General features: G+C 49.2%; 4 protein-coding genes across 4 annotated transcripts in view; 2 read left to right on the top strand and 2 right to left on the bottom strand.

Moving 5' to 3' along the window:
* The window catches only part of LOC142363669 (olfactory receptor 14A16-like), a 2,092-nt gene extending 75 nt beyond the window's left edge, over positions 1–2,017 (top strand). The window contains exons 1-2 of the mRNA XM_075439817.1: positions 1–25; positions 1,062–2,017. The exon at positions 1–25 is cut by the window's left edge and continues 75 nt beyond it. Of these exons, the coding sequence (XP_075295932.1) occupies positions 1–25; positions 1,062–2,017 (981 nt within the window). The remainder of the gene's footprint in view (positions 26–1,061) is intronic.
* An 18,958-nt stretch (positions 2,018–20,975) lies between these two features.
* On the bottom strand, positions 20,976–21,566 carry LOC142363668 (olfactory receptor 14J1-like). The gene has a single exon (XM_075439816.1). The coding sequence runs from the start codon at positions 21,564–21,566 to the stop codon at positions 20,976–20,978; it is 591 nt and encodes a 196-aa protein (XP_075295931.1).
* Positions 21,567–32,271: 10,705 nt separating this feature from the next.
* Positions 32,272–33,207, bottom strand: LOC142363599 (olfactory receptor 14J1-like). Its single transcript, XM_075439254.1, has one exon. It carries the CDS (start codon positions 33,205–33,207, stop codon positions 32,272–32,274), a length of 936 nt encoding a protein of 311 aa, XP_075295369.1.
* A 21,869-nt stretch (positions 33,208–55,076) lies between these two features.
* LOC142363667 (olfactory receptor 14J1-like) overlaps positions 55,077–70,509 on the top strand; it is a 22,064-nt gene continuing 6,631 nt past the window's right edge. The window contains exons 1-4 of the mRNA XM_075439815.1: positions 55,077–55,115; positions 55,849–55,917; positions 56,233–56,385; positions 63,609–63,664. Of these exons, the coding sequence (XP_075295930.1) occupies positions 55,077–55,115; positions 55,849–55,917; positions 56,233–56,385; positions 63,609–63,664 (317 nt within the window). The remainder of the gene's footprint in view (positions 55,116–55,848; positions 55,918–56,232; positions 56,386–63,608; positions 63,665–70,509) is intronic.

Raw genomic sequence — 70,509 nt, 5'->3', positions numbered from 1 at the left:
TGCCCAGGCAGTGCCCTGCAAACAGGCAGGATTCTGTAGGGCCAGGGTGAGTGCACAGGGGTTGGGATGGGGTCTGTGAGTGCTGACAGGGAGTAGAGATGGAACAGGGAAACACCTCCCAGGAGGAAGATCTCCAGGCAGCAGGAATATGATCAGGGAGTGAGAGGAAAGAAAAACCAGAAAGGTTGTAGGAGGAAGAATTCAGTAAATTCTATATAATCTTCTCCAGTGCAGAGTCCTTCCTCTGAGCAAGACCCCTTGCCCGATCTCCCACCCACCAAAGCCTCTGCCCTCAGGGTTGTGGGCTCCAAGCCATGAACCCCCTCCTCTGCAGCAGAGCTCCAGCAGAGCCAGGGGGCAGCTCTCCAGCCACGTCTCCATTTCTCTGCTGCAGATCACAGGGGCTCAGAGCACAACTGCCCGGCAATGTTTGTGTCTGGGAGGTGGTGTGATATTACCCTCTACCTCAGAAAGGTCCAAGCACAAGGCAGATGGGAACAAGACGCAGGGACAAACCAGCTCCCCTCACTCTGCATTAAACCACAGGCAATCCTCTTGCCTTGCAGGACTTGCTCTGTGCTCCCCAGCTGCTGCAGAAGTGCTGAGGGTTTCTGAGATCCAAGCACACAACAGAGGTGAGATAAAGGGAGTTGTAAAAAAACCCCAAACCTTTTGAAATGTCTTCTGCTATCGCGGTCCTTAGCAGTGGGAGTGCAAAGGCGGACAAGCCCTGCTGCATTAGGAGCAGTTTCATGTGACAAGGTCAAACACCAGGACTGACCCCTACCCTCATATTTCCCATGAACCCACCGCTGCAGAGCAGGACTGGCTCCTCGGCAGACGGTGGGCAGAGGTTGTTCTCCTTACGGCGCGTTGAGACAGCACCAACAGCAGCTCCAAACTCAGAGCTGATGCAATGTCTCCTAGAAAAAGAAAAAAAGCATGCATGTGTGTGTGTGTGAGTGTGTGTGTTTAGGAGGGAGAGGGGTACTGGGAAATGTATTTGATTTTGCTCAGAAAAGTCTCCACTAAATTGTAACTGTTATTTCCTTCTTGGACAGTGGTCTATACCCAGTGGCAGCAAATGACCAACATCAGCTCCATCACCAGGTTCCTCCTCCTGGCATTCGCAAACACACGGGAGCTGCAGCTCTTGCACTTCTGGCTCTTCCTGGCCATCTACTTGGCTGCCCTCCTGGGCAACGGCCTCGTCATCACAGCTATAATCTGCGACCACCGCCTCCACACCTCCATGTACTTCCTCCTCGGCCTCTCCCTCATTGACCTTGGCTCCACCTCCACCACTGTCCCCAAAGCCATGGCCAATGCCCTCTGGGACACCAGCTCCATCTCCTATGCAGGATGTGCTGTCCAGCTCTTTCTGTTTTCCTTCTTCATTGCAGCAGAGTGTTGTCTTCTCACCATCATGGCCTATGACCGCTATGTGGCCATCTGCAAACCCCTGCACTACGGGACCCTCCTGGGCAGCAGAGCTTGTGTCCACATGGCAGCAGCTGCCTGGGGCAGTGCTTTGCTCAATGCTCTCCTGCACACTGTCAATACATTTTCCATCCCCCTCTGCAAGGGCAATGCTGTGGACCAGTTCTTCTGTGAAGTGCCCCATATCTTCAAGCTCTCTTGTTCAGAATCCTACCTCAGGGAACTTGGGTTTGTGGCAGTTAGTTCTTCTTTATCTTTCGGGTGTTTTGTTTGCATTGTGCTGTCCTATGTGCAGATCTTCAGAGCTGTGCTCAGGATTCCCTCTGAGCAGGGACGGCACAAAGCCTTTTCCACGTGCCTCCCTCACCTGGCTGTGGTCTCCCTGTTCATCAGCACTGGCATTTTTGCCTACCTGAAACCTTCCTCCTTCTGTTCCCGATTTCTGGAAGTGGTGATGACATTTGTGTACTCGGTTGTTCCTCCAGCTGTGAACCCTCTCATCTACAGCATGAGGAATCAGGAGCTCAAAGACGGCTTGAAGGAGCTCATTCAATCAGTAGTCTTTCAGCAGCAATAAGTTTATCATGTCTGTTTGCAAGGATACAGTGTGGAAATTGGTGGCTGGATGTTCTTAAGCAGCAATAAACTGCCCGTCTTCTGTACATCACTCAAATTGTAATGAACTGCTTCATCAGGCTGTCCTTGGGTCGTTGCATTTGTTTTGTTTGGTTTGATTTCCTTGGTTCTAACTGCATTCTTTACAAGGAATCACCATTATTCCTCCCACTGCTATGTTAGTATCTACCTGCTTTTGTGACCCAGAGACTGTGTAAAAGAGGAGCCATGCTCTCAGTGTGTTTAAAGAAAATAAAGAACACTGCAGCCACAAGTTTGTCCAAGGTCCTTCCTCCAAGACTCTCTCCAGAGTTTCAGATGTACCTCCAGAGCTGTAGGGGAAAAGAGTCCCAGCATGGCAGCACCGTCACGGAGCACCAGTACTTGGTCTTTGCTGAGCTGCTCTCTTCCCACCCCCGTAAACTCCTTCTGATCCCTTGTGTGAGTGCAAGGCCTGAGTGCTCTGGCTGCTTGGTCACAGGGCTGCGGCATGACAGGCCCGTGACAGCAGGCAGTGACAAGCACTGGGCACTCCTGTGACGAAGCTGACGCCCATAGCAGTGTTCCAGTCACAAAAGGTGTTCTCCTCAAGGCAGTGCCTGTAGTCTTAGGACCCCTTCTAACAGTGTTTTTCCAAGAACATGCCCAGGAAAGTGCTCTGTAGAGGAAAACTCATGGAATAGCTAAACTGTGTGAATGGGAAGGCTGGGGGCATAAATCGGTTTCCTCATATAGACAAGTCTGCTGTTATTTGCCCACAAGACATGAAGGACCAGCAGAGAAGGCTCTGGTTTCTGCCTGTGATCACAACAGGGAAGAGGCCCCAGGGCACTTATCACAGACCAGCAATAGCAACCACCATTGACAGCACTGACTGCTCACTACATCTAGGAGACATTTTTCCCTCCATGGAGGGACACCAAATGACTAGGTCAGAAGTTCATGTTTGCTTTGTATGGACCAGACATATGCATGCACCTTGTGCCATCCAGAGGGACCTTGAAAAGCTTGAGAGGTGGGCCTCTGCAAACATCTTGGAGTTTAGAAAGGCAGGAAGGAGGACTGGAAGAATTACAGCCTCACCAGAGGGGGCCCTTTTTCTACACCATGCTTGCCCATACTCAGTCTTCTCATCTATGGCCTCACGACCAGAAAGTTTTGGGGCAGAAATCACTGAAATAAATGTTCAGGAAATCCATGAACTGCACTGACAGTTCGTTAAAGTTCTGGGCCCGTATGAAGAAATCACTTCTGGTTCTCTTCTGAACAGGCCCCCAGGACATGGACAAGCTTGTGTTGTGTCCTGGGCACTCCTCGGGAAGTCTGGCATATGTAGAAAGCTTCTGGTGTCAGGGATATTGAGAAGGCTTTTGGTATCAGGGATATTGAGAAGGCTGGCTAGTGTCATTGTGAGACCTCTGTCAAACATCTTGAAAAGGCCAGAGCCATCACAGAGGTTCCTGGGGACTTGGAAAATGCAGATGTGACACCAGTGTTGAAAAAGGGCAGGAAGGAGGACTGGGAGAATTACAGCCTGGTCAGCCTCACCAGGGAAGGCCATACAGCAAGTCCTGCTGCCGCTATCTCCAGCCATGTGAAGGACAGGGATTACAGAACTCATAACGTAGGGAAAAGAAGCATAGAATCATAGAATCATTCAGGGTGGAAAACACCCCTAAGATCATCAAGTCAACCCAACACAACCATGCCTACTAAACCATGTCCCGAAGTGCCACAGCTACATATTTTTTGTAACCCCTCCAGGGATGGTGACTCCACCACTGCCCTGGGCAGCCTATTCCAATGCCTGACCACTCTTCCAGTAAAGAAATTTTTTCCTAATATTCAATCTACACCTCCCCCGATGAAACTGGAGGCCATTGCCTATTGTCCTATCACTTGGGAGAAGAGACCAACACCTGCCTCACTACAACCTCCTTTCAGGTAGTTATAGAGAGCAATAAGGTCTCCCCTCAGCCTCCTCTTCTTCAGACTAAACAGCCCCAGCTCTCTCAGTCGCTCCTTGTAAGACTTGTGCTCTAGGCCCCTCACTAGCCTCTTTGCCCTTCTCTGGACACGCTCCAGCACCTCGATGTCTTTCTTATACCGAGGATCCCAAAACTGCACACAGTACTCGAGGTGCAGCCTCACCAGTGCTGTGTACAGGGGCATGATCACCTCCCTGCTCCTGCTGGCCACACTATTCCTGATACAAGCCAGGATGCTGTTGGCCTTCTTGGCCACCTGGGCACACTGCTGGCTCAGGTTCAGCTGGCTGTCGACCAATACCCCCAGATACTTTTCTGCCTGGCAGCTCTCCAGCCACTCCGAACCAAGCCTGTAGCATTGTATAGGATTGTTATGCCCAAAGTGTAGGATGTGGCACTTGGCCTTGTTGAACCTCATACAATTGACCTCAGCCCATCGATCCAGTCTGTCCTGATCCAGAATCCCCTCTGAAGAGGAAAGGCACATAATCTTTACCACGTGCCTCTCTCACTTGACTGTGGTCTCTCTGTTTTTGAGCACCACCATATCTATTTATCTGAAGCCCCCTTCCATCTCCTTGCCATCCCTGAATCTAGTGGTGACTGGGCTGTACCCAGTGGTGCCTCCAGCAGTGAACCCCCTCATTTACAGCATGAGGAACCAGGAGCTCAGGAATGCAGTGTGGAAACTGGTGACTGAATGATTTCCAGAAGGTATACAGTGCCTATCGTCTTCAACGTATGACTAGTAATGTAACTCCTTACAGGCCCAGCCTGCCTTTATTTGGCTGCTTTTGTTGTCATTGTTGTTGGCTGGGATTTTTCTTTTGATGCTTTTTCTGCCTGTGATAACACTGCCCACAAAGAAAGGTGGTCACCTCACTTCTACTTTATTTTCTGCCTCACTACTATGACCCAGCGACTGTGTGAACGAGGAGCTATATTCTATCTTTAATTAAACAAAATGAATGTACTTGCAGTGACTTGTCTGTCTGATCCCCAAGCAACTAAAAATGCACCAGTGTTCTTGCTCATAGGTTCCCTGCCATGTTAGACTGGAAAAGCTGGACCAAGAACCTTCCATGGAAAAGGGGCAATGGGGAGTCATGAAGGTCGCTATACTAGGGATAGGGAATGATAGACAAATCTCTTCCTCTTTTCTCTCATGCCCTGCATTGTATCTGTACTTGGGAAAACCCTCATCATTGTGCAGGTGGTGGCAAAGCAGCATCTGCACATCCCCACAGGCTGCTTCTTAGGGCATTTGTTCTCTCTGGAGATCTGTAGATCCAGAATTCTGCCCCAGCTGATGGCCAGATTTGTGGCTGGGAACAGCACCATCTCTGCTCATCACAGTGTTACTACTGTTTCCCGCACTTTTTGCTTGTACAGAGCATTTACTGGTGACCACATCCTCCAATCAGTAGTAGGCTGTGTGCCACCCCACGCCCTCTGCGAGGGTTGAGAACGGGGACACCTGTCTCTGGAGGGCAGCTGTGCTTTAGCTAGGGGGATTTCTGTCATCTACAGTAGTGGTTTAGGTCTTGTCTCAGATACAGTTCTGTGGCCCCAGTGGAGCAGACCACTTCTTCTGTCATTTCACCCCATTGCTGGAGCTCTCATGCCATGACACCATGACACTCACACTCTTTCCTTTCCTAACCTGCATTTTAGAGCTCATCCTTTTTCCTGTTCACATGGTTATCCTGCATGGGCATAAAATTTCTGTGGGCAGGCAGAAGGCCTTCTGCAGCTGCTCCTCTCACCTCACCGGTGGCACTGCTTTCTATGACACCCTCATTCCTGTCGGTGTGATGCCTAAAACAGCCTTCCTGAGACAGTATGACAAAACTCTGTTTCCACACCATCCTCACTCTCCTGCACCATCCCCTCATCCACAATCTGAAGACCAGAAAGGTTGCAGGGAGGCAGATGCTGAAAAAATGCTCAGGAAAGCTGAGAGCTGCAGAGAGATCCCACCGGAGTCTTGTCCCTGCAGGAAGAAATAATTTCTGCTTCTTCTGAACAGACCCTGAGGACTTGAGAGGTGTTTGCTGTTTGCACTCCCCTGGAAGCGTGGGATATGGAGAAGGCTTTTGGAGTGGGAAGGGGCAGAGAGGTGATGTCGGAGTTAGCTGGTGTCATCGTGAGACCTCTCTCTAGCACCTACGAAAAGATAGAGAGATCAGGGAAGTTCCAAGGTCCTCAGAAAAGACAAACATAAAATCCAACTTCAAGAAGGGCAAGAAGGAGGATTGGGAGAACTAGAGGCTGGTCAGCTTCACCCGAGCCCCTGGGAAGGCAATGGGGCCAATGCTCTTGCAAGCATCCCCAGGCACTTGCAGGACAAGAAAGGGACTTCTGAACCCATGTGGGAGGGGAAAGAAGGGCACGTTGTATTCCTGGACTTTTGCAAGTTCTTAGATATGGTCTCTTTAGAGCATATTATTTTCATCGGGGTTGATGAAGTGGAAGATGCATTGGGGTGGGAAGATGGCTGGGTGATCACGAAAAAATGCCATCTGTGGTACAAAGTTCTCTGAGGGGCCAGATACTTTCAGCACTCCTCAGTGATCAGCAAAATTTCATTAAAAAACATTAATAGCCTAGCTTTGCTGGAAATTAAGATTTTTTTCAGCTGCTCTCTAAAGTTCTTTTTCTGCATAGGTTTCAAATTTTTTTAAAATTTGGATTCTGGGCTTGATTCATTTGTTCACACAGAGGTCATCTCTGCTGAGGCAACTGGGGCGGTTTAGTCTGAAGAAGAGGAGGCTGAGGGGAGACCTTATCACAACTACCTGAAAGGATGTTGTAGTGAGGCAGATGTTGGTCTCTTCTCCCAAGAAATTAGCAATAGGACAAGAGGAAATGGCCTCAATCATAGAGTCATTCAGGTTGGAAAAGACCTCTAAGATCATCGTACAACTGTCAAACCAACACCACCATGCCTACTAAACCTTATCCCGAAGTGCCACGTCTACAGGTTTTTTGAACACCTCCAGGGATGGTGACTCCACCACTGCACTGGGCAGCCTGTTCTAATGCCTGACCACTCTTTCAGTAAAGAAATTTTTCCTAATATCCAGTCTGAATCTCCTCTGATGCAACTTGAGGCCATTGCCTCTTGTCCTGTCACTAGATCTGTGGGAAGGAAGGGAGGCTTGGCCAACAAACACTAAAGAAAATGTGAAAGGGGTTATGGAGATGTTGCTGTGAAAACCCAGACAGTGAAAACTTTCATGTTTAGCCCTTATGCTATCCGTAACCAGTAACCTCAATCCTTAACTCTACCCTAAATGCTACTCCTCATCCTGGCAGTAATCCACAGTTACTAACCTAGCTGAGCTTAGCCTATCACTGACCTCAGACCTTACATCAAAGACATATCCCAAACCCTCAACTCCTTACCCATACTCTTACCCTATTACTGACCCTAGCCCCTAGCCTTTATCCTTAGCTTTAATTGAGAGCATTAATCGTTGCCCTCACCACAGCCCTAAACCAAACCCTAAACCACCAAGATAGCCCACAGCCTTAACACTAAGCAGGCACCCTCAGAAGAACACCAAACCCTCCCCTGATGTTTTTGCCTAACCCCCAACACTGAAAGGTGAGCTCTGATCCCTGAGACCTCAGCTGAACACCCAACCCTCCAAAGCCCTCATTCCTCAGCTCTAACTCGCTCCCCTTCAACCCTTCTCTTACGGTCCAGGAAGACCTGATCCATAAATATTCGTTGTTATTCCCAGAGTAAGATTAAGACACAAACGAGGTCAGATGCCACCAGTTAAAGAGGTTTATTGATCAGCTATTAAAATGAGGGCATGAGGAACCAGTGACAGGAAAGAGAGGAAAAGACAAGAAAGAAAGAAACCTAGCAAGCAGTCGGGATGACAGAATTGCAAGAGACAGTCACCACCATGGATCCAGTGGCGTCCCGTTGATCCATAATTTCCTTTTGCATCAGTGGTGAGGGTCCATCTGTTGTTTGGTCACACGACCTTTTCCAATGTGTTTGGGGAAATTGTTCCCTAGGCGATGGTGCATACCCTACCTTCCCCCAGTCCCGTGCATGTGCTTTTTTCTCAGTCCTGGCTCCAGCAGGTCAGGGAGGGGGTTGGTGCCTAGACACATTTTCCACAACGAGGTACCTGTCCTCCAAGTCCCTTCAAAGCTGGTTTCAGGTGGCTGATTTCTATTTGGCTGGCCCACCAGGAGGTTCAGCTGGGCTGCAAACAAGATTTGCTGGCCTGCCAGGAGGTCCTGCAGCAAGCTTTGCAACAAAGCTTTGAGGCAACTGTCTTAATATATGGTGTCAGACGCCTTCTTAATCCTAACTTATGCTCTTTGGCCTCTTGGGCTAGGGCAGGGATCATGAGGCCCCAGAAGAGTCACATGGCATTGGAAGAGGACTGTGAGGTGACCTGTGTCTGATCAGCTCAGAGGTCACAAGAGGAGATGGATAGGAATGTTATGGTGAGGTCAGCTGTGTCTCAGGTTCTCACAGTCCAGCAGGAGGCACATGGCTGTGAAGGTGGCTGTGAGGTCACTTCTATCTTTAGAGTTGAAAAGGCAGCAGCAGGAGCATGGCTGGGAAAGGGCTGGTGAGGTCACCTCTCTCTGCAGTAGCTGGTCGGTCAGCCCTTGACTCATGGCTGGGTTATGAGCTTTTCGGTTCACATCTGCCAGCACCCCAAACAGGCCAGCAGAAGGCCTGGGGTTGTCAAGGGAATTGTGTGAATCCCTTTCCTTGGGTACCTGGTAGGGCCATCCAGGAAGAAGGCTTGGATAGGGGTTGTCACAGCCCTTCCACCTGGGTACCTCATGGGACAGCAACAGGCCCATGGCTTGGTTGTGTCTGCCTGAGAAGCTGGCTTGGAAGATTATGGTGTTTGCTTCCCTCTGGTCAGTTTATAGGCTGCAAGAAGGCTGACGGGTTGCAATATCATTATGACATCAACTGTGTCTGAGAAGCTCATAGATGAGTAGGAAACACATGATCATGAAGGTGAGTGAGAGGTCACTTCAGTCTCCAATCTTCTTAGGTGACTGGCCACCAGCAGACACATGGCTGGGGTGCTGACTATGACATCACTTCTGCCTGAGAACCTGACAGCCAGCAGCAGGCACGTTACTGGGTTGTAGTCTTGTACCTAGAGGTTCTGGATTGTTACGTGCCAATGAAGAAAGGCGCACTGACTCTGTGAAGTATCATTTGAAAGGCCATTTGACAGAGCAAACACTACCAACCAAGAATGAAGATGCCAACGACTTCCTTTCTTGTTTACTTCTTTCTGTACTTTTCCACAGTCCTTGATTATTCCATCGGGGCATCCTTTGATCACTGACTTTGGTCAAGTAAGGCCTAGAAGCCTTGCTCCACAGCAGCGAACCCCACACCTGACCACCAGCAGAGACCATGGCCGGATCCAAGGGTGGTGAGATATTTTCTTGTATTTCTTCCTTTTGTTTTCCTCTCTTTCTCTACCTCTGACTTTCTAGGCACATAAAGGTAATGTTGTTGTAGGTTTGTCAGTCTGCTATGTTCTGTGGTTTCATAAAATCAGACATAGTGTTGTGGTAAACCTTGCCAAGTCAGTATCTGTTCTAACCCCACTGTGCTCAAATTAATGTTATGAAGTTACTAAGTAATCATACTTTGTAATCTTACTGAATTTCAAATAAAGCATCGGTTTTAGTCAAGCCTCTTGATCATTGTTATGACTTCAGGGTATCACAAAGAGAATTAAAAAAAAAAACCCTTTCCTTAACCCACTGAGTGGAACAGAGCACCCTCACACCCCACTATCCTCAAGAAGAGCCCTGAGCCACACGTGAGGGACAGCATCTGCCTTTCCAGGGCCAGGGCCTTGCTGCTGCATAAAGCAGACCAAGGGTTTTCTCAGCGTTGCAGCCACCTGCACAGTGCCCTTGCCTACCTGCAATCATGGCCTCCAGTTCTCTGCTCTAAGGAGGCCCTGGAGAGGCTTTGTCAGTAATGGCCCCCAGTGGGGCCAATCAATGCTTCCAGGTACTTTCAGTTTTACTGCTGACTTCCTGAGCATTTTTTTAGATTTCCTCTCAGTATCTGAGGTTCATGGACTCAAAACCAAATACCCCATGGGGCTCATTAAAATACAGGAAGTGCTAACAAGCTGACGTGTAATTATCTTTGAGTCTTCAACTTTTGCAGCTAATTGGAGTTTTTTCATAGTGTAGTTAAGGAGGAAGATGTCCGACTGCAACTAATTTTTTTTTTTTTTTTTCATTTTAAGGGATATTTTTAATTGCTTTTCAGTTTACAGAAGAAGTGTTAGAAGCATTCTCCAAATGCTAATAGTCCAATGTGTCTCCTCTGGAGGTCTGGACAGGTAGGAAAAGCAGTCCCTTCAGGTCCGACAACTTTGCTCCTCACCTCCCCAACCCCAATGTTTCTCTCATCGGCCACTTGGGACTTGTGTCACTGCTCCTTGCATCAGACTTCTCCAGTGATCTCTGCAGCTGGATGTTACAGCTCCATTGCACCATCTCCCATCTACTGTCCTTAGAGAACTGCCTGCTCACAGACACAAAATGAGTTTTCCTATTTGTAAGGAAGGAAAATTAAAGCATGACCAATTTTCATAAGGAACAAAACTCACTCTGTAACCATATGTGAAGTAGAAGATGCCTCTAATGAGGCTGGTTCTCTATAAGGGATATACTTCTCAGAAATGTTGGAGAGAGACACAAGAAGATAGAAATGAACATAATTAAAGAGGTGGGAAAAGAGACAATTAGACTACTGAAAGACAGGCAAGCTTTTAACTACCTGAAACTCGAAGCAGCTGTATGGGTGAGAGGTATCTGAATGAACAAGGAGTAGGAAGATGAAAGTGGAGAGCAATGGAAGTGGCCTTTGTGTGGACAGTCTGTGTCTGAAGAGATGACATTAGCAATGGTCATTGTTTCAGGACAGGTGAAAGACTAGAGAAACTAAATACACTGTAGAAGGGACAGAATAGTGGTATTAAACTTCTAAGGGAAGACCAATATTTCTTTGGAATATCCCTTTTCAAAGGTCATGGGATTGCAGAGGGCTCTTGTGAGTGAGGACAAGCCAATGTTGTGCCTATCGTTGAAAGAGGTCGAAACGGCAACCCAGGGAACCCCAGGCTGTACAAGGTTGCATTGGTGAGGAGTGGGCCATCAAGTAGGGTCCTCTTGGGTGACATTTCTGGGCAGCTGAAATAGAAGACTGTGTCCAAGAATCATCAGCATGTACTTACCAAGGGTCAGTCATGCCTCACTGACCTGATTGCCTTCATGATGGAGTAACGGCATTTGTGCATGAGGGGAGAGCAGTGGCTGTTATATCTCTCAGCTTCAGTGAGACATTTGACGCGGTCTCCCTCAAAATCCTTGTACCCAGGATAGGCCATTACAGTCTGGATGGGGAGACAGACGGGAAAAACACGAGTTGGAAGATGAGGCTGAGAGGGCAGTGGTGAAGGGGTCATACCCTACCTGGAGGTGACTGGGACATACTGGGGTGTTGTGGGGCAGTACTGGGAACTCTCCTGGGCCCAAAGCAATGTAAGACCTGTATCCTTTGTACAGAGGAGGCAACTCTCACATGTGTTAGTAGCAACCAATTGGAGTATATTCCTTCAGGAGTGGACTGCTCTAGCATGGGTCCACCCCCACAGGCCACAGGTCCTGCCAGAAAACCTGCTCCTGCATCGGCTTCTCTCCATGGGCAGCAGTTCCTGCCAGGAGCCTGCTCCACCATGGTCTTCCATGGGCTGCAGCTCTCACTATCCTAAGGGAGAAAGGCCAGCCCTGCAGGGCTTCTCTTCTGGACCAGACCACCAGAAGTCCTGGAGGATGGCTGTTTCCTATGCCTGTGGCAGTCAAGAAAACTCAATGCTTGTAACAGACCAGTGTCTTGGCTACTGCTCATCCATGTCTGACCCAGTGACAAGACCTTCTCTGTTTCCCACTCTGCTCCCTTCCAGTGAGTAAGTGGGCAGTGGGAAAGAAGTTGTGAGAGGACACAGCCAAGACAGCTGATCCAAACTGACCACAGGAATATTCCGTACCATATGAACTCATGCTAAGAAATAAAAGCTTGGAACAGAGGAGGAAGGATGTGGAGGTTTTTATCGTTTAAGGAATTTGAAGGCTGGAGAGTGGCTGGGTATCAGTCTGCTTGTGGGAGATGGTGAAGGATGGTCTTTGTTTCACTTGGTGAGGTTTTTTTATAAATCTCTTTTCTTCACCTATAAAACTGTTCTGATTATCTCGAGTAGAAACTTTTCACACTTTCTTTCTTCCTGTCCTCTAGCCTGTCCCTCTGGGGAAGAGGAGGAAAGAGTGAACAGCTGCTAGGCTACTGACCAGAGTCAACACACAACAGCAAGGAAGTTCTTGATAGCTGGGAGTGAGACCAGTGCAGGGTCGCCTGTTCAGAGGCTGATGCACTTTTCTGGCAGGAGGAACTGAGGGCAAGGGCCTTGTTTAGCCTGAGGAATGGAGGTCTCAAGAGCCTTGTCGTAGCCTGTCTGTCACTCTGGGGAAGTTTTCATGAAGATGGAGGCAGTTTTGTCAGCATGGTGCTTGGCAGGAGGATAACAGACAACAGTAAGATATTGAAATAAGAAAGGATCAAGATAGAGATAAGGACAAAATATTTTTCTCCATGAGGACATCCAAGCATTGCAGCAGGTCTTCTAGAGATGTTGTGCTGTCTCTGTCCTTGGCAGTTCTCCAGCCACCACTGGATTACACCCTGAGCAATGTGGTCTGACTCTCCATTGCTGGTCCTAATATGAGCACAAGGTAAGAGCACAGACTTCCTCAAGTCCCATTAAGGAGATGGGAAACTTAAATGATGCTGGGATTCCTTTCCCCTCTTGGTCTTGCCTTGAGGACAGTAGGGAAAGTTCCCAAGTTCCCCATGGCCATGGAACTAAGTCAGATGTTAGTACAGTCAGAACAGCTGCAGCTTTCTTGTGCAGCTCCAGGCAGTGTTGTGCAGATGCAAGGTTGCTTGACAGGTATCCACAAAACAGTTTCAATCATTTCCCTTGCTTCCCCTTCTATTTTCATTTTCACTCTTCCCACCTCTCCAGTCCTGCTCTTTAACCGTCTTTATCCACTCCAACGCAAAAAAATAAAAACACAAAGTCTTCTTTACCATTTCCCCACTGGGACTGCGTTTGCTCACTTTGTACCCGCATTTCTTAGATGATTACCAGGGTGCTTACTACCTTGCTTAGCAACTCGATGAACACTGGCACTCTTTGCTTATCTGCAGCTACTTAATTCTTGGTCATATTGTTAGCACCATGGCACAGGATGACCATGAGTACACATACTTTCAAAACTGGATGTTTGGAGGTTCTGACCATGGGGACCTTGAGACCTGGGGATTTGGCCAACAGGAGAGACCAGGTTTCTGCTGGCTACAAAAGGGACCAGCCACTGCTCAAAGCTGAGCCAATAAGCGACTGTAGTGGCCCTTCTCTTATAACCCATTGGAAAAAAGATAAAAGAGAGTGTGCAGCAGCTGCAAAAGAGAAGAATGAGAGTAACAACCCTGCAGACACCAAGGCGAGTGAAGAAGGAGATGGAGTGAGAGAGAGGCGTGGTGAGCAGGTGGTGGCCAAGAGTCAACCGACCAGAGAGAGGAACCTGATGATGTTCAACACAGGCAAGTGTAGGGTCCTGCACCTGGGGAGGAACAACCCCAGGCACAAGTACAGGCTTGGGGTGGACCTGCTGGAGAGCAGCTCTGTGGAGAGGGACCTGGGTGTCCTGGTGGACGACAGGTTGACCATGAGCCAGTCATCATGCCCTGGTTGCCAAGAACGCTAATGGGAAACTCAGGTGCATCAAGAGGAGTGTGGCCAGCACTGGTCGAGGGAGGTTCTCCTTCCCCTCTACACTGCCCTAGTGAGGCCCCATCTGGAGTACTCTGTCCAGTTCTGGACTCCCCACTTCAAGAAGGATGAGGAGCTACTGGAGAGAGTCCAGTGGAGGGCTACCAGGATGGTGAGAGGACTGGAGCATCTCTGCTACGAGGAGAGGCTGAGGGAACTGGGCTTGTTCAGCCTGAAGAAGAGAAGGCTGAGAGGGGACCTAATAAATGCCTATAAATATCTCAAGTGTAGGTGTCAGGAGGATGGAGCCAGACTCTTTTCAGTGGTGCCCAGTGACAGGACAAGGGCAATGGGCACAAACTGAAGCAGAGGAAGCTCCGTCTGAATATGAGGAAGAATTTCTTCCCTCTGAGGGTGACGGAGCACTGGAACAGGCTGCCCAGGGAGGTTGTGGAGTCTCCTTCTCTGGAGATATTCAAGACCCACCTGGACGCGGTGCTGTGCAGCCTGCTGTAGGTGACCCTGCTTCGGCAGGAGGGTTGGACTAGAAGACCCACAGAGGTCTCTACCAACCCCTACCGTTCTGTGATTCTGTGACCCCAAGGCATTTACAGGACAACAGAGTGAAAATTATCCTTTAGGTGTCTGAAGGTTCTTTGCATCAGCTCTTTAGCACAGATGGGCCTATAAATGTGATGGGCATTGGGATCTGAAAACCTGTGTCATCATTGTAAGCCTTGGCTCCAGTAGCAAAGCCACAGTGAAGTCTCCGCTCCCAAGGGGAGTGTGGAAGGAGAGCAGCAGGGTGCAGATGCCAGGTCTCAGAGTGGCAGACTTTGGCCAAGGCCGGACACTTCTGCTGGGCAGTGTCACTGAAGAGCAGCAGAATTCATCGCAACTGCTTTTCAGGGACAGCAACCTCTAAGCCCATACAGTGTCCATGGTGATACTCCAGCAACCAAGGGGACTTCTCAGGACACCAGCTTGGCTGAACAGGCTACACATCAGGAAGCTCCATGGAAAAAGAGAAGCAGAGAGGGTGTGGCTTGAGGACCTCACTTCCGAGGAGGAATGTAGACATAAGGAGGGTTTCAGCAAAGCCAAAGCTCCCCAGGAGTTAACATTTGCAAGGGGGTCCAAGGGCATCAGAATGATGAAGAGCAGGTGTAGATCTGTCTGAGGAACTCTTTGTCCTCTTTGCCTCTGTCTTCACCCATAAGGTCTCCCAGCCCTTGGTGCCTCAAAGCCGGATTCTGGAGGGGAACAACCAGCAGTGGATATGGTTCACGTCACGGGATACTTGAGCAAGGTGAGATATTAACAGTCTACAGAACTGGTGCGGCTGCCTCCAAGGGTGCTGAGAGAGAAAGCTGATGTCATGGTGAGGTCGCTCTGTCTTGTCTTTGCAAGTTCATGGAGGTCAGGGAAAGTCCCTAACCACTTGGCAAACTATGGTGCATGCATCTTTCAAAAAGGCGCAGAGGATGAGCTGGGGAACGAGAGGCTGTTAAGCCTCACTTTGGTGAGGTGTGTGTCACAGAACGTCTCTTAGGGGTTCCATTTCTGTGTGTCTGAAAGAGAAGTTGATGGATGAACTCAGTGTAGTTCATGACTGACCATCCTCACTGCTTTCTAAGGTGAAAAGACTGCATTTATTGATAAGACAGGAGCAGTGGATTTCATTTCTCTGGACTTCTCTAGGATTTTCAACACCATTCCCCACCATATCTTTGTCTCCATGTCAGGACATCACTGACTGGATGAGTAGACGAGTAGAGGAGTGAAAAAACAGCTGATGGCCATGCCCATTCCAACGTCCATTCAGTTCATTTAGTCCACGACTTGGGCTCCTTGTGTTGTGATGTTCATTCAGCACAGGAGAGATGGTGTGTTCCTTCACATTATTTGGAGGTGTTACACTCCTTAATTAATTGTCTTCAGGAGTAAAATTCACCTCTTCTCCACAGAAGTCTACAGTGCAGATCTCTATGTTTGATGATGCTTTTCTAGCCAGGCTTTAGTCCTTTCAAAATAGAAGCAGAAATTATTCAAAAACGTCCCCAAAATCACATCTGGTAGCAAAATTAACCTCAATTAAAAATTACATATTAGGATTAAATTAAGTTGTGTATGGATTGAAACAGCAGTGATGACCACTTCTCATTTCATCCTTTTTTTCCCATCCCTTGCTCAGGCTTTGGGAAGACAGGAAATTAATAAAGGTGAAATTCTGGGGTGCCAATGCTTGAATTCTCAGCCTCAGACCTCTTCTCCTTGGGCAACACTGCAAGGCACAGGCTGAGATGTTTCAGCGTGTGGGCAGATGCCTGACCCTCTACCAAGATGACAATGCGAGAAAGGGCATGATGCTACAGGTAATGAAAGGGGGCACTTCTTTCAAGAAAAAGTTCAAGAAAGATGTGGAGCTACTGGAGAGAGTCCAGCGGAGGGCTACCAGGATGGCGAGGGGACTGAAACCTCTCTCCTACGAGGAGAGGCTGAGGGAACTGGGCTTGTTCAGCCTGAAGAAGAGAAGGCTGAGAGGGGACCTTAGAAATGCCAATAAATATCTGCAGGGTGGGTGTCAGGAGGATGGGGCCAGACTCTTTTCAGTGGTGCCCAGTGACAGGACAAGGGGCAATGGGCACAAACTGAAGCGGAGGAAGTTCCGTCTGAACATGAGGAAGAACTTCCTCCCTCTGAGGGTGACAGAGCCTTGGCCCAGGCTGCCCAGGGAGGGGTTGTGGAGTCTCCTTCTCTGGAGATATTCAAGACCCACCTGGACGCGGTGCTGTGCAGCCTGCTGTAGGTGACCCTGCTTCGGCAGGGGGGTTGGGTTGGGTGACCCACAGAGGTCCCTTCCAACCCTGAATGTTCTGTGATTCTCTGATAGCCTACTGGAGAAAGGACAAAAGAGAGTGTGCAGCAGCTGTAAGAGAGAAGAATGAGAGAAACAACCCTGCAGACACCAAGGTGAGCGAAGCAGGAGATGGAGTGAGAGAGAGGCTTGGTGGACAGCTGGTGGACAGTTCTTTCATGGATTTGCTGCCCAAGGTAGAAAATACCCCAGACACCATCTCAGAAACACCAAAGGAGGGTACAAAAAAAGAAAAGTATTGCCAAAGCAAAAGCGATGAATGGGTGTGGTAGGTAAACCCCAGCCAGCAACTAAGCCCCCAGACAGTCCTTGCTCACACTGCCCAACAGCAAGATGGCGGATACAATCAGAAGGGTAAAAGTGAAAAAACCCTTTGGAAGAGATAAATACGGTTTAATAAGTGAAGCAAAGCCACATATCCAAGGAAAGCAAATGAGGCAGGAGTATGATACTTCCCACTGACAGGCAGAAGATCAACCGCTTCCAGGAACATAGGGCTCCATCACACAGAGCAATTGTTTGGGAAGACAAACACCACAACTCTGAACGTTCCCCCCTTCCTCCTTCCTCCCCCAGCTTTTATTGCTGAGCGCAATGTCCTGTGGTATGGAATGTCCCCTTCATCAGCCGGGGTCAGCTGTCCCAGCTGTGTCCCCTCCCCACTTCTTGTGCACCCCAGCCTACTCACTGGCAGGGCAGCATGAGAAGCAGAAAAGGCCTTGGCGCTGTGCAAGCACTGTTCAGCAATGACTCAAACACTGGTGTGTTATCAGAACTGTTTTCATCAGAAATCTAAAACACAGCGCCATACAAGTTGTTATGAAGTGGTGGAGTCCCAATCCCTGGAGGTGTTCAAAAAACGTGTAGATATTGCACTTCAGGACATGGTGGTGTGAAATGTGTTCGTCTGATTCAAGTCAATACGGAACAATGCTAGGGCTGCATGATGAAATGTGACTTTCTGTCTTGCATACCTTTGTATAGCCACAAGCCTAAGGAAAACAGAGTGATTAATGTATGTAGTTCCTGTATCGTGCAAAGTCGCCTGACAAGCCCCCGGTATACCAGTTTTGTTGCTAACCACATGGTGTTATGTAAGAGAAACCTATAGGGAGCTTGTTGCTACCCACATAGTGTTATGTAAGAGAAGCCTATAGGGCATCTGGGTGAAATCTAGAATCTTCTCTATGAATATGTATTAGGGGCGGGAGGAATCCATAGGGCGCATGTGTAAAGTCTAGAACCTTCTCTATGAATATGTATTAGCAGACGATATATAAACCGGAAACGAGGACTGTACGGTGTGTGTCTTGGTGGAGCAGAGACTCCCGGCGCACCTAGCGCTGTTTGCTTGCCTTTATTTGCCTAATAAATTAGATACATTAATTGAAACCTTGCTTGGGACTAAATCATTTAGCACATCCACATCCCCCAAAAACTTCCCTGCCCAGGACTCGACAGTCGTTGCCCAGAGCAAGTCACACTGAGGTGTGGACTTCTCTTCACCAGTTTAGATGTGAGTTTACACAGTCCCTTATAGCACAGGAAGATTTATGGCCCACAAACATCTGCTCTGCTCCAGTTAGAAATAGGGCCCAGAATAACAGGATCATAATAGAACCAAGGCTGGAAGGTTTGTTTTGATTGTTTTCAAGGCTGGATTCAGTCTGAGTTTGAAAATCCCCAAGGACAGAGACTGCCCAGCCTCTCTGGGTGACCTGTACCAGCACTTGGCTGAGCTCCTGGAGACAAAAGCTCCTTCTCTTCTGGCTGAACCTCTCCACTTTCAGTTTTCTCTCATTGTCTTTTGTCCTCCCACCATGCACCATGGAGAAGAGACGGGCTCTGTATTCTCCATGACCTCCTTGTAGGTACTGACAGGTTGGGATGAGGTCCCTCTCAGCCTTTCCCTCTTTGGGCTCAGCAAGCCCAGCTCCCTCAGCCTCTCCTCACAGGCAAAGTGCTCCAGTCCCTGGACATCCTGAGGGCCCTTTGATAAACCTGCTCACTTGCTAACTTCATTCCTGAACTGGAGATCTGAAATCTGGATGGAGTATTCCAGAGAATTCCTTCCCTCGATCTCCTGGCCGTGCTCCTGGTCGTGCAGCCCAAGATGCTGGTGGCCTCCCTGGCTGCCAGGGCACACAATTAGCTCTGGTCCAGCTCCCTGACCATCAAGACCTTTCCCACAGGGCTGCTCCCACCCAGGCAGCCCCCAGCCTGTGCCATTGCTGGGCGAGTCCTCCGTAGGGGCAGAAACTGGCATTTGTCCTGCCATTTCATAAGGTTCCTGCCAATTCCTGTTTTCCTCCTGCTTGAACCCCTCTTTGAGCAGAGAGACCTGGGAGACCTTGTCAGGAAAGACTCGGGCAAAGAAGGCATAGAGTCCGTCAGTCTCATTACTGTCTGCTATTGTTGACTTCCTCTCCCCACTCAAAAGCAGCCCTGCATTTCCCTTGTTCAGCCTTGGTCTCTAACACAGCAATTCCAGCACTTTGCTCTTGACATTTCTTGCAGCCACAAACTCTGAGAGAGCTTTGCTTCTCCCAAAGTCACACTTGCTCAGTGGAGGCTATGTACAGATATATTGCTTGTCTGTACTTACCCTTGATGTCTGCTTTTGGGAGCTGCTTCATGGCTGCGCCCTGTCTTGTGACACCCCAGCCCTGCTGCCTCTTCTATTGTCCCTCAGCCCCTCTGTGTAGAAACATTCAGGGATAGGCTGCTTTTGGGTGGGGAATGGTGCCTCTGACATGGTGCCCACAGCAGTCCTTGTGCTTTGTCACCCCATGGCTGTTAGGCAGCCTCTCCAAGACACTGGAGTGGCCATGCCACATGTAGGGCTTCACAGGCAGCCCTGCTCCAGGATCTGCCAGGGCCTGGGCCACAAGAGAAGCCAGGCAGGACTGGACTTTACCCTGACATGAGCACTGAGCCCAGCAGGAAGGTGGAGGTGACCTCACAGCAAACTCAACCAGAAACCTGGGATGAGCAACCAGTGCTGGAAACGGCCAACAAGAGGGGCTGGGGGGTGACAGACACCCTGGGTCACCTTCCTGGTCTGTCCATGTCACCAAAGGTGCAGACCAATTCCTCTCTCCTCTGCTTTCATGTTTCGAATGCCTTTCATGAGTCCTGGCTTTGTACCACAAACCCAATGGAGTGTATCCTCACTCTGCATGGTCACACAGCTCATCTAACTTCTGTATTTTCTGGGAATTTTTCAGCCCAGACCAGACCCTCCTTAGATCTCTCCAATGCCTCTGCCTTGTCCCCAGCACAGCACAACACGGTAGCCCAGGCTGCCCTGGCCTCATGGTGCTGCAGAGCTCTGAGCACTCACCCCACAGCCCAAGCCTCTCTGAAGGGCAAAACAGCTCTTGGGGGGCAGAGAGAGGGCTCAGCCTCCCCTTCAGCCCTATGGCTGGTGGCATGAGGAGACACAGGCCAGTGCCTCCATGTTTCCCCTCTTGTTGTCTCCGAGAGTTCCTTATGTGTCCATGCAGGCAGCCCCTCTGTGCCAGACCCTCTCCCCAGCACAAGGTTCCTGGCCCTGGGACTCCTTTGGCTGCTCCTGCTGCTCCAGTGACAGAGCAGCCTGCCCCAAGAGAGTCCCAGGAAGAGAGTTTTTCCTTTCATCATCAGATGCTTCTGCCCCCTTCCCATGCTTGCTGCAGGGCCCCAAGCTCAAGGCTCTCCTCTGCAGAGCCATCAGGCTGTGCTGCTTGGGAGCCACGGCGAGACTATTGCAGGCAGATGCCAGCTGCTTGTCACCATCTCCAGGAGCACTGGGCAGCAACAAGTGAAAGCTCAGTCCAAGTCTCATTATCCAATGCATCACCCTATATACACCTCACCCCACAAAGAAGCCCTGCTCAGCAGCAAGGCCTCGTGGTAGCAGTTTCCTCAGTCTGTTCCTGATGTCAGCTTTGGAAGAAGAACCCAACCTGCAGAAACTGCCACTGAGGAAATCCCCTTTTATTACAGAGATGTGACATGGGAGGCAACCTCTACCGTTGTGCCAGATACATGTGTTAAAGCCTTTCGGTCAGAAAGATTAAGTTCACGTCTTTGGAGAAGTGGAGGGGATGCAGATATTCCTGGAGAAATGGAATTGTCACAGATAAAATGCCCAAGGCACAGGAGGTCTCAGTAAACATTGGAAAAGACTTGGGAAGAGACATGAGGAGCTTACTGCTGCTGAAAGACTGCTGATTGAATGAGCTTCTTCAGGGCATCTTTGAGCTCCTGGTTCCTCATGCTGTAGATGAGGGGGTTCACTGCTGGAGGAACCACTGAGTACAGAACAGCCACCACCACATCCAGGGATGGGGAAGAGAAAGAGGGGGGCTTCAGATATGCAAACACTGCAGTGCTGATAAACAGGGATACCACAGCCAGGTGAGGGAGGCACGTGGAAAAGGCTTTGTGCCATCCCTCCTCAGAGGGGATCCTCAGCACGGCCCTGAAGATCTGCACATAGGACAGCACAATGAAAACAAAACACGCAAAAACTAAAGAAACACTAACCACAAGCAGCCCAACTTCCCTGAGGTAGGAGTGTGAGCAGCAGAGCTTGAGCATCTGGGGGATTTCACAGAAGAACTGGTCCACAGCATTGCCCTTGCAGAGGGGTATGGAAAAAGTATTGGCAGTGTGCAGCAGAGAATTGAGCAAAGCACTGCCCCAGGCAGCTGCTGCCATGTGGACACAAGCTCTGCTGCCCAGGAGGGTCCCATAGTGCAGGGGTCTGCAGATGGCCACATAGCGGTCATAGGCCATGACGGTGAGGAGAGAATAATCTGCTGTCATCAAGAAGAGAAAGAAAAAGACCTGGGCAGCACATCCTGCATAGCAGATGGCCCTGTTGTCCCAGAGGGAATTGGCCATGGATTTAGGGACAGTGGTAGAGATGGAGGCCAGGTCAAAGATGGAGAGGTTGAGGAGGAAGAAGTACATGGGTGTGTGGAGGTGATGGTCGCAGGCTATGGTGGTGATGATGAGGCCGTTTCCCAGGAGGGCAGCCAGGTAGACGCCCAGGAAGAGCCAGAAGTGCAAGAGCTGCAGCTCCCGTGTGTCTGCAAATGCCAGGAGGAGGAACTGTGTGATGGAGCTGTTGTTGAGCATTTGCTTCCCCTGAGCATGGAGCACTGTCTGAGGAGTAAAAACAAGTTGGAGTAGACTTTTCTGAGAAAAAATCAAAGCCATTTCCCAGTATAACAGTCTCCCTGGTACGCATACACACACTAAGAGTTTTTCCTGTCCTACAAGACCTTCCTTTGGCTCTGTGGCTTGGACCCATGTTTGTGCTGTCTCAGTGTTCCATGAGGAGCAGGACCTCTGCACACTGCCTCCCAAGGAGCCAGCCCTGCTCTGCAGTGGTGGGTTCAAGGGAAGGGTAAAGACAGGGATCAGTCCTGGTGTTCAACCTTGTCACATGAAACTGCTCCTGATGCAGCAGGGCTTGTCCACCTCTGCACTCCCAGCAGTAAGAAATCTGGGGTAGCAGAAGGCAGTTTGATAGATTTGAGGTTTCTTTATGACTCCCTTTATCTCATCTCTGTTGTGTGCTAGGATCTCAGAAATGCACAGCATTTTTGCAGCAGCTGGGGAGAACAGAGCGAGTCCTGCAAGGCAAGAGGACTGCCTGCGGCTTAGTGCAGAGTGAGGGGAGCTGGTCTGTCCCTCGTCTTGTGCCCAGCAGAGGTGGGCATGCACCTTTCTGATTTGAAGAGCGGTCGCACGCCACCTCCCACACACAAGCGTTGCCAGACAGCTGCTCGCAGCCCCTGTGCTCTGGACAGAAAAATGGTCAGAGGGGTGGAGAGCTGCACCAAAAGTCTGCTGGAGCTCTGGCTTCACAGGAGGTGGCTCGTGCCTTGGACCCCACAGCCCCAAGGACAGAGGCTTTGGTGGGTGGGAGAGGAGGCAAGGGGTCTTGCTCAGAGGAAGGGCTCTGCACAGCAGGAGTTCGTATGGAGATTTCTGAAATCCTCTTCCCGACACATTGCTGCTTTTCATTTCCTCTCGTTCCCTGATCACATCCCTGCTGCCTGGAGATTTTCCTCCTGGGAGATGTTTCCCTGTCCCAACCTCTGTGCACTCACTCTGGCCCTACGGAAGTCTGTCTGTTTGCAGGGCACTGGTTGCCTGCATGTTCCTATTTGGAGGTTCAAAAGTGCAGAATACACTGATGAGTCCAGAAAAGGTGATGATGCTGCTGTCCGTAGGAAGAGGAGTGACTGAAGGCACTTTAGGAGAATCCTAGCAGACGTACTGATTACTCAAAGATACAGCTGAGGTGTCTCAGTGACTTCCTCAAGCCCCAAAGGTCCTTTTCTACATCTCTTTCCTCCCCCCCCACCCCTCCTCCTGTCCCCTGCGCTCAGGGTCGGAAACTGAAAACACGAAGTTGGAAAAATTCTTGATCCTTATAGTAGATCCTACCCTGAACTTCCTCTTGAAACACCCCCTCGGAAGTTTCCTAGTGCTAATCCAGATCTGGGAGCAGCCCTGACCCACACAACACCCTCTCGACAGCAGAAGGACCCTGCCCTGTCGAGGTCACTCCTTCCACCCACAGCTTCTCCCAGAAGTGGCATGGGGAGCTCCTGGGCAGCCTGAGGGCTGACCCTGGAAGGCAGCGCAAAGATCCCTGAAGTGAAGGGATTCTGCTCTGAGGGACAGCCCTGGGCACCTCTGGCTGCACAATCCCTGTTGTCATCGCCAGCAGAAGGCAGCCGTCATGCCCTGTCCCCCTGACAGGACAGCAGGGAAGCCCTGCTCTGGAACACAATCTTCTGCTCTGAAACAGAGATACTGTGGGAGACATCCTGACAGACCCTGTAAACTGTGAGATGCAGCAGCTTTAGGAGATCCCTCCAGGAATGGCACTTGCTTTGTCCTACAGCCAGAGACTTACCATGTTATGGACTGTGAACCTTCTCTGTCAGAGAGCTCTCAGCATCGTCTCACGACAGACTGCCTTTAACCTCTCTCTGCCTCGCTCCTCTCCCCTCGCTGCCTGCAGGCAGTGCCCTCAGCCCTGCTGGGCTTTGCAGAGGAGCTGCTCCTGGGCACAGCTGTCTCTCTGCAGTGCTGCCCACTTGCCATGAGCTCTCTCCATCCCAGGAGCCCAGCCCAGCTCAGCAGAAGAGGACCTTCCCCCATGGCAGCACTTTCTTTACCCACTCTGGGCTCCCTCGAGGTGTCCTTTGGTCTCCAGGACAACTTGCTGTGAAACAGGCTGAAGCAATCACTGCTGTTTGCTCTCTCAGCTCTCTCAGCTGCTCTCTCAGTTGGGAGAGACACTTAGTTTCAGCAGTGGCATTTCTCCTGTCGCCACCAGAAGTGCCTTCGCTTCCAGAAGTCCATGTGAGAAATGAATCCCAAAGTACCCTCAAGTATTAATGGATCTCACTGAGGGCCACTACTGACACAGACTCTTCAGAGCAGATAACTGGAGGCCACGATCACAGGTTGTTAAAGGCAAAGCACAGGCACCTCTGATGCTGAGAAAACTGCTGGGTTTTTTTTAATATAATTGCTGGCCAAGCCTTGACACCCGTCTCTAGGGAAGGGAGATCCTGTCCCTCACTTGTGACTCAGGACTCTTCCTGGGGTTGTGGGGAGTCCATGACAAGTGAAGTCAAATGGTATGACATCCCCTGGCCTCCCCAGCGTGGGTGCAAGGAGGCAATGAGGTCCTGTTGCCACAAGCACGATTTATCTCCTCCTAGGCCTGGGCTGCAGAGAAACCTGCCTTAGTCAGGGAGACAAAGACCTGGGTTCTGTCATTGCCTCTCAGCCTTGCCAGCGCCCTTGGCCATCTCTACCGCAGGCCGCTCTATGCTGTCCCATGCCTGTGCCTGTTCCCTGCAGGCTGCAGACATCCAATGCCCCTTGTTCTCACCCTAGTATGTCACTACCTGTACTGATGTCACGCCATCCTCACCAGATGGTCCTTGAAACACAAAGCCATGGGCTGATCCAGACTCCCTCTCGGTGACTTTTTGCACAACAGCACTATCATCAGAGTGACATCTCTTTATCCTTAGGTCCACTCTGGACCTCTTAGGCTGCAGTTTCTGATGGCTGTCCTTTCTCATGTTGTTTCACACTACCCAAAGAAACAATTCTATATCTCAGAAAGAGACTTTGAAGTTGTCTTAACCTCCTACTATTCTTCCCTCAGCCTCCACATCACCAGGTTAATGAAGCTCAGGTCTCTCAGCCTTTCTGATATCCGGCAGAAATATTTAGGGTATAATAATGTTTAGGTCCTAGTGACACTGTTTAATTTTAGTCCTGACTACTTTGTATAGACAGTGCATGCCTTGCCAACAATAATGCCCTTGAAGAGGAGCTAACAGACAGATAAAAGGGGAACATCCAGCCCAGAAGGCGCCAAAAGCTGGATGACTGCTGAAGAAGCATGAATTTAACAAAGATCGAGGGTGACTACGAAAAAGGTAGTAGTGGCAGGGGGAGATCGCGACCACCGACTCAATTCAGAACCAAAAAGACTGCACCCCCCCAGAGTAAGAGCGTGCATAGTTTAGTAAGGAAGGAGTATACTTCTAAGATAAGCATGTAACGCAATGAACCAGTCAGAATGTAACAAGTAATTCCTTTGGTTTTGTAAAAGTATATAGTCGTTGTGACTCTGCTAAGCAGTGTGCTAGCTTTGTGGATTTGTCACCCAGCACCGGTATCTGCGCAAACATGAGATAAAGACAATACCTCTGCTCTGTGTCTAAATTGATGTACTGCACACCGGGTAAACAATCCCATTTTTGAGACAACATCTCCACACATGACCCCTAAGCCTATCTCGGCAGACTTTCTCTGGCCATGTCACAGTTTCTCCCCATTCCTCCAGAATGCAGAGCCCCACACTGGGACACACTAGTCCAGAAGTGGCCACAGCAGTGCGGAGTCAAGATGGACAAGAACTGCCCTTGTCTTGGTGGCCACACTCCTCCCTGTTTAGCACCACTGGCTGCTATGGTATCCCTTGTAATGTCCAAAGCCTCCTCCTTGAGGTTGCTCCTCAACCAGTCATGTCTGAGCCTGCCACGATGGATGGATGTTGTGGTTTAACCTTGGTGGAGAGCTAAGTCCCATGCAGTCCCTCGCTGACTCATGACGTCAAAAGATATGGAATACCCCTCTGGTCACCTGGGGACAGCTGTCCCAGCTACGTCCCTTCCCAGCTTCTGGGGAACCCCCGATCTACTTGCTCATAGGGCAGCATCAGAAGCCAAAAAGCCTTGATGCTGTGCAAGCACTGCTCAGCCGTAACTGCTCAGCTGACTGTCTCAGGCAGATACTGTAGAGACACCGCGTCCTCGGGACGGAGCACTCCATGCTTATGGTCAGACAGCGGAGCACTGCCTGAAAACCTGAGAAATTTTTCCATGTGTTTCAAAGTATAAGTATGACCTCATTAACTGAAACAGGTGAATTTTTTTAATAAAATATCAGTGTTATCTGATGAGATGAAAATGAGAAGTTTCCAGGATGTGCATGAATAGCAAGAGGAGACCTGTTCACCTTCCACAACATTTGCATTGTCAGAGCTCTCTCTATAAGGCTGTGCATTTAATGTCCGTCATCTGTCACGTATTTCCACCATTCCAAACTACATTGACCATGGCTGAAGTCACCTTTCCGCAGCACATCTGCATATATACACTTGTAATTGCCCGCTAGATTTCCATTCCCCTTGCTTTTTGGTCATTCAGACATCTCTCCACAATCCAGTTGCTGATTTGAACTTTGGAGAGTTAAAAGCTTGCCCATGTTTAAGTAGTTGGCCTAATTCTGCCTTTGCCCAACTCTTTAAGTGTGTTTATTTTATAATTGTCTTTCTGTGTAAAACATTTCATGCGTGATTTTGATTTGAAAAAGGTGAAAGTCTATGGTGGTAGCTTGTACTTGGCATAGAGTGGAGGAGGGTGTTTTATGCAAAATGATGGATTTCTCAGTATTATATTTTTTGTTCAAAAAAAGAAAGTATCCCTCTGTGCCTGTGTGCAGCCAGTTCTCTAAGGAAAGCAGGTGGGAGCTGGTACAAAGGAGCTGGAACAGGCAGCTGCAGAGCTCAGAGGAGAAGGCTGACGTGAGGAAAAAGGATGTGAGTCCCAGGGTGCTGATGAGAGAAATGGTGTGGTTGGGGAGGTGTGGAGCAAGGTTGTCCATACTGTGTCAGACCTCAAGGGACAGCTTCTGCAACCAGGCCAGACCTCCTGAGGAGAGACACTCAACCAATATCAGTCAGAGAATGATGCTGTCACCTCTTACCAAAATTAAAAAAGATAAACTACAGCCCTTTAAAGTAAAGAAGTAATTTTTGTTAGAAGATTTTCAAGATCGTTCTCCCCATCTACACTAGGAAACATTACCAGAGGAAAGTTATAGGAAGAGACATTACTTGTTACTGCTTTCTTCACTGTAATGAGCCCGAGGGTGTACTTGGTGCTGAGTCCTTGAAGCTCAGGTACTGAAAGAAGACTGCACAAAACTTTCCACAAGTGAAAATGAGAAGAAAAAATCATCCTGAGGACCCTGAAGCATTGCTGAGTCCCACTGAGGACCATTACCAGCAAAGCCTCCCCAGGGGCTCGTTAGAGCAGAGAACTGGAGGCCATGACGGCAGGTAGCAAAGGGAAGGTCCAGACAGCTCAGATGCTGAGCAAACCCTGGGTGTGTGTGGTGAAGCAGAAAGGCCAAGGACTGAGCCCCAGCCCCTGGCAAGGCAGATCCTGTCCCTCAGGCCTTGCTCAGGGCTCTTCTTGGGGCAGTGGGAGGTGGGGTGGGTGATGCTGGGGGAAGGCCAACGGGGTGACAGTTCCCAGACTTCCTAGGGCTGTGCAAGGAGGCAATGAGCCCTCCCCCAGTGCCTTAGGACAACAGGTCTCCTCAGAGGCCTTGGAGGCAGAGATGCCTGTCATAGCCAGGGGGACAAAGCCTTGGGTTCTCTTGGCGAGTGACAGCCTTGCCAGGGCCCTTTGCCATCTCCACCACAGCTTGTCCTACGCTGTCCCACAGCTGCTTGTGTTTCCCTGCAGGCTGAAGACACCCATCTCTCTTCCTGACCTTGCTCTCAGCCTGCTATTTCCATCCAGTCACTGGTGTCTGTCCACCCTCATGCTCTGTTCCTTGAAACACAGGGATGGACTGATCTCACCATCCTTCAGGATGGCTTCTTGTACCACAGCACTACACTTTGAGTGTCATTCCTTCCTCCTCATGTCTAGATTTCACCTGCCAAGCTGCCCTGTGTGGTAGCTTTTTGTCTGCCCTGCTGGTTCCTACCTCCAAGGAATGCTCCATCATCTCAGAATCAACCCTTCAAGCAAGCATCCCAACCCACCAGCCTTCTTTTGGCCTTTGAACAGACCACCAAGGAGTAGCCTCCCCATCATCTCCCAAGGCTGCCAGCCTTTCAGCTTCTTGGGTAGACAAGCCAAGCTCTGTGTCAGCTGCTGTCCCATCATGTGCTCAGGCAGATGAGACACGACACCCAAAATGTCAGCCCCCTTCCTGCAGTGAGCCTGGGTCCTTCGGCAGAGGGGATCTCCCAGTCCATGTGCCAGCCAGGTGCCTGCTGCTGGCCTGTCACAGACACTGGCAGAGGGGAGTTTCAAAGCACATATCCCCGGCATGAGCCAAGGGCTGACCTATCAGCTGCTTCAGAGAAATGACCTCATGGTCCCTTTTGTCAGCCATGTGCCTGCTGTTGGCCTATGACCTCCAGAGACAGAAGTGACCTCACAGCCCCCTTCACAGCATTTGGTTTCCTACTGGACTGTGAGTTCCCGAGACACAACTGACCTCTTGGTACTATACCCGACCATGACCCTCTTTTGGGCCCAGTACCTGTGCAGATAACAGATATCTTGCTTCATCAAGTTTATCTAATAGCTTTCCTAGCAACAGTATGAGTGGAGAAATGTTCCTCAGAGGTACTGCCGTATTTATACTTGCGTATCTTCTATCTCTACTTCTGCCTGTCTGCTTTTTCTTCCCACTCTTCTTCCTCTGTCATTTTCAAAGATCTCTCCAAGGAATAGGTTCATTCAGTCACAGAATAACACAGGCTGGAAGAGACCCCTGAACACCATGGTACTGGGTCAGGCTGGGATGGAGTTCACTTCCCCACAGCAGCCCACATGCTGCTGTGCTTTGGACTCCTGGCTAGAATGGTGTTGGACACGCAGCAGTGTTTTGGTTCTTATTAAGCAGTGCTCACATCACATGCAGGCTGTCTCTCCAAACCCTCCCAAAGCTGGCTGGCTCAGGGTTGGCCAGTGGTTGGGAGGGGACAGAGTTTGGGCAGCTTACCTGATTTGAACAATAGGATATTCCATACCATATGACAGCATGCTCAGGGAGGACATGACATTTGTCTTTCTAAGCAACCACTATGTGTATTGAGTCCATGCCTCCAGGAGGTGGCTGGGCATTGTCTGCTGATGTGAAACAGAGAAAAAAATGCCCTTTGGTTTTGCTTGCCTTCTATTTGTGGCCTTTGCTTTTGCTTTCTTTTCTAGCCCTGCTCCTCACCCCACATTCAACTGCCTTTATTTTGACCCAAAATATTTGTCACCTTATTTTATCCCTCTGTCCTGTTGATGAGGCACAGTGAGAGAGTGGCTTGGTGAGCACCTGATGGTCAGCCAAGTGTAACCCACCACAGCCATCTTGCCCAACTCTCCTGCTCAAGGCAGTGTTACCTAGATGAGTTTGCTCAAGGGCTGCTGTTTGACAGGGGCCTCACAATGACTCTGTCACTGTTTAAAGCATGGCGTCAATAAACTACGTGACAGACACTCTCTGTTAACCTCCACCCTCCCATCAGAGGAAAAGGAACAAAAGGGAGAGAGACTTACAAATTGAATATAAAAAGCTTTACGAATAACACTAATAATAGTAAAAATAAGATAAATAATGCATATTATACAAAGCTGATACTGAGTTTCCCGGAGCTGGGTGCCGGGGTGCTGGTGTCCCACCAGCAGCTGTGAGGCAGCACCAGGCAGTCCCAGACTGGCCTTGGCAGTAGGCAGGAACTGGACTCAGGGATGCACAGATTGGATCTGGATCAGGATCGCAGGTAGAACAATGAGTGGAGTCCTCTTCAGAAGGTGGCCATGGACAAAGAGAAAGAGACCCTTGTGACTCCCCAGCTTTAAACTGCGTATGATGTGCATGATATGGAGTACCTTGTCGGTCAATATCGGGTCACCTGTCCTGTCCGCCCCTCCCTGCAAGTATGACCCCTTCTGACTCTTCACCTGTGGGACCTAAGAGATCTGTGGGTGACCTTGGCTGCTATAGCAATAATTATGAACAGGGGCTTTTTTCTGCATTACTTTCCTACCCTCAGCTCAGTGTAACTATAAACATTAGATGTTATCAGCTATGGAGCGGACAGTGTCTGTAAAATATTCAGCCAGCTTCATAAAAATGCAGTTACTTAGAAGAACTTCACTGTAAGGAAGATTCACTAAAAGAGAATCGGTTCTGTGTTAACCAAAACCAGGACACAGGGCTTGGTGTTTTGCTTGATAAACACATCAAGGCTTGACAAAGCATCAGGGCGATTTGCACTCTGCCTTTGCCTGCCTCTTCTCATCTCCTCTCATTGTCTGCTGGAACGGTTCTGTGTGGAGGCTTTGTCAGGAATGGCCCTCAGTGGGTCCCCGTTAATGCTTCAAGGTACTTTAGGTTTTGCTTCTGACTTTGACTTCTGGAAAGGTTTGTGCAATCTTCGCTCAGTATCTGTGGTTCACGGACTCATCATCAAATGCCTCGTGGGACTCCTTCCAACGCAGAAAGCGCTCATGTGCCTTTCTCTTCCTACACTTTTTTCCAGATCTTCATTCCTTGTACAGATAAATGGAGCTGGATTTTTTTCGGGGGGGGGGGAGGTAAAGAGGAAGAGCTCTGTGAGTACTTAACGAAAAATCAGTTTTGCTTCTTCAAGATATTTTTTCCTAACTTCTCCGTCTACTGAAGCAGACATAACAGCACTCTCCAATGGATGTTGATCCAGGCTGTCTCCTAAGGAGGTCTGGCAAGGAAGGAGAAGCAGTCCCTTGAGGACTGTATGGACAACTTTGGTCCTCATCTCCCCAAGCACCTCAGTTCCCTCAGCGACCTCCTGGGAACTGCATCACTTCTCAAATCAGGCGTCCCCGCAGAGGTCTGCAGCTGCCACTCGTTTACAGTACTGAATCATAGAATAGTTTGGGCTGGAAGGGACATTTGAAGATCATCTAGTCTAACCCTCTGCAATCAGTAGGGGACATCTTCAACTAGATAAGGTTGCTCAGAATCCCATTCAAAATGAATTTCAGAATTTCAAGGAATGGGGCATCTACCATCTCTCTGGGCAACCTTATCCAGTGTTTCACCACCCCCATTGTAAAAAATTTCTTCCTTATACTAGTTTAATCCAACCTCTTAAATTTAATGCTGTTGCCCCTTGTCCTATAGCAACAGGCCTTGCTAAAATGCGTGTCCCCATCTTTCTCATAAACCCTGTGTAAGTACTGAAAGGCTGCAATAAGGCCTGCCCAGAGCCTTTTCTTCTCCAGGCTGAACAACCCCAGCTCTCTCAGCCTTTCCTCACAGGAGAGGCGTTCTATCAATCTAATCATTTTTGTAGCCCTTCTCTGGACGTGATCAAAGAGATCCACTAGCTCCCACCTGCTTGTCTTAAAGAACTGAGTTGTACACAGGTACAGAAAGATTTCTCTACATTGCCAATAATGAAAAAAAAGGTAAACAGGACACATTTTCATCAACTTGAAAACTCTCTCTTCAGCTGTATCACCTCTCCTCAGCATCTAACGTGGTCAACCTTTCACCAGGGATTTCTGTACAAGACCTGTTTTAGACAGAGAAAGAAAGGAGAGATATAAAAAAAGGGAAGACATCACCCCACGCTTTCCTCCCCTCATCACATAGAGAACTCCAGGCACTGAGGCCTGCAGAAGGAGGGAAGTGGCTGTGCAGAACAATATGCTCATAAGCCTATGGTGAGTGGCCAGTGCTACAAGTGGTTGAATAGAGAGCACTCCAGGCTAAACAAAATCCTGTTCCGTTCTCTAACACATCACCCCCTGCCCTCCACCCCTCATCTCACAGAGAACCCCAGAACAGCAGCACTGCCTCACAGAGACAATCTCTTCAGTCTGTGCTTAACCTCAGCTTTGGCAGAAAAGACTTATCTCCAGACACCGGCACTGGGAAAATACACTTTTATTAGACAGATTTTACACTGGAAGCCAGCTGTACCCTTGTGAAAGACACATGCGCAAAGACCACTGGGTCAGACAGACAGGGTTCATGTCTCTGGAGAAGTGGAGTGGATGTAGACATCCCTGGAGCAAAAGAATTATCACAGATAAAATGCCCAAAGAACAGGAGGTTCCCCAACAACATTGCAAATCTCTTGTGAAGAGACATGGGCAGCTTATTGCTGCGGAAGAATTGCTGATTGAATGAGCTTCTTCAGGGCGTCTTTGAGCTCCTGGTTTCTCATGCTGTAGATGAGAGGGTTCACTGCTGGAGGAACCACTGAATACAGAATAGCCACCACCACATCCAGGGAAGGGGAGGAGATGGAGGGAGTCTTCAGGTAGGCAAACACTGCAGTGCTGATAAACAGGGAGACCACAGCCAGGTGACGGAGGCACGTGGAAAAGGCTTTGTGCCATCCCTCCTCAGAGGGGATCCTCAGCACGGCCCTGAAGATCTGCACATAGGACAGCACAATGAAAACAGAGCACCCAAAAACTAAAGAAACACTAAGCATAACAACCCCAACTTCCCTGAGGTAGGAGTGTGAGCAGGAGAGCTTGAGGATCTGGGGGATTTTGCAGAAGAACTGCTCCACAGCGTTGCCCTTGCAGAGGGGTATGGAAAATGTATTGGCAGTGTGCAGGAGAGAATTGAGCAAAGCACTGCCCCAGGCAGCTGCCGCCATGTGGACACAAGCTCTGCTGCACAGGAGGGTCCCATAGTGCAGGGGTCTGCAGATGGCAACATAGCGGTCGTAGGCCATGATGGTGAGAAGACAATACTCTGCTCCAACCAAGAGGACAAACAGAAAGACTTGGGCAGCACATCCTGCGTAGGAGATGTCCCTGGAGTCCCAGAGGGAATTGGCCATGGCTTTGGGGAGAACATTGGAGATGGATCCCAGGTCAATGACGGCAAGGTTGAGGAGGAAGAAGTACATGGGGGTGTGGAGGCGGTGGTCGCAGGCTATGGTGGTGATGATGAGGCCGTTGTTCAGGAGGGCAGCCAGGTAGATGCCCAGGAAGAGACAGAAGTGCAAGAGCTGCAGCTGCCACGAATCCGTGAAGGCAAGGAGCATAAACTTCGTGGTGGAACTGCCATTGGACATTTTATTCCTCAGGGAACAGAAACACTGTCCAAGGAGCTAAAAACAGTGAGAATTTAGAGAATTATTCTCTGAGACATTTCTCAGACTCTATCCATGATAAACCCCCCACCCCCTGCATTTCTTTTTCTGGGAGACCTTCCTTCACATTTCTGCATGGAGATTTGGTTGCTGCTGGTTGAAAGTGCTATGAGGAGCAGAACCTCTGCCAACGGGCTGCCGAGGGGTCAGCCCTGCTCTGTAGCAGTGGGTTCAAGGGCATGGTGGGACAGGGACCTCTCTTGGTGTTCGACTGTGTCAGATGAAAGTGCTCCTGATGCAAAATGGCATGTCATCTAAGCAATCATGTAAACAGAAGTGAGCTTGAAGGATCTGGGGGTTTTTGACAGCTCTCCTCATCTCACCTGGGAAGTGCTCTTGGATGTCAGAAACCCTCAGCATTTCTGCTGCACTCAGGGAGAAGAGAGCGAGTCCTGCAAGCCAAAAGGATTGCCTGTGGCTTAGTGCGGAGTGAGGGAAGCTGGTCTGTCCCTCGTCTTCTTCGCAGCTGACCCAGGCTTGCACCTTTCTGATGTGGAGAGTGATCGCACAGCACCTCCCTAACACCATTGTTGCTGGGCAGCTGCTTTAAGCCACTGTGCTCTGCAGAGGGAAATGGATACAGTGTGGGAGAGCTGCACCATGGCTATGATGGAGCTCTGGCTTTAAAGGGGTTGGTTTGTGCCTGCAGCTCCACAGCCCTGAGGGATCTTTGCTAAGTGCAAGAAAAGTGAAGAGGCCTTGCTCAGAGTAAGTGTTCTGCGTTGGAGGGGATGACATAGAGTTTTCTGAATCTTTCCTCCCACAACTTTTCTTATTCTGTTTTCCCCTCATTCCCTGATCATAGCCCCGCTTTGAGGGAAACTCCTCCTGGGAGGTGTTTCCCTGTCCCATGTATTTCCCTGTCAGTGCTCACAGACCCCATCCAAAACTCTGTGCACTCACCTACAGAAATCTGCCTATACGCAGGGCGCTGGCTGTGTGCATTATCCGATTTGAAGGTTCAAAAGGACAAAACACCCTTATGAGTCCAGCAGAGATGATGACAATTCTGTCCGCAGGCAGCACAATGGTGGCTGAAGGCAGCTTCGGAGGCTCCAGGCAGACCTACTGACAACTCAAAGATACAGCTCAGGCATCTCAATGTCTTGTTCAAACTAGAGAATTCCTTTTCTATTTCTCTTTCCTTCCCTCCTAATTCCCCCTCTTGTCACTTGCCCTCACAGGAGGAAACTGAAAACACAGACTTGGGAAATCTCTTTATAGTAGACCCTGCCTTGGCCTTCCTCTTGAAACACCCCCTTGGAAGTTTTCTAGTGCTTATCCAGTGCTGTGAGCAGCCCTGACCCAGACAGCACCCTCTTGACAGCAGAGTGACCCTGCCCTACTGGAGTCACTCCTTCCACCCACAGCTTCTCCCTGCAACTCCATGGGAGCTTCTAGGCAGGCTGAGTGCTGACCCTGAGAAGCAGCACAAAGACCCCAGGAGTGAAAAGACTCTGCTCGAAAGGACAGCCCTGGGCACCCCTGGCTTCAGGGCCCTGTAGTCATCTCCATCATCAGCCAGTCAGCATGCCCTGTCCCTCTGACAGGACAGCAGGGAAGCCCTGCTCTGGAGCATGTTCTTCTTCACAACAGACATAGTGTGAGAGACATCCTGAGAGCTCCAGTAAAGAGTGGGATGTACCAGCATTAGGAGATCTCTCCAGGAACCACACCTGCATTGTCCTACAGCCAGAGACTTACCATGTGAATGACTGTGAAGATTTCTTCCCCGGTCAACTCTCAGAATCTTGCTGCTCCAGACTGCCTTTATCTCTCTCTGCCTCAGTTCTTACCCCTCACTGTCTGAAGGTAGTGCCCTCAGCCCTGCTTCAATTTGCAGAGGTTCTGCTCCTGGGTAGAGCTGTCTCTCGGCAGTGCTCCCAACTTGGTATTTTATCTACTCTGGGCTCCCTTGAGGTGTCTCTTGGTCTCCAGGACAACTTGCTGTGAAACAGGATGAAGTAATCGCTGATGTTTCCTCCATCAGCTGGGGAGAGACACTCAGTTTCAGCAGTGGAATTTCTCTTATCACCAAAAGAATTAGCTGCAAGTGTCACCTTTCCTTGTCCCACCTTTAGGCAGGACAGCCAGAGTAGGACAGGCAGGGATCTCCTTCACCCCTGCTAAGAGAAGGCATTCAGCTGATTTAACTGAGGTATCTCACCTTGGGTCTGTAGTCCTAGGGCTCAAAGGGGATTCAGCCCCTCCCAGTGCCTGCCACAGCCCCACAGGAGGTGGGACTCCTCTTGCCTCCCTTCAGGTGGGCATTAAATGGGCACCTGCAGGTGAGCTCCATTTCTAAGTTCCCATTCTAATTAATGTGGAGGGAGGCCATGAGTGAAGGGTTCAGATGCAAATGTCTGGTGGCATGTGAGATGGTAGAGGTGGTCTAAGATATGTGCAAGTACAAAAGGAGCAGTTTGTAGAGACAGGGCAACATCTGGGGGCATCCTCTTAGAGGCTGCTGGTCATTCCCTTTTACCAAAGGAAAAGACAGCTGATGCCCAAAATAAGGGCAACTGAATCTGTCCCTACTCTTTATGTTCATGGTGGCCTACAGAGGCATCCATCTGAATGATCTGAGTCGTGTGCCACAGGGAGAGTTCAGTCTCTCTCATCCTTCTGCTCTGTTTCCTAGATCACCACTGAAATACATTGGCAGTTGTTTCATGTTTATCCCCATCTTGACTTGGAGAATTCAGGGCAGCTATGTATTTTCATGTTCATAATTGTCACCGAAAATCCGGGAACAAAACCTCGTAACACCAATGTAGTGTTAAAAGGCAGCATTCTTTATTGCAGCGCTGGATGCATGGGGGATAATTCCACCAAACGTGCATACCTCATACCTTTTCCATGCAGTTTATATAGATCAAAAATATACATATTTATTCTATTCATGCATATTCAATATTATTCTCTTTGGCGACTGGTGTAAACTTTTCTCGCTTCTTATGTAAATTGTTGCGCAGACTCAGTCACCTTCTTCCATTGTTCCTTTTTGAGTAGGTGGTATTACTGGAGTAGGGGGTCAGTGAGTCGGTGGTCGCCATCTCCCCCTGCCGGAACTACCTTTTAACTGTTCGGCTCGCAATCTTGGCAGTCCTGGTCAGTTTCTTGAGTCCGTTTCACAGAACCACACTCCATCATTTGTCTTGATAAAAGCACAATTACCTACTATGGTTAGCATTAGTGGTTACCTAGAGAATAGACCTCTGTTCCCAGACCTAATGTCCAGGTGGGTCGGGCTGTACCAGGAACACAGCAGCAGTGTTCATGTTTATGGTCAACTCTTTCTATCACCCTGGTTACATTTCCCCCCTTTGGAAGTTTTGAAATAATAATTTCTTTTCAATACTTCCATCCTAAATTAAATTATATTTTAGTTACACACTGATTCAATACTGTAATGTCAATAATGATTCTATAACAATGCAATTATCTGCTATCCACTATGTGATGGTGGGAGCGTCGTGACCGAATCACTTAAAACTTGCCTTTTGGTTAATGCCTGAAAAATCATTCGATTGAAGGCTGGTTTGTTGGCGAGTTACTTTTTTAAACAATAATAAAACATATCACTAAAAATATGATTAACAAATGTAGCCCAGTACTAATTAAGGATTTTACTCAGGAACTCTCATTCTACCCCAATGCACTAAAAATTTTGTCAAGCCAATTTTCTTCCAGAGTTCATGGGAAGTATACTAACTGTTCTGCATTTATTGACAGCCGATCCTTACTTCTTACTACTCCCCAATGTGACTGCGCATGCTTTTCTTTCGCAAGTTCTAACATAACTTGCGGGGCTACTATTCCCTGCTTTTCTGGCGTTACCCACCACCCTCCTGTATTTTGTGATGCTTTTAATTTTTCTGCCAATTGATCATCCAATTTACTGTATTTTGGTTTCAGATTCGGGATTTTTATCTGTTTTAGTGGTACTAGTGCAAGGATACCCCGTTCCACAGCTTCTTTTGCCATTTTATTTGCCAATCTATTACCTGTGTTTACAGCTGCCTGACCAAATTGATGAGCCTTGCAATGCATTACCGCCACTTCCTTTGGCTCATGCACCTCTTCTAGGAGCTGGAGGATTTCTTCTTTATGCTTTATCGATGATCCTTGGGGCTGAAAACAGTCCTCTTTCTTTCCAGATGGCTCCATGAGCATGAATCACACCAAATGCATATTTGGAATCAGTCTGTATATTTACCCTCTTTCCTTCTGCCATTTGCAAGGCTTGCTTCAACGCCACCAGTTCTGCTTTCTGTGACGAGGTATTTGCAGGCAGCGTTCCTGACTCCAGTACCTTGGTGGTGGTGACAACAGCGTATCCGGACATTCGTCTTCCTTCTTTCACAAAGCTGCTCTCATCCGTAAATAACTCCAAATCAGGATTTTCCAGGGGTTCATCTTTCAGGTCCGATCTGCTGGAATAGACTTGTTCAACAGTTAGCAGGCAGTCGTGTTCTAGATTTTCTGTTGGATTTTCCATCAACAGAAACATTGCTGGATTTACAACAGTTGTGGTTTTTAATTCCACATCGTCTTGTTCCAGCAAGACAGCCTGATATTTTAGCATTCTGCTGGGGGATAGTCAATGGACCCTCCTTTTGTTCTAAAACAGTTACCACCATGTGTGGTACATACACCACCATCTTTTGGCCCATAGTCAATTCTCGAGCTTCCTGAATCAGCAGTACCGTTGCTGCCACAGCGCGCAAACATCCCGGCCATCCTTTACTCACGTTGTCAAGTTGTTTAGAGAAGTATCCTACTGGCCACTTCCAGGATCCCAGACGTTGTGCCAGCACTCCAAGGGCCAGATGTTGCCTCTCATGTACAAACAGCTCCAAAGTTTTGGTTAGATCAGGTAAACCCAATGCAGGGGCCATCATCAATGCCTTTTTAAGTTCCCTAAATGATTTTTGGCATTTAGGCCATCTTGTAGCAAGGTTCTCCCATTCAAAAGCAAATATGGTTTGACTTTGTATATCCAGAGGTGTGCAAAAGAAGGCATCCTTTAAATCTAGTACAGTAAACCATTTATGTTCCTCTTTATAGATGTCAGCAAAGTATAAGGATTGGCTACTACTGGATGTATATCTTGAACTATCTGGTTTATAGCTCTTAAATCCTGGACTAGCCGATATTCCTTTCCGGTAATATAGGAGTGTTATATTCTGACTCGCATTCTACCAAAAGTCCACATTCCAAAAATTTCGTGATTAACCCCTCCAATCCTTTTCGAGCTCCCCACTTAATAGGATATTGTTTTTGTCTTACTGGTTTGGATCCAGGTTTTAAGGTCACTTTTACCGGTTCTGCTGATTTGGACCGTCCCGGAACTTCATTTGCCCAAACCAAGGGGATTACTGCCTTTTCCACCTCTTCTGGAATTTGTTCCTCCTTAAAAGAATCCTGTAACATAAACACCCTTGCCTCTACGGCTTTTGATTCTGGTATCAATAATTCAATTTCCTCATTTTTAAAAGTTATTTGTGCCTCCAATTTGCTTAATAAATCTCTTCCTAACAAAGGCAATGGACATTCAGGCATATATAGAAACTGGTGAGTTACCCACTGTTTTCTCAATCTAAATTTCAACAGCTCTAAGAAAGGTTAATTTTCTTTTTACCCTGTTGCACCAACAACATCTACAGATTTATGACTACATTTCCCTTTACATGTGCTTAATACCAAATAAGTGACCCTTGTATTTATTAAAAATTTATTAAATTTATAAATTTATTAAAAATTTTACTTCCTCATTCCCTAGCTTCTCAGAAAGGGGCTTGGAGGGGAGAAGCCGATTCTGCTACCCCCCCCCCGTCCTTCCCCGTATGCTTCCCGAAACCGGCCTAAACCTTCCTGCCCCCCCCCCCCCCAGGAGAAACAGAAGGACTGTCTGTCTCAGATTTTCGGTCCTCCTGATCACCTCCCCATCTCCGACAAGGTGCAACCATTAATTCAACATCATCCTCCTCAGGATCATATTTCAAACACTCTTTGCCAATACTACAAGCGACGCAACATTTCTTTGAACCCTTTTCGCAGTTTCCTTTCTTTAAAGCTATTACCATAGAACCGCGCGGATGTATCCCACACTGCCTGTGCCATTCCGAATGATTTGTGAATGAGAAAAACAAATCTACATATGTCATTTCTTCCTATTTACCTTCCCTTTTTACAAAACAACATTAATTGCAAAACGGTATTATAACACAGTGTCCCGTCCTCCGGCCACTTCTCCCCGTCATCCAGAGTATATAACGGCCACCAATGATTACAATACTCAATTAACTGTTTCCGAGTTAAAGGGTCCCCCCGCAGCTCTTTCCAGTGTTTTAAAATACATCCCAAAGTCGTGTCCCGTGGGATGGGTCTTTTACTCGGAAAGGTACCCGTCCTTCAAACGACCAATGGTAGTGATTGTGCACTATATCACAGACACTAGCCAGAGGGATCCCACCCTCTGTGAGATCTCCCTCTCAGATCCCAGCCCCCGCTGAGATCCTGGAGACTTCAACCCCCTGTTGAAGACCTCCCCCTTGGGCCCTGCTCCACCGGCTTTCACCGAGCAGAGACTTTCCACAAAGGTACCTTTTAGCCCAACTCTACGAGGTTTTCACCACGATTTACGAGCAGGCATATATTATACCTAAAGAATGCCTTCATTAAATTCCAGGGGACTTACTTGGAATCCTTCAGTCCGGGGATCAGAGGTTCTCCTCGAGAATCCCTAGATGCCGGCTGGAGGTCCCGTGATCCTGCAGATCCGTCGGTATTCACAAGCAGGGTCCCATCTGGGTCACCAGAAACTGTCACCGAAAATCCAGGAATAAAACCTCGTCACACCAATGTAGTGTTAACAGCCAGGCATTCTTTATTGCGACATCGGATGCACGGGGGATAATTCCACCGAACATGCATACCCCGTACCCCTTCCGTGCAGTTTATATAGCACAAAATATACATATTCATCTGATAACATAAGCCCTTCCTTTCATGGTCAATTCAGTCCATTTTCATACACTCCTCCCACCCGCGCTTGCGCAGTGCCTCCTAGTGGTGGTCGTCGGGGGTCCCAAGATGAAGGCTTATCCTCTTCATCACAGTTTCTGCGCAAACTCAGTCCTCTTCTGGCTCTTGTCGTTGTGGCACGAGTTGTCTTGACCAGTTCTAGGCACCTGCTGGTTTGAATTAAAACTAACTTCTTTTGGGGGGAGATGTATGACTTTTTGCTTCAATTAATTCACACAATAGATAGGTACCACAAATGTACCTGCAACCATTTGGTAATGCTATTTCTATTAAAAATCCCCCTCCACCACTATTGTTTAACATTAATGATTACCTAGGGACTAAACCCTCTGTTCCCAGACCTAATGTCCAGATGGGCAAGGCTGTAGCAGGGACATAGCAGCATTGTTCATGCTTTATGATTAACTAATTCCATCACCTTGGTTACAGGCCCACATTACACCTCTCCATTCTTTTACTCCTGATGAAGCAGTATCAGCTTATCTTGCAGCCCTTACCATCCTCTGCAAGTATCAAGACTGCAGGAGCTTTGGCTTTGTCATCATTCCCGCATCCACGGACGAGGTTTCTAAATTCCCCCTTTGCAGCTTCCCCTGTTTCCAGCTCCTGTGTGCTGCCTTTTTGCCGTGGAACTCAGACAGGTCATGTCATCAGCCTCCTGAGAAGAATGCTTCTCTTCATGGGTGTTCAGACAGATCATTCTTGTGCTCTGAGGAGGCTGTAAGCTTTATCAGATTTCCTGAGCTCCTTCCCCCTGCAGAGCTGCTTCCCATGACACCACCAGTATCAGTATCCCAGGTATGTCAAAGTCTTCTTCTCTTGACTTCACCCATCTGTACGCCACTGCTGGCCTTCCTCACTCCTGGCACCTGGGACCCCACCATTCTCTGGTCACGACAGCCAAGGCAGACACTGATGATCACATCCCTGATCAGCACTTCCTTGTTGGCCAGGGCCAGGTCCTGGTAAGCATCTCCCTTCTCAGCCCACTTGGCAGCTGTGTTAACAAGTTGTCCCAAGATCCTCCCGACTGCTGGCACCCTGTTTCCTTGCCTGGCTGGGGAATGCCAGGGCAGTTACTGTCCCCCATGGGAACCTGCTCATTGACCTGAGACTTCCTCGGGTTGCAGACAGAAGACTTCTTCTGCTTCCTCACCCTGCTCAAGCAGTTTGTAACTGCCAAAACAAAGTCACTCTTGCTGACTTCTCCTCTCATCCTCACTCACAAAAGCTAACCAAACATGTTACCCAGGTCTTAGAGGAGCTCCATATATCCGAGCTGCTCCTTCACACAGAGAGCATCCCCCTGTTACTCATACTCCCTGAAGCAGAGACTGTATCTTTCTCTTGCATCACCCAAGCTCAGAAAGCTGTCCCATCACATCTCCAGTAATCCAAAAACTTCATAGTGGTGTGACAAGTCATGGGGTTTCAGCTCCTCCTGCCCGTGCTCCAGCTCCTCCTGGCCATGCACATTTGGGTTGCAACATCTCAGCTCTCGCACCAAGGTAGAGCACAGACTGCTCACAAGGAAAGCTGAGCTCTGCTCCTGACTAGTAGACCATTGTAGATTGAGCAGTTCATGCTGCACTGCATAGATTGCTTAGCAGCAGGACAAACTCAGCAGCTCGATGGTCACAGTGGAGCCTGCAGGCAGCTCCCACCCGGTACTGACCATTCCAGCACCTGCGCGGCCTTGTCTCCATCTAGCCATGCAGCATGAAGTTCTCATGAGAACATCCTTTCTGTTGGATTTAGAGATGATGAACAGAGTTGTTACCTTGCAGGGAAATACAAGAAGAGGTTGAATGACTGAAATAAGACACTTTTTTCTGTGGAGAGGGTCTGCAAGGCATTCTGCATGTGGATAGGATTACCATTTGATGCTACACCACCCAGGCATCCCACCACCTAAAAGGAAGAAAGACTACCGATACTTTTCTCTCCTTACAATCTTAGTCCTAACAGCATTTTACCTCACAGAATCAGAGTACCTTTCTTAACTAGGATCATAACAGACCAGCACCTCCTGGTAAAAAAGCTCTCTAGGTATACATAGATGCAGTTCCTCTGCTCCCATGGACTGGTAAGGCCATAGTCTGCAAAAGTAACCCCTGGCCGGATCCCCATCCACCACTGGCTGTTGTGCTCCTGAGTCCTGTCTCAAAGCTCAAAGGTCTGGGAGACCTTGGTGGTGGTAACTGAGGCAAAGAGGTCATAGACTATGTGAGATCTATCTAGACCTCCTCTTACTAAATTCAGCAGTGGCCCCATACTCTCCTTTCCTTCTTTACCTCTTCCTAATGCAGCACAGCTCATTTTGGTGCCTGTTGCATTACCTTTTCAGTTGGAATTCAGTTAATGATTAATGCTTTAAAGAATAAGGATTCTACCTGGGCCTGGAGGAGGCTTTGCTTGAGGACAAGATGTATCCAGGCACACTGTGAAAACAGTTGTTGTGTTCCTTGACTGTTTTATCATGGGTGTGAGTAACGAGCCCAGTTCTTTGTGCTTTGTGTTCATGCAATGCCTGCAGCTCTTGGGTAGAGGAGGGACAGACCTTGACTCTCTGATGGCACCTGGTGGCTGATGTCTCTGACTGAAGGCATCAGTCAATGACACAGAGGTACCAAGTCACAGTCTTTGTGATGCCATCTGGAGGGACCTGTCACACACACTCCAAAGGGAAACTGCTTTCCTGTAGGTCCTCTGCTGTCCCTACCAGCCCTGGCATCACATGTAGCTTTGTGGGCCTGGATTTGGACATGAAACTGAGTGGCTGCCCTAAATTCTCCAAGTCAACATGGGGATAAACATGAAACAACTGCCGACGTAGTCAGTGGTGATCTAGTAAATACAGTAGAAGGATGACAGAGACTGAGCTCTCCCTATGGTACAGGACACGAACTACTCAGATGAGTGCCTCTGTAGACCACCCTGAACATGATTAGTAGCGACACGTTCAACTGCCCTTATTTTGGGCATCAGCTGTCATTTCCTTTGGCGAAAGCAGCCTCTAAGAGGATGCCCCCAGATGTTGCCCTGTCTCTACAAACTGCTCCGTTTGTACCTGCACATATCTTAGACCATCTCTGCCATCTCACATGCCAGCAGACAGCTTCATCTGAACTCCTCAGTTTTGGTCTTCAATTCCATTAGTTAGCATGGGAGCTTCGAAAAGGAGCTCACCTGCAGGTGCCCATTTAATGCCCACCTGAAGAGAGACAAGAGGAATTCCACCTTCTGTGGGGTTGTGGCAGGCACTGGGGGGAGCTGAATCCCCTTTGAGTCCCAGGACTACAGACCCAGGATGAGATGCCTCAGTTGACTCATCTGAATGCCTTCCATCAGCAGGGGTGAAGGAGATCCCAGCCTGTCCTGCTCTGGCTGTCCTGCCTAAAGATGGGATAAGAAAAGGGGATACTTGGAGCTAACTCTTTTGGTAACAGGAGAAGTGCCACTGCTGAAATTGTGTCTCTGGAGCTGAGGGAGAAAATATCAGTGATTGCTTCAGTTTGTTTCACAGCAAGTTGTCCTGGAGACCAAGAGACACCTCAAGGGAGGCCAGAGTGGGTAGACATAATGCTGCCTTGGGCTGGTTCTGTGCTGTTGAGCTGAACTGGGCTCCTGGCAACCAGGTAGCTCTGCAGAGAGACAGCTGTGCGCAGGAGCAGCTCCTCTGCAAAGCACAACAGGGCTGAGGGCACTGCCTGCAGGCAGCAAGGGGAGAGGACTGAGGCAGAGAGAGGTTAAAAGCAGTGTGAGGCAGGAGGGTGCTCTGCACTCACTGAGGGAGCAACCCTCACAGTCCATAACATGGTAAGTCTCTGGCTGTTGGACAATGCAGGTGCCGTTCCTGGAGGGGTCTCCTCAAGCTGGTACATCCCACGGTTTACAGGATCTATCAGGATGTCTCTCACAGTATCTCTTTGATAGAGCAGAAGAACGTGCTCCAGAGCAGGGCCTCCCTGTTGTGCTGTCAGAGGGACAGGCCATGATGGCTGCCTTCTTCTGGGGATGAACGCAGGGCCATGCAGGCAGGGGTGCCCAGGGCTGTCCTTCAGAGGGGGCTCCCTGTACTCCAGGGGTCTTTGTGCTGCCTTCCAGGGTCAGCACTCAGCCTGCACTGCAGGGATCCCCACAGAGTGGTGAGGAGAAGCTGTGGATGGAAGGAGTGACCCTGACAGAGGAGGATCCTTTGGCTATCGAGAGGGTGCTCTCTGGGTCAGGGCTGCTCACAGCACCAGATCAGCACTGGGAACTTTCAACGGGAAGGTCAACAGAGCATATACTAAAAAGATAAGAAGTTTTCCAGAGTCTGTGTTTTTGTTCCTACTCTGAGGGCAGGGCACACGAGGGGATGTGGAGGGGGAGAGGAAAGAGAGATAAAAAATTGTTCCAGATTGAACAAGTCACTGAGAAGCCGGAGCTGTATCTCTGAGTTCTCAGTAGGTCTGCTAGGACCCTCCTAAAGTGCCTTCAGCCACTCTTCTGCCTATGGACAGCAGCAGCATCACCTTTGCTGAACCCATCAGGTTTTCCTACCCTTTTGAAGCTCCAAACAGGAAAACATGTCCAGGCAGTTGCCTGCAAACAGGCAGGATTCTGTAGGGCCAGGGTGAGTGCACAGGGGTTGGGATGGGGTCTGTGAGTGCTGACAGGGAGTAGAGATGGAACAGAGAAACACCTCCCAGGAGGAAGATCTCCAGGCAGCAGGGATATGATCAAGTAATGATAGGACAGGAAAACCGGAAAGGTTGTAGGAGGAAGAATTCAGAAAATTCCACATGATCTCCTTCAATGCAGAGCCCTTCCTCTGAGCAAGACCCCTTGCCCCCTCTCCCACCCACCAAAGCCTCTGCCCTCAGGGCTGCGGGCTCCAAGCCATGAACCCCCTCCTCTGCAGCAGAGCTCCAGCAGAGCCAGGGGGCAGCTCTCCAGCCACGTCTCCATTTCTCTGTTGCAGACCACAGGGGCTCAGAGCTCAACTGCCCGGCAATGTTGGTGTCTGGGAGGTGGTGTGATATTACCCTCTACCTCAGAAAGGTCCAAGCACAAGGCAGATGGGAACAAGACACATGGACAAACCAGCTCCCCTCACTCTGCATTAAACCACAGGCAATCCTCTTGCCTTGCAGGACTTGCTCTGTGCTCCCCAGCTGCTGCAGAAGTGCTGAGGGTTTCTGAGATCCAAGCACACAACAGAGGTGAGATAAAGGGAGTTGTAAAAAAACCCCAAACCTTTTGAAATGTCTTCTGCTATTCCAGTCCTTAGCAGTGGGAGTGCAAAGGCGGACAAGCCCTGCTGCATTAGGAGCAGTTTCATGTGACAAGGTCAAACACCAGGACTGACCCCTACCCTCATATTTCCCATGAACCCACCGCTGCAGAGCAGGACTGGCTCCTCGGCAGACGGTGGGCAGAGGTTGTTCTCCTTACGGCGCGTTGAGACAGCACCAACAGCAGCTCCAAACTCAGAGCTGATGCAATGTCTCCTAGAAAAAGAAAAAAAGCATGCATGTGTGTGTGTGTGAGTGTGTGTGTTTAGGAGGGAGAGGGGTACTGGGAAATGTATTTGATTTTGCTCAGAAAAGTCTCCACTAAATTGTAACTGTTATTTCCTTCTTGGACAGTGGTCTATACCCAGTGGCAGCAAATGACCAACATCAGCTCCATCACCCAGTTCCTCCTCCTGGCATTCGCAAACACACGGGAGCTGCAGCTCTTGCACTTCTGGCTCTTCCTGGCCATCTACCTGGCTGCCCTCCTGGGCAATGGCCTCATCGTCACTGCCATAGCCTCTGACCACCACCTCCACATCCCCATGTACTTCTTCCTCCTCAACCTCTCCCTCCGTGACCTGGGCTCTGTCACTACCACTCTTTCGAAATCCATGGCCAATTCCCTCTGGGACTCCAGGGTCATCTCCTATGCAGGATGTGTTGTCCAGTTATTTCTCTTTGCCTTCTTCATTGCAGCTGAGTTTTCTCTTCTCACCATCATGGCCTATGACCGCTATGTTGCCATCTGCAGACCCCTGCACTATGGGACCCTCCTGGGCAGCAGAGCTTGTGTCCACATGGCAGCAGCTGCTTGGGGCAGTGCTTTTCTCGGTTCTTTCCTGCACACTGCCAATACTTTTTCCATACCCCTCTGCAAGGGCAATACTGTGGACCAGTTCTTCTGCGAAGTACCCCAGATCCTCAAGCTCTGCTGCTCACACTCCTGTCTCAGGGAAATTGGGCTTCTCATGGTTACTGTTGCTTCAGCTTTTGAGTGTTTTGTTTTCATTGTACTGTCCTATGTGCAGATCTTCAGCGCTGTGCTGAGGATCTCCTCTGAGCAGGGACGGCACAAAGCCTCTTCTACGTGCTTCCCTCACCTGGCTGTGGTATCCCTGTTTATCAGCACTGCAGTGTTTGCATACCTGAAGCCCCCCTCCTTCTCTTCCCCATCCCTGGATGTGGTGGTGGCTGTTCTGTACTCAGTGGTTCCTCCAGCAGTGAACCCCCTCATCTACAGCATGAGGAACCAGGAGCTCAAAGACGCCCTGAAGAAGCTCATTCAATCAGCAGTCTTTCAGCAGCAATAAGCTCCTCGTGTCTCTTCCCAAGTCTTTTCCAATGTTTACTGAGACCTCCTGTGCCTTGGGCATTTTATCTGTGACAATTCCATTTCTCCAGGAATGTCTGCATCCCCTCCACTTCTCCAAAGACGTGAACTTAATCTTTCTGACCGAAAGGCTTTAACATATGTATCTGGCACGAAGGTAGAGGTTGCCTCCCATGTCACATCTCTGTAATAAAAGAGAATTTCCTCAGTGGCACTTTCTGCAGGTTGGGTTCTTCTTCCAAAGCTGACATCAGGAACAGACTGAGGAAACTGCTACCACGAGGCCTTGCTGCTGAGCAGGGCTTCTTTGTGGGGTGAGGTGTATATAGGGTGATGCATTGGATAATGAGACTTGGACTGAGCTTTCACTTGTTGCTGCCCAGTGCTCCTGGAGATGGTGACAAGCAGCCGGGATCTGCCTGCGACAGTCCCCCTCTGGCTGCCATGCAGCGCAGCCTGATCGCTGTGCAGAGGCGAGCCATGAGCTTGGGGCCCTGCAGCAAGCATGGAAAGGGGGTAGAATCATCTGGTCAGGCCAGCACAGACACCATCTCCTGGAGAAAGGCTCGCTAGAGGCATGGATGCTCCCAGAGAAGAGAAAGGAAACAGTCTCTTTTTGGGACTCTGCCTGTCTTGGGACAGGCTGCTCTGTCACCGGGGCAGCAGGAGCAGCCAAAGGAGTCCCAGGGCCAGGAATCTTTTGCTGGAGAGAGGGTCTGGCACAGAGAGGCTGCCTGCATGGACACATAAGAATCTCTCTGAGACAACAAGAGGGGAAACAGGGTGACACTGACCTGTGTCTCCTCATGCCACCAGCCCTAGGGCTGATGGGGGAGGCTGACCCAACTCTCTGAGCTCCAAGAGCTGCATTGTCCTTCAGAGAGTCTTGGGCTGTGGGGTGAGTGCTCAGAGCTCTGCAGCACTGTGTGGAGGGGACTGCTATGGGTCCAGGGCAGCCTGGGGTGCTGGAATGTGCTGTGCTGGGGAGAGGGCAGAGGAGCTGGGGACATCTGAAGAGGGTTTGGCCTGGGCTGAAAAGTGCCCAGAAAATGCAGAAGTTAGATGAGCTGTGTGACCATGCCAAGTGAGGACACACTCCATTGGGTTTGTGGTACAGAGCCAGGACTGACGGAAGGGATCTGAGACATGCAAGCAGAGGACAGAGGGTTTGGTCTGCACACTTGGTGACATCGACAGACCAGGAAGGTGACCCAGGGCGTCACCCCCCCAGCCTCTCTCACTGGTCATTTCCAGCAGTGGCTGCTCAGCCAAGGTTTCTGGGTGAGTTTCGCTGTAAGGTCATCTCCACCTTCCTGCTGGGCTCAGTGCCTGTATCCAGGGAAAGTCCAGCCCTGCCTGGCTCCTCTCCTGGCCCAGACCCTGTCAGACCCTGGAGCAGGGCTGGCTGTGAAGCCTCACATGTGGCATGGCCATTCCAGAAGCGTGGAGAGGCTGCCTAAGAAGGCGGTCATGGGGTGACAAAGTGTGAAGGACTGCTGTGGGCATCGTGTCATAGGCACCATTCCCCACTCAAAAACACCCTCTCCCTAAATGTGGCTACACAGTGGGGCCGAGGGACAATACAAGAGGCAGCAGGGCTGGGACGTTGCAAGACAGGGTGCAGCCATGAAGCAGCTCCCAAAAGCAGACATCAAGGGCAAGTACAGACAAGCAATATCTGTACTTAGCCTGCACTGGTCAGGTATGACTTTGGGAGAAGCAAAGCTCTCTCAGAGTTTGTGGCTGCAAGAAAAGTCAAGAGCAAAGAGCTGGAATTGCTGTGTTAGAGACCAAGGCTGAACAAGGGAAATGCAGGGCTGCTTTTGAGTGGGGAGAGGAAGTCAACAATAGCAGACAGTAATGAGGCTGACGGACTCTATGCCTTCTTTGCCTGAGTCTTCCTGATAAGGTCTCTCAGGCCTCAGTGTTCAAGGAGGGGTTCAAGAGGACGAGAAGACATATTGGCAGGACCCTCATGAAATGCTAGAAAGACGAATGCCAGTTTCTGCCCCTGCACGGGACTCACGCTGGAAATTACACAGGCTGGGGGCTGCCTGCCTGGGATCAGCCCCGTGGGAAAGGTCTTGGTGGTCAGGGGTCTGGTCGGGAGGCAGCCGTGTGCCCTGGCAGCAAGGGCGGTCTTCAGCTTCCTGGGCTCTACGATCAGGAGCATGGCCAGGAGATCAAGGGAAGGGATTCTCTGAAATACTCAATCCAGGTTTCAGACTCCCAATTCAGGAACGATACTGGCAAGATGGAGTAGGTTTATTAAAGTTCGCTCAGGACAGCCAGGGCCTGGAGCACTTTGCCTGTGAGGAGACTGAGAGAGATGGGCTTGCTGAGCCTCGAGGAGAGAAGGCTGAGGGGGACCTCATCCTAGCCTGCCAGCAGCTACGAGAAGGCCATGGAGAAAACAGAGTCCATCTCTTCTCCACTGTGCATAGCAGGAGAACAACAAATAATGGGAGGAAGATGAAAGAGAAGAGGTTCAACAGAAGAGAAGGACAAATTGTCCCCAGGAGCTCAGCCAAGTGCTGGAACAGGTCACCCAGAGAGGTTGGGCAGTCTCTGTCCATGGGGCTGTGTAAGCCAAAACAGACAGGATGCAGAAACAACCACAAAATCACGGGTGAAATGTAAAGAGTAGATTTATTTTCTCTACCTCGCAAACCAGGGGATCTCTGATACAGTACCTGGGTAGAGGCACAGAAGCCAAGCAGGAATGCAGACACCACAGAGCTAGGTCCTTACTAGAGAAAGAGTGCCAGCTACTGAACCTGCTGCTTTTGCCTGGATTTATCAGGGATTTGCTCAGACAGAGCTTTCCACTGTGCCTTGATCCTTCCCGCAGCAAGGCAGGAATCTCGAGCATGTTCGACACATTACCTTGGAATCTGTTGCAGGCCTGTGTTATCTAAAGGCAGATGTTCTACTTGTCAAGCACACAAGACTAAACAGTGGTATGTGTGTTTTTCGACACCCAGCTGCAAGTCACTTGAGCATGTTCACAATCGTCTTCGCCAACCTTCCATGATTATCCCACATGCAGCATGTGACAATCCAACAGCACACGCCATCTCTCCTGCCTTGAAATGCTATTGTGACAGATGGAGCCCAAAGTCACGGGCTAAGTGAACTCAATGGACATTACGGAGGGATGGCCCATAACGTAAGGAACATCTCTGTGTGCAAATGAAAAGACAGCAAAAGTGGTGGTAATTTATAGGAAAGTGTTGGATCTGAGCATGAGGTAGATGGTAGAAAATAAGGGGTGGATACTGTCCCGGTTTCAGCTGGGACAGAGTTAATTTTGATCTGAGCAGCTGCTGTTTTGTATTTAGTATGAGAAGAAAGTTGGTACCACTGAAGTTTATGGCTGTTTCTAGGAAACTAAGGTCTTTTTCTGGTTTCTTTTGTTCAGCTAATGAGTAGGTCTGCAGGAGCTGGGAGGCGGCAGAGCCAGGCAGCTAACCCAAGCTGACCAATGGAAATATTCCATATCACAGGTGGCATGCTCAGTATAGAAGTGGGGGTTGTTTGGGGACAGATCCATGAATTCCAGGAGTTCCGCGGATTCTGCGATGGCTTCTTAGGGACAGACTGTGCAACTGGGCATTGGGCAGTGAGAAAAATTGCATTGTGTATCACTTGTTTTGCATAATCGTTTGTAGTAGTAGTATAAAAATTAGTCTTAGTATAGTTCCTTCCTTTAATTTCTTAGTAAACTGCCTTTATCTCAACCCATGAGTTTTAGTTTTGTCCATTCTCCTCCCCATCCCACTGCAGGATAGGAGCAGAGAGCAAGCAGCTGTCTGGTCCTTGTTGCAAGCTACCACATTAAATCACTACACCATGGGAATTCCTCCCTGGGTCAGCAATTCCATTCAACAGGTACCTCCTTCTTCTACCGGTAGTGTCCTGCAAGTCCTCATGCTGCTGTCTTGTCAGAGGCACCACAAATCTGGTATGCACAAACTAAAAGCTTTTAACATAGAGCTTCACTCCAAGGGGGTTATGAGAAACTGTTAGATTTGGCAGTAGAAATCTCATGAAATTTTAGAAGAAGTTACAAGTCTTTTTGAGGGAGGAGAATAACTCAAAAAATGAGGGCAGGTGGGGACCTGAACAGCTCAGGAGTGACCCTGAGGAGAAGGGTCTGGGCATTCCAAGGGATGCCACACGAGCTAGTTGCGCATGCTCAAGGAGAATAATGCCAAGAGCATACAGGGTTGCATTAGGAGGAGTGTGGCCACCCAGCGAAGAGAGTTATCATCTCCCTTGGCTCAACACTGGTATAACATCTGGACTAGTGTTTCTGCATGTGGGGCTCCCCAGTGGGGAGGAACTAAAAAGGATCTAGAGGAGATCTACCAGGAAGGGGTTTTGGGCATCTGTAGAGAGGCTGAGGGTCCTGGGTTTCTTTGGCCTCATGAATTGGAGGCTGACGGCACTAAAGTAGCAGCCTGTGACTCCTTGAAGGATTATTTCAGAGATGATGGAGCTTTTCTTGGTAGTGAGAAGGAAAGAAAAGCTTCATGAAGTGCATCTTGGAAGGTTTAGAAGGGACATGAGGAATGAGAAACGTCACTCAAAGGGTAGCAGGATTGTGCAAGAGGTCACCCAGGGGGTGCTTGGATCAGCCCATGGATTTAAATTTGAAGGAACAGCCATTGAGGGTGAAGAGACAACAGTGAAAATACGGAAATGTCGGAGTGAAAGCTAGGTGGGAACACAAAATGAGTATCTACAGGCTGAAGGGAAAGAGGTGCAGGCACGGAACAGTGTAGGACAGCCTGCAGTAGAGATGGCTGAGGACTCTGGCAGGGCCAAAATTTTAACAGGACCAAAGGCTTTGTCTGCTTGGCTATGGATGTTGCCTGTACCACTGAGGCCAAGCAGGAGAAATATTCTTTTGAGGCTCTGGACTTTGTTTCTTCCTCATCTCTTCATTGGAAGGCTGGGAGGTTTCGCAGACTTTTCGTACACTTTTCATTGCTCAGCCTCACATCCAGCAGTACCCAGTAAGAACCCTGAGCCACAGGTGAAGGACAGGATCTGCCTTCCCAGGGCCTGGGGCTCAGCCCTTGGCCTTTCTGCTTCGTAAAGCAGAACAAGGGGTTTTTTTTCTTAGCTATGCAGCCACCTGCACAGTGCCTTTGCCTACCTGCAATCATGGCCTCCAATTCTCTGCTCTAACGAGTCCCTGGGGAGGCTTTGCAGTAATGGCCCTCAGTGGGGCCAATCAATGCTTCCAGGTACTTTCAGTTTTGCTTCTGCCTTCCTGAGCATTTTTTTCGACCTCCTCTCAGTATCTGAGGTTCATGGACTCAACACCAAATACCCCATGGGAGTCATTAAAATACAGGAAGTGCTAAGCTAACAAGCTCCTGTAATTTTCTTCAATTCTTCAAGACGTGTACTGCTAACAGGAGCTTTGTCATAGTGTAGATAAGGAGGAAGATGTCATCCTGTGCCTAATAAAAATATTTATTTATTTTAAGGGATATTTTTAATTGCTTTTCAGTTTACAGAGGAAGTGGTAGGAACATTCTCCAAGCGATACTGATTCATGGCGTTTCCTCAGGATGTCTGGACAGGTAGGAAAAGCAGTGCCTTGAGGTCTGACACTCTATGGAAAACTTTGCTCCTCACCTCCCAAACCTCAACATTTCTCTCATCGGCCACCTGGGAGTTGTGTCACTGTTCCTTGCATCAGCCTTCTCCACTGAACTCTGCAGCTGGATGTTACAGCTCCATCGCACCATCTCCCACCTCCTCTCCACAGAGAGCTGGCTGCACACAGGCACAGCAGGAGTTTTCCTGTTTGCAAGAAAGGAATAATTAAAGCATAATCATGTTCCATAAACAAAATACATAGTAATTACAATCTACATCTAATGAGGTTGCCTTCCTATAAGTCATAATCTTATGGGAAATATTATAACGAGGTAGAGGAAAAAAAAAGTTATAAACACACTTACAGAGTTGGCTAAGGAGACAATGAGACTACTGAAAGGCAGGCACAATTTTACCTCCCTGATGTCAAAACAGGACCTCTGTAGGTGACAGGAATCTGAATGAACAAAGAGTAAAGGGAGGAGAAAACTGGACAACGATGGAAATGGCCTTTTTCGAGGCAGCCTGCATCTTTAAAAAATTACTTTAGAAATAGTCAAGACAGGTGAAAATACATGAAAAAATAGAGAAATTCAATACACCATTTAACAGGAAGAACAGCAGTCATGATGTTATAAGGGGAGATGGACATTTCTTTGGAATATCCCTTTCAAAACTTCATAGCATTGGTCAAGGACTCTTGCGAGTGAGGGCAAGGCAATGTTGTGTCTGTTGTTGAAAGAGGTCAGAACGTCAACCCAGGGAACCCCAGGCTGTACAAGGTCACTTTGGCATTTCTGTGCACCTAATAAAGAAGAACGTGTTCGAAAGCAGTCAGCATGGATTGATGATGGATCAATCATGCCTCTCAAACCTAGTTGCTGTCATGATGAAGTATCAGAATTTATGCATGAGTGAAGAACAGTGGATGCCATTTTTGACCCTTCTGACATGGTCTCCCTCAATGTCCTTTCACCCTGGTTAGGCCATTACAACCAGGATGTCTTGACAAAAAATGGGTAAAAAAATAGCTGGATGATCAGTCTGAGAGAGCAGTGGTGAAGGAGTCATGCCCTACCTGGAGGTCACTGGGACATATTGGGGCATTGTGGGGCAGCAGAGGGAATTATCCTTGACTCCTCACACATTTCTTCCCAAGCTCAACTGCACTCCTAACTCCTAACACCCTAGTGTCATAAGGAGGATGTGGAATGGGAGTGGCAGTCAGTTCATAACACTCTGTTTCTGAAATTCTCCATTGTGGGTCCTTCCCACCAACTGCAGTTCTCCACAAATTGCTCCAGCATGAATCCTTTCCACAGGGTACAGTCCTTCAGGAATGGACTGCTCCACCGTGGGTCCCCCACAGGCCGCAGGTCCTGCTGCATTGGCTTCTCTTCATGGGCAGCATATCCTTGGTCCTCCATGGGCTGCAGGTTTGCTTTCACTATGCTAAGGCATAAAGGCCAGCCCAGCACGGCTTCTCTTCTGGGACAGACCACCAGAAGTCCTGGAGGATGGATGTTTCCTGTGCCCTTGGGAGCTGAGAAAATTTAATGCTTGTTACACACCAGTGTCTTGGCTACCGTTTCTCACTCTGCTCCCTTGTAGTGAGTACACAGGCAGCTGGAAAGAAGTTGAAAGGGAACACAGCCAGGACAGCTGATCCAAACTGCCCAGAGGGATATTCCCTACCATAGGACCTCATGCTCAGGAACAAAAGTATGGGACAGAGGAAGAAGGAGGTGGAGGTTTTGATTGTTGAAGGATTCTGCTGCTTGGAGAGTGGCTGGGCATCAGTCTGCTTGTGGGAGGTGGTGAAAGATGTTCTTTGTTTCACTTGGTGAGGCTTTTAAAATCTCTTCACCTATTAAACTGTTCTTATCTTGAGCTGAAACTTCTCACACTTTATTTCTTCCTGTTCTCTGCCCAGTCCCACTGGGGAAGGGGAGGGAAGAGTGAGAAGCTGCTGGGCTATTGGCCAGGGTCTACCCACCACAGCAAGGAATATGTTGATAACTGTGAATGATTTTCTGCAGGGCTGCCAAGATTCTCAGAGGCTGAAGCACTTGTCTGGCAGGAGAAATGGAGGGCAAGGGCCTTGTTTAGCCTGGAGAGTGGAAGATCTCAAGAATTTCACAACAGCCTGTCTGTCCCTATGCGGAAGCGTTCATGAAGATGGAGCCAGTCTTGTCACCGTGGTGCTTGGCAGGAGGATACCAGACAATAGTAAGATGTGGAGCTAAGGAACATTCAGGATAGAGATAAGGAAATTATTTTTGTCCACGAGGGCATCCAAACATTGCAGCAAGTCTTCCAGAGACATTGTTCCATCTCAGTCCTTGGAAGCTTTCCAGCCACCACTGGATCAAGCCTTGAGCAATTTGGTCTGACTCCATAGCTGGCCCTAATGTGAATGCAAGACCAGACCAGAGACCTCCTCAAGTCCCATGAAGGAGACGGGAAACCTAAATGATACTGGGGTTCCTTGCTCTCTTGCTCTTCCCTTAAGAATGCTAGTGAAATCTCCCAGATACCCCACGACTGTGGAAGTAAGTCAGATGTTGGTATAGTCAGATCAGCTGCAACTTTCTTCTCCTGATCCAGACAGTGTTGTCCAGAAGCAAGGCTGCTTGACAAGGATGCCCAAAAGAGTCCCAATCAATTTCTTTGCTTCCCCTTTTGTTCCCTTTTCACTCTTCCCACCTCTCCAGTACTCTTTAACCATCCTTATCACCTCCTATGCAAAAAACTGCTGAGTCTTCTTTACCATTTCCCAACTGAACCTGCGTTTGATCATTTTGGACCCTCCGTTCTATTGATGATTACAGCACTGCTCTTAGCTTGCTTAGAAACTCCATGAACACTAGTACTCATTTCTTATCTCCAACAACTTAATTTACAGTAATGTTGGAAGCACCATAACTTAGGATGACCATTGTTACACATACTTTAAAAGCTGGATTCTTGCAGGTCCTGTCCTTGGGACCTTGACACACCTGGGGATTTGGCAAACAGGAACCTGAAGACTTAGGAGGAAAAGCTGCAGAACAAGTCCATGCAGCAGAAAGGGGAGGGATCTGACCGGCTAACGAGTGCTCTGAGGAGAAGGGCCTGGGCATCATGATAGCAGATGCCATAGGAGCCAGTGGGCCTCACATTTCAAAAGGAAAGTGGAGAAATTGAAGAAGGTCCAGACAAGGTTTGCCAAGATGAAACAAGGCAGCGTAAATCACGAACTGTGAGGAGAGTCTGAGGGAATTATGCATCTCTGGCCTCCTGAAGGGGAGGCATGGGTTGCCGTGGTATGAGCCTACAGCTACATGGAGGGTTGACCGAGCCAAGCTCTCCACTGTAGCGACAAGTGATCATAGGAATCACAGGAATCATAGAATCATAGGTTGGAAAAGACCTCATCAAGTCCAACCATCCACCCAAAACCACCATGCTTACTAAACCATATCCCGAAGAGCGGTATCTACACATTTTTTGAACACCTCAACAAACAACGTTTAGATATGACACTTTGGGATATGCTTTAGTAAGATAGGACAGAAGCAACAGCCACCAAATGCTTCTTGGGAGCTTTAAGCTGAGCTTTAAGCAAAATAAAATGTACTAGGAGGAGCACTGATGAGATCTCTACCTTTGGAGCTCTTCATGTTTCAGCTCCACAATGTCACCGCCAGACTGGAGGTTGCCCTAGAGACCCCCAACAGTCTCTTCCCCACCAAACCTTCCATGAGCCTCTTCCTTACTACACATTCTGCAAGAAGAGATGCAGGTGGCTATGCGGGCCTCTACTTTATAGGACAGCTCAGGGTGGAATGGAGTTCAGAAGGTCTCAACTCCAGCGCCCAGCTCAAAGAGAGGCCAGCTCTGAGGTCAGACCTGCTTGCACAATAAATGTCTTCACCCACAGAAAGAGGTTACACATGAACCAGGCATCGAAGCCTCCATTACGCAAATGGAGACGATGCATTTGATCAGCTCCCTGAACACAGCTATTGGTATTCCAGGCCTCCTGAGATTCCTGGGAATGTTCACCTTCTCCAAGCTTCCTGGGATGTCTTCCCACCATGGGGTGCTTTAGGCTGTAAACAAAATTGAAAGCAAGGCTCTGACTTGGGTACTCTCAACTTCTGTGCTAAAAGACAGCGAGGTGGAAGGAGCAAAATTGGAAGCCTCTGAGAAATGAGCTGAAGATAAGAGTTTGGAACTAGCACAGCCTTTAGATCACTCCACATGTGATGGCTCTGCTCTCAGTTTTCAATCATTGGCACTCAGAAACCTCACCTGTTCCTGGTGGATGACAGGTTGACCATGAGCCAGTCATCATGCCCTTGTTGCCAAGAAGTCCAATGGGATCTTGGGATGCATTATGAAGAGTGTGGCCAGCAGGTCGAGGGAGGTTCTCCTTCCCCTCTACAATGCCCTAGTGAGGCCCCACCTGGAGTACTCTGTCCAGTTCTGGGCTCCCCACTTCAAGAAAGATGAGGAGCTACTGGAGAGAGTCCAGCGGAGGGCCATAAGGATGATGAGGGGACTGGAGCATCTCTGCTACGAGGAGAGGCTGAGGGAGCTGGGCTTGTTCAGCCTGAAGAAGAGAAGGCTGCGAGGGGACCTCATAAATGCTCACAAATATCTGCAGGGTGGGTGTCAGGAGGATGGGGCCAAACTCTTTTCAGTGGTGCCCAGTGACAGGACAAGGGGCAATGGGCACAAACGGAAGCACAGGAAGTTCTGTCTGAACATGAGGAAGAACTTCTTCCCTCTGAGGGTGACGGAGCACTGGAACAGGCTGCCCAGGGAGGTTGTGGAGTCTCCTTCTCTGGAGATATTCAAGACCCACCTGGACGCGGTGCTGTGCAGCCTGCTCTGGGTGACCCTGCTTCGGCAGGAGGTTTGGACTAGATGACCCACAGAGGACCCTTCCAACCCCTACCATACTGTGATTCTGTGATTCTGTGATATAATGAATAATGAATAATTGTATTATTGCAGAATTTGATCATTATTAGCAATAGATATTGAATCACAGAATCACAGAATCACAGAATAGTAGGGGTTGGAAGGGACCTCTGTGGGTCATCTAGTCCAACCCCCCTGCATAAGCAGGGTCACCTACAGCAGGCTGCACAGGACCTTGTCCAGGCGGGTCTTGAATATCTCCAGAGAAGGAGACTCCACAACCTCCCTGGGCAGCCTGTTCCAGTGCTCCGTCACCCTCAGAGAGAAGAAGTTCCTCCTCATGTTCAGACGGAACTTCCTGTGCCTCAGTTTGTGCCCATTACCCCTTGTCCTGTCACTGGGCACCACTGAAAAGAGCTTGGCCCCATCCTCCTGACACCCACCCTTCAGATATTTGTAGGCATTTATAAGGTCCCCTCGCAGCCTTCTCTTCTTCAGGCTGAACAAGCCCAGTTCCCTCAACCTCTCCTCGTAGTGGAGATGCTCCAGTCCCCTCACCATCCTTGTAGCCCTCCGCTGGACTCTCTCCAGTAGCTCTTCATCCTTCTTGAACTGGGGAGCCCAGAACTGGACACAGTACTCCAGATGAGGCCTCACCAGGGTAGTGTAGAGGGGAAGGAGAACCTCCCTCGTCCTGCTGGCCACACTCTTCTTGATGCACCCCAGGATCCCATTGGCCTTCTTGGCAGCCAGGGCACACTGCTGGCTCATAGTTAACCTGTCGTCCACCAGGACACCCAGGTCCCTCTCCGCAGAGCTGCTCTCCAGCAGGTCCGCCCCAAGCCTGTACTGGTGCATGAGGTTGTTCCTCCCCAGGTGCAGGACCCTGCACTTGCCCTTGTTGAACCTCATCAGGTTCCTCTCTGCCCAGCTCTCCAGCCTATCCAGGTCACGCTGAATGGCAGCACAGCCTTCCGGTGTATCTACCACACCTCCCAGTTTGGTGTCGTCAGCAAACTTGCTGAGGGTACATTCTAACTCTTCATCCAGGTCGTTGATGAAGAAGTTAAACAAGACTGGGCCCAGTACTGACCCCTGAGGGACACCACTTGTCACCAGCCTCCAACTAGACTCAGCGCCGCTGATGACAACCCTCTGAGTTCTGCCATTCAGCCAGTTCTCTATCCACTTCACCGACCACTCATCCAGCCCACACTTCCTCAGCTTCCCCAGGAGGATATCATGGGAGACTGTGTCGAAAGCCTTGCTGAAGTCAAGGTAGATAACATCCACAGCTCTCCCTTCGTCTACCCAGCCAGTCATGTCATCATAGAAAGCTATCAGGTTGGTCAGGCATGATTTCCCCTTGGTGAATCCATGCTGACTACTCCTGATAACCTTCTTTTCTTCCACTTGCTTGATGATGGCCTCCAGGATAAGCTGCTCCATCACCTTTCCCGGGATGGAGGTGAGGCTGACCGGCCTGTAGTTCCCTGGGTCCTCCTTCTTGCCCTTTTTGAAGATTGGAGTGACATTGGCCTTTCTCCAGTCCTCGGGCACCTCTCCAGTCCTCCAGGACCTCTCAAAGATGATGGAGAGTGGCTCAGCAGACATTGAATCAATGTGTGATGAAATGTAATTTGATTTAACATGGAAGTATTGAAAGTAACGATTATTTCAACACTTCGAAAAGGGGGAAATGTATCCAGGGTGATAGAATCAGTTGACCATAAACATGAACAGTGCTGCTGTGTTCCTAGTACAGCCCAACCCACCTGGACATCAGGTCTGGAAACAGAGGTCTATTCTCTAGGTAACCACTAACGCTAACCATAGTGGGTAATGCTGTTTTTGTCAGGAGAAATGATGGAGTGTGGTTCTGTGAAACGGACTGAAGAGACTGACCAGGTTTTCCAAGATTGAGAGCCTAGTGGGCAAAAGGTGATTCTGGCAGGGGGAGACCACGACCACCGACTCACTGACCCCCTACTCAAGTAATACCACCTACCCAAAAACAAATAATAGAAGAGGGTGACTGAGTCTGCGCAACAATCTACGTAAGAAGCGAGAAAGTCTACATCAGTCGGCAAAGAGAATAATATTGAATATGCATGAATAAAATAAATATATATATTTTTAATCTATATAAACTGCATGGAAAAGTTATGAGGTATGCACGTCTGGAGGAATTATCCCTCGTGCATCCAGCGCTGCAATAAAGAATGCCTGCCTTTTAACACTACAGTGGTGTTACGAGGTGTTATTCCTGGATTTTCGGTGACAAGAGGAGGAAGATCACTAAGTATTGACATAAACAGCATAAGAAAAGTCATGTAAACCGAAACTTAACGGACATGGAAGCTTTCAACCTCAACCATTCTTCAAAATAGTTTTTCAATTTTTCTTCTAGTATGTACAGCTTTTGAGTCTATTAAAAATAACAGATAAAGAATCTTTTGACTCACTTGTACAATATCAAATGTATTCTGAACATGTGAGGCCTCATGTCCACAGCAAACAGTTTTGTATTATCTGCCTATACCTCTGAAAAGAACAATTATTTCAGAATTTCAAGTGTAACTAATATTCTTGGGAAGAGTCTTTACTTGCACAGACAATAAATATTGTTTGTTTACTGTTAAATGAATGGAAGGCAAAAGAGTGTAAGAAGTAAAAAAAGCAAAAAAAATATTGCAGAGAGAGCAGGAGAAAGATTCTCTTGCAGAATCTATGCAAATTCTTAACAGAGACTATGCTAAGAATATCAGACCTAAAAATATTGCTTGATAAAAAAGATGAATTCTGAATATACAGAAGAGCATGTTTTAACACATTCAAAGTCAGATTGGACGGGGCTCTGAGCAACCTGATCTAGTTGAATATGTCCCTGCTCAAAGTAGGGGGGTGGACTAGATGACTTAAAGGTCCCTTTCAACCCAAGATATTCTGCAATTCTGTATTCTTCCTGGATTTTCCTGGTGATTATTACAGTCTTCTTTGCTGCCTCATGGTGAGCTTTCTCATGCATAGCAGGGCCTTTATGGTTATCTCTTATGAAACTGCTGTCTTTTTATGTACGCGTCTGCAGAAAGAGTCACAGAAAAGCACCACATGGATCAAAACAGATGCCGAGTGATGTGCCCTTAAGAACCAGGTGAGCTCCCTCATGCCTGTGGCTTCCTGGTAAGGAGTGTGTCCTGAGGAGGGGATCCAGCCTCTGCTACTCTCTGGGGAGGGAAATTAGCAGTGTCCATGCTGCCTCGGAATACACATGGTGACTTTTTCAAGATCATCCTTCATCTGAAGGGCTTCAGACATGTACTTGTGGATTAGGTGTTGCAAATACTGATTCCACTGACATTACCCAGAGGGGCTACCACAGATGCAGATTGCTCCCCTGCAGATATTTATAATTAGGGAGATTAGTTCTCTGGTTGTTGTTGTTGCAGATATTGATGCTTTTAGGGAAATCACACAAACACTTGAAGAACAGTGGAGGATTACCACCTTAGTGGCCCTTTAGTGAACCTGTTCCTCTTTGCCTTTGTCTCACTGTCATTGTGCAGGGTGTGGTGTGAAAGGTGCTGAGCAGAGGGTGACAATCACTATTTTTGCCTGGGCTCCTGCTCGTACAGGATGCTGTTGGCTGCCTTTGCTGCTGGGTCGTGGTTTGCCTAATGAAGTCAAGGACCACCAGCACCATTTCCAGAGAGCTGCTGCCCAGCCACACAGCTCCTTGCTTCTGTCTCTGCAGCCTGTAATTCCCCTGATCAGTCCTTGGGTCTCTACAAGATGTATGAAAGAGGTGCTTTCTGCTTTCTCCAGTCACAATGAAATTCCATTGTGTATCAGAGTAGCCCTGCTATGACATCAGCCTGGTCTCTCAACATCCTTGGACTCATCCCCTCTGGTCCAGTGGGTTATAAAGGGTTGACCTTATCTAAGTAACCCCTGACTTGATCTCCATCCACTGCTGTGTTTCACCTAGGGTTCTTCCTCTTAGACACCCAGAACAGGGAGACCTTGCAGGTGGATTCTGAGGCAAAGAGGACACAGATAATTTCAGACCTATTCACCTCTGCTCTTCCTGAATTCTACAGTGGCCACACACTGTCTTTGTTTCTTTTTTAATTGTTCTAAAGGAGTAACAATTCATTGCTGTGGCCTTTAACTCCCTTGCAAATGTCAACTCTAACGGAGCTCTGGCTTTTCTAAAACCCATAGCATTTCTGAATTCCTCCTTTGTTTCCATCCTTGCATCCATCTCTTGTATACTCCCTTTTATTCTTGGAGCTTCTCCCTGAGTTTCTTATTTGCCCAAGCTTCTCTCCTGATAGTTCTGCTTCTTGTCCTGACTATTGACATGCACAGTCTCCTGCCTGGAAGACACTGTCCTTGAAGACCCGCTGTGCTGAGCTCTGTTGCCCTTGTGTGCTGCTCACATGGGCTTACTCACTAAAAGTCACAAGAGTAGGCCAAAATCAGCTTCTTTGAGGCACAGCATCTGCATTTTTCTGCTCTCCTCCTTGGGAGATCAGAGTCCACTATTTCACAGTTATGACAGCGACAGTTGACACAGGTTTTTACATCCTTGAACCAGCTTTTCATTCTTTTTGACTAACAGATGCATATGAGCATCACCACTCTTGAACAATCTGACAGCTGAGATACAAAGATTGATGTCCCAAGCTGTGTCTTCACCCAGGCTCTCCAGAAACCTCCAGGACTAATTGCATGCTATGGTGGTCCCCTTCCAGGGAATGCCAAGGTAACTGAGGTCAGCAAAGGGACATTAATTCATTCTTTGCCTCCCACCAGGACGTCACCCTTACCAGTCTCTCCCCTGACTCTGACTGATAAAGACTCACTCAGCTTGTTCATCCCATAGAGGAGCTCCACACACCTAAGCAGCTCCTTCTCACTCAGGACACCAACCTCCTGAGCTTTCTGGCCTGTTTCTCCTTCTCATCCTGTATCCACCCATCACAGCACCCCAATTATGTCAGCTGTCTCAACATGCCTCAGTTGTTCTTCCCTCCAAGTGGGATGAAAAGATGCCCTGGGGGTCTCCAGCTTCTCCTCCCTGTGCCTCAGGCTGAGGCCATTGGAGCATGTCTGGGCTGCAGCACCTCAGCTGTGGCCCATCTGGGCTGAGAGCAGACTGGCAAAAAGAAACCTGCTACCAAGTGCCCAAGACCTTGTGTGTGCAAAGTCTTTCCTTCACAGCAGAGACATGCTGGAGTGGATAACAGGTGGCAAAGTAAAGGAGAAGCGAGATGCCCACAAGTAGAGCAAACCTTGCTTTTGACAATGCCAGGAAAGGAGTTTGATGTCGGCTCTGTCTCTGCAGCCCTGAGGGCTTGTGGTGGAGGTGAAGCTGATCTCAGGAAGGAAGAGATGATGTCGAAAATGTCATTGGGTGTGGATGTCACTGTGAAAATTATGGGCCTGATCCATGATTGTGACATCAAAGGGATGGTTAAATACTGGAGGAGAAAACAACGAGCAGAGTTTGAGAGGGAATTCCCTCAAGTGAAGACCCTGCTGTGATGTGCTTGTTGTTCACTCTCTGCTGTTCATCCACTGGATAGAGAAGGGACAGAACTTGTCTCACTGCAGTGGTGGGATTCCATCACTGCCCAAAGGCACCAAATCTGTGTGAGATGCCCTGGGTGGTACCTGTCAACACAGCGAGTCTGAGTGGGGATGGGGTTCCCGCATAGGACCTGTGCTGTGCATGTCAGGTTCATGCTGTTTTCCTGGAGAGCCCTAGCACCTTCAGTAGTCATAGATGTCTGTAAATGTAAAATACATGAGGATTCAGCTGCCCTGAATGAGGTTAGGCAATGAGGGGATGAACATGAGACAAATCGCATCATACTATTAAGGCCATGCGGACAATACAGCTGATGGAGAATAGGAAGAAAGAGACCTGCCTCTCCCTGTGCCGCAGGACTCCATATGGTCAAGCTGATTACATCGATCAACAGCCCTGGACATATATAAATATTTGCAGGTTCAGTTCTCTTGAATGTGGGCACTTTCTGTCATTGAAGTTGACCGAAGGCATTTCCCACCAGCCTCCAGGAAGGTGCCCTCAGACACTGCTGTGTCTCTATGAACTGCTCCAATAGAGCTTGCAGTTGCCCGCAAGCATCTTCGTCTCCTTCGAAATCAATCCTGTCACCAGGTATCTGTGTCTAAAGTTCTTCCTCCTGCCCTCCATGTTTATTAATAATGAAGGGAGCTGAGACAAGGAGCTCCCATGCAGAAGCCTTTTTGGTGCCCATCTGAACTGAGGCAAGAGGAATCCCGCCTCCTGTGGGTTTGTGGTGTGCATGAGAGAGGCCTGAGTCCTCTTCTAGCTCCAGGACTTCAGATCAAGAATGAGATGCCTCAGATGAATAGGCTGAAACCCTTCCCTCAGCAGGGGTAAAGGAGATCTCTCCCTGTCACTCTCTGGTTGTCTTGTCTAATGATGGATCAAGGAAAGATGACTTTTGTTTCTTACTCTTTTTCCAATAAAGTTATGACACTGTAGAACAGAAGTGTTTCTCCCTAACAGAGGGAGGGAACATGAGTGATGACTTCATCCTGTTTCACAGCAGGTTCCCTGGGGGGAGCCCGGAGAGGGCAGAACCAGAGACACATTGGGCGGTCTTGTGCTGTTGATGTGAGCTGGGCTCCTGGGATGGAGGGAGCTCATGGCAACAGGGAAACACTTCAAAGAGACAGCTCTGCCCAGAAGCAGCTCCTCTGCAAAGCACAGCAGGGCTGCTGGCACTGCCTGCAGGCACAGAGGGGAGAGGAGTGAGGCAGAGAGGTTAAAGGCAGTCTGGGGTGTGAGGATGCTGAGAGCTCACTGAGAGAAAGATTTTTTCAGTCATTGGCACGGTAAGTCTCCACGTGAAGGGCAACATATCTGCACTTTATGAAAAGATCTACTAAAGCTGTCACACCCCCCAGCCTACGGGATGGACCTTGAGGAATATCACAGTTTCTCTCTTGCTGTAGGTGAGAATGTGCTGCAAAGAAGGACTTGCCTGCTGCACCACGACAGGTAGAGGGCAAGTCAGTTCCCTTCTCGCAAGGATGGCTGCAGGGCTATGAAGGTGGATGTGCAGCCCGGGCTGCCCGAAATTGTCCTGCAGAACAGGGTCTCTGCACAAACATGAGGCTTTGTGCTGGGGCAGGGACTCTGCTGCCTGCCAGGGTCAGCACTCAGCCTGCCCAAGGATCTCCCCAGGTTACTGCGAGGAGAAGCTGTGTGAGGAACAGAAAACCCCAGTAAGGCAGGGCAGGGTCCTTCTGCTATCAAGAAACAGCTACATGGGGTCAGGGAATCTCACAGATCCAGATCTCCCCAGGATATTTTCCTGTTGATATGTGAAGGGGAAGGTCAAAGAAGGGGTGACTATCAAGCTCTCAAGTTACTTGCCCTGTTCCCTCTGAGGATCTCAGGGACTGAGAGCACAACGACCTGGCAATGTGTGCAACTGGGTGAGGGTAGCAGTGTCCTGAGTGCCTGGCTGCCTCTGCCTCTTTCATCTCGAACCTCAATGTATTTCTCCTTCCTGCTCCACTTGTCTGTATTACTGAAGTAGTACCCATGTTCGCTCCATCAGGCTCTCTGGGGATGGGAGTTTCAGCTGCAGAGTCAGACACTGATTGTGTGGGTCCTCCCAGGTAGGCGTGTCCATGGGAATGAGGTGTGCCAGTCTTCTCTAAACTGTGGTACATAGGACAGTGAAGTCTGTGGGCCCAGAGAACAAGCTAGATTTCCCATAGTCAGAATCCATCACTAGGACACATGGCTATCTTCCTGAGGTGTTCTTCAAAGCTATGAGCAGGGCTCAAGAATGCATATCTTTCTAATAACACAATTGTGTTATCTGAAAAGCCCCATGAAGCAGCACAGAGATTCTACGCCCAACTGAGGAAATGCTCTGGGGTTGGTGAAATGAGCCGCATGTGTCCTTGACTAGAAGTGGGGTGCTGAGACCTTGAGTAAGGGTGAGATGTTTAGTAGTCTGCTGTGTATCCTGCTGCTCTTCAGCTGTGTCTGGTGGCTTTTCAGGATAACATGGGAGTGCGATCACTCTCAATCTCAGAATAGTGTAAGCCCAGAGCAGCTGGGCAGCCCTGTTCTCCCTGAGTGCAACAGAAATGCTGAGGGTTTCTGACATCCCAGAACACTGCCCAGGTGCGTTGGGGGCAACTCTGAAAATCCCAAAGGACTCAGCCTGACTTTGCCTTCCTCATTTCTTAGCACTGGGAGTGCAGGTGCTGAAAAGCCCTTTTGAGTCAGGAGCAGTTTCAAAGGTCAAAGTCGAACACCAGGATGCCCCCTTATCCCCACCATGCCCACGAACCCCAGTGCTGCACAGCATGGCTGAATCCTTGGCAGCCAGTGCACAAAGGTCCTTTTCCTCATGGCACATTCAGCCAGCACCAACGAGAGCTATGGCCACTGAGCTTAAAGAAAGTATCCTAAAGAAAGAAAGGGGGGTGGGGGGGGTGTAGCAGGGGGAAAGTCTGCAAGAAAAGGCTCAGAGACGTATCCCCTAAATTCCCACTGTTTTTTCCTCCTTGGACAGGAATATTTTCCCAGAGAGAGCAAATGCCTAACGGCAGCTCCATCACCGAGTTCGTCCTCCTGGAATTTGCAGACAAGAGGGAGCTGCAGCTCTTGCACTTCTGGTTCTTCCTGGCCATCTACCTGGCTACCCTCCTCAGCAATGGCCTCATCATCACTGTCATAGCCTGTGACCACCGCCTCCACACTCCCATGTATTTCTTCCTCCTCAACCTCTCCCTCCTCGACCTGGGCTCCATCTCCACTACTGTCCTCAAATCTATGACCAATTCCCTGTGGAACACCAGGGCCATTTCCTTCACTGGATGTGCTGCCCAGCTCTTTCTGTCTATCTTCTTTGTTGGAGCAGAGCATTGTCTTCTTACTGTTATGGCCTATGACCGCTACGTTGCCATCTGCAGACCCCTGCACTACGAGACCCTCCTGGGCAGCAGAGCTTGTGTCCACATGGCAGCAGCTGCCTGGGACAGTGGCTTTCTCAATGCCTTCCTGCACACTGCCAATACATTTTCCATACCCCTCTGCAAGGACAATGCTGTGGACCAGTTCTTCAGTGAAATCCCCCAGATCCTCAAGCTCTGCTGCTCACACTCCTACCTCAGGGAAGGCGGGCTGCTTGTAGTCAGTGTTTCTTTAGTTTTTGGGTGTTTTGTTCTCATCGTGCTGTCCTATGTGCAGATCTTCAGGGCCGTGCTGAGGATCCCCTCTGAGCAGGGCCGGCACAAAGCCTTTTCCACATGTCTCCCTCACCTGGCCGTGGTCTCCCTCTTCATAGGTACTCTATTGTTTGCCTACCTGAAGTCCCCCTCCATATCGTTCCCATTGCTTGATCTAGTGGTGGCTGTTCTATACGCAGTGGTACCCCCAGCAGTGAACCCGCTTATCTACAGCATGAGGAACCAGGAGCTCAAGGACGCTGTGCAGAAACTGGTGACTGGATGTTCTTAAGTAACAATACACTTCCCACCTTCTTCTGCATATCGCTCACATTGTAAAGCACTGCAGGACCAGGCTGTCTTTGGTTGTTTGTTTGGTTTGGGTTTGGGGATTTTTTGGTTGTGATAATTTTCCCTGCAAGGAATCGCCATTTTTCCTCCCACTGCTATGTCAGTATCTGCTTGGCTTCTGTGACCCAGAGACTGTGTAAAAGAGGAGCCATGCTCTCGGTGTGCTTCAAGAATATGAAGACTGCTGCAGCCACTTGTTTGTCTAAGATCCTTCCTTCAAAGCTTTCTCTAGACCTTCAGGGGCACCTCTGGAGGTGGAGGGGAAAAGAGTCCCAGCACAGCAGCAGTGCCAGGGAGCACCAGCTCTTGGTCTTTCCTGAACTGCAGTCTTTCTGCCCTCCTGAAGTCCTGCTGAGCCCTTTTGTGACTGTAATTCCTGAGTGCTCTGGCAGCTCTGCCACAGTGCTGCGGTGTGGCAGGCCTGTGACAGCAGGCAGGGACAAGCACTGGGCACTCCTGTGACAGAGGTGACACACATAACAGCATTTCCATCATGAAATGGGATCTCCTCAAGGCAGGGTCTGAAGGCTTCGGGCTGCTTCTAGTGATGTTCTCAAGAATATTCCCAGGAAAGTGCCCTGGAGAGGAAAACATCTTTGTTGGCAACACAGAAGGTTGGATTGAGTGGACACTCAGCAAGTTTGCCAACGACACCAAGATGTGTGGTGAGGTCGACATGGTGCAGGGAAGGGATGCCACTCAGAGGGAACTGGACAGGCTTGAGAGGTGAGCCTCTGCAAACAACATGAAGTTCAACAAGGCCAAGTGCAAGGTCCTGTACATGGGTCAGGGCAATCCCAAGCACAACTAAAGGCACGGTGGAGAATGGGTTGAGAGCAGCCCTGAGGAGAGAGACTTCAGTTTCTGGATTGATGAGAAGCTTTACATGACGCCCCAATGGGTGCTCGTAGCCCAGAAGCCCAACCCTATCCTGGGCTGAATCCTCAGCAGCGTGGGCAGCAGGTCAAGGGAGGGGATTTCGCCCCTCTGCTCCACTCTAGTGAGACCTCCCTTGGAGTTCTGCATTCAGGTCCGGAGTCCTCAACACAGGACAGACCCAGAGCTGTTGGAGTGGGGCCAGAGGAGACCATAGCAATGGTCGGAGGCCTGGAAAGCCTCTGCTGTGAGGAAAGGCTGAGACAGTTCGGGCTGTTCAGTCTGGAGAAGAGAAGGCTGCGGGGAGACCTTAAAGCAGCCTTCCAGTGCCTGAAGGGGCCTGCAAGAAACCTGGAGAGGGACTTTTTACAAAGGCATGCAGTGACAGGACAAGGGCTAATGGCTTTAAACTAAAATAGGGTTGACTGAGATTAAATTTTAGTAAGAAATTCTTTCCTATGATCATGATGAGGCCCTGGCACAGGTTGCCCAGAGAAGCTGTGGCTGCCCCCTCCCTGCTGGCAGTGTTCAAAGCCAGGTTGGATGGGGCTTTGAGCAACCTGGTCTAGTGGCAGGTGTCCCTGCCCATGGCAGGGAAGTTGGAATGAGATGCTCTTTAAAGTCCATTCCAACCCAAACCACTCGCTGATTTTATGACTTTATGAAGCTAGTTTTGCTACAAAACTTGATTGTTTGAAGCATTCAAGGGTTTCCCCTCCATCTGCCCCCCTTTGGCTCTTGCATGCTGAGCACCTCCAGGGCCTGGTTGTACAAGCACTGCAGTCGAATGGCTTTGCTGGAACTTTGTGTGTTGCCTGGAGTCTGGCACTTGGAGGGACAGGGTTCTGTGCCATTGGGCGCCCATAAAGGATCAAGCTGGGAAGTCAGTCTGCAAGTCAGAACCAGCAAGGTCCACGGCCAGGCCTGGCTATACCCATGGCTGTGGCTGGGCACCAGAATGCCCACAGCATAGCTCAGGTCAGCCTGGCACTGGATTTCACATCCCTGATCCACTTCTGTCTGTTTGCAAATACCACGTCCAGGAGAGCGTCGCCTGTGTTGACACATCTGCAAGCTGCGCTAAGAAGCTGGCCCCAAGAACCGGCAGAAACTTCTGGGGCTGATGGCACCCTGCACTTTCCCCTTCCCATGAGGTCGGGGCAATTAAAGTCTCCAAGGGTGATGTGGGGTCAATCATCTGGAATTGGTAAAATAAGCCTTTATCCTCTTCCTTATGTGATTCCAGGTATTTGTCTCCTAACATGATATCTCCTTAACTGGTCTATCCGCTGACCCTCACCCAAAAGAGCTCAGTCTGCTGCCCAACCCTTAGAGGATCTCTGTTCATGCAGGCAGCTCCTACATTGAGGGCATCCTGACATCTTCCCCACTGTCTCCTTCGAGTCTGTATCCATCCATTACAGCACCTCAAGCTTTCTGACTTGCTGTGCTGGTTTTGGCCAGGATAGAGTCAGTTCTTCTTCACAGCAGCTAGTAAAGGGCTGTGTTTTGGATTTGTGTTGAAAACCATGTTGACAATAGCAGGATGTTGCAGTTACTGCTGAGCAATGCTTACACAGGAATAAGGCCTCCTCTGTTTCTCACACCACCTCTCCAGCGAGTAGGCGGGAAGTGCACACAAAGTTGGCAGGGGACATCTGACCCCAACTGACCAAGGCAATATTCCATACCAGATGTCATCATGCTCAGCATATAAACCGAGGGTAAGAAGAAGGAAGGTGGAGGACATTCAGAGTTCTGGCTTTTGTCTTCCCACGTAACCTTTACATGTGATGGAGTTGTGCTTACCTGGAGATGGCTGAACACCTGCCTATGGGAAGTAGTGAAGGAAATCCTTGTTTCGTTTTAGTTGCACTTGTGACTTTTCCTTTACCTATTAAAATGTCTTGATCTCAACCCATGAGTTTTCTCACTTTTGCCCTTCTGATTCTCTCCCCTATCCCTTCAGGGGAGAATGAGCGAGCGGCTGCTCGGGGCTGAGTTGCCATCTGGGCTTAAACCACGACATTGTCCTACACACCTCAGCAGGTACTAGTCATCAATGTTGGAGCTCTGTGACAGCACACAGGGCTCCAGCTCCTCCTGTCTCTGCCCCAGGCTGAGGGCACTGATACATCTTTGAGGTGTTGCACCTCAGCTGTGGTGCAAGCGCTAAGCTCAAGCCTGCCACTGATCTTGAGCCCAAGACCCTGTGCAAGTGGAGGCTTCCATTCACACCAGAGACATGGAGTGGACAGCAGCTGGCAACACAAGCACAAAATGAGGTGCCCACGAGGTGAGAAAATCACATGCTTCCCAAGGCAAGAGAGAAACTGGGCCGGCCTTTGCAGTCCTGACAGGAGAGGGCTTTGCTGCCCATGGTGTCTCTGCAGTCCATGCGCGTCTGTGGAGGAGGTCAAGCTGATCTCCAGGCAGGACAAGGTGCTGCTGAGAAAGTGTATGACTATGGACATGGTGTGATTCAGGTAGACTGTGAAAATCATTCCCCTTGTTAACTATTTTACTGTACCATGACTGGGTTACACTAGGTGTTGC

The sequence above is a fragment of the Opisthocomus hoazin genome, chromosome 19 (assembly GCF_030867145.1).
Source record: "Opisthocomus hoazin isolate bOpiHoa1 chromosome 19, bOpiHoa1.hap1, whole genome shotgun sequence".
In the NCBI taxonomy this organism is placed as follows: domain Eukaryota; kingdom Metazoa; phylum Chordata; class Aves; order Opisthocomiformes; family Opisthocomidae; genus Opisthocomus; species Opisthocomus hoazin.
The sequence above is the reverse complement of the archived record's forward strand: the minus strand, read 5'-3'. Positions and strand labels throughout refer to the sequence as shown.

Bases quoted from the DNA above. Each gene is read 5' to 3' on its own strand.
- LOC142363668 (XM_075439816.1), bottom strand. From the start codon at position 21,566: ATGGCCTATGACCGCTATGTGGCCATCTGCAGACCCCTGCACTATGGG.
- LOC142363599 (XM_075439254.1), bottom strand. From the start codon at position 33,207: ATGTCCAATGGCAGTTCCACCACGAAGTTTATGCTCCTTGCCTTCACG.